Source organism: Pleurodeles waltl, chromosome 7 (genome assembly GCF_031143425.1).
Source record: "Pleurodeles waltl isolate 20211129_DDA chromosome 7, aPleWal1.hap1.20221129, whole genome shotgun sequence".
Taxonomy (NCBI): Eukaryota; Metazoa; Chordata; class Amphibia; order Caudata; family Salamandridae; genus Pleurodeles; species Pleurodeles waltl.
The window spans coordinates 380,325,244-380,397,332 of record NC_090446.1 but is presented as its reverse complement, the minus strand read 5'-3'; positions in this window follow the sequence as shown (position 1 = coordinate 380,397,332).

Here is a 72,089-nt window from a genome sequence, read left to right as displayed (position 1 = left end):
GAGGAGTAATGGAGTTCAACACCCATCGTACCCATTGTGTCCCTGAATGCCTTAGAGGCAAATGCAGGGCCCTGGTCAGAATGGAATGCCGCAACCACATACGTACCGATAAAGATCACCAAGTCTTTTATAACAGTTTGAGCGTCAGCCAACTGCCGAGGCCATACCCACAGGAATCTAGAACAAGAATAAACAGCGACTAAGATGTATTTGTATGCACCATCAGGTTGAAGTGGACCACAATGGTCCAGGTTCACACATTGTAATGGCCTGCTGGACAATAAGAGGGATGTCTGTGGTGGATGTTTGATATTGGTGACCTTTATTTGCTGGCAAATGTCACAACAAAGGACGTATCATTTTGTCTGTTTGTATAGACTTGGCCACTAGAAATATTTCTGTAAGAGCGTTACTGTGGCTGAAATACCAGAATGTGCAGAAGCGACACCCTCATGCGCTGCTTTTATTAGATCTAGTCTCTGGTCTTAGTTTGGGATTGCTCGATCTCCCACCCCAGAAATTGTTGCGTAAGCAACATTCTGTGCACTGATGTGGTAGGAATATTTTGTAGGGTATGCTTTTGGAAGGGACCTGTCTTCAGCAGAAGCTTTCACAGCAGTCAGTATTTCATTATCTAATCCCGTCTGAGAATGAATCACTGCAGCCACAGAAGCCGTAGCTACTGCAGATTTGGCTGCTTCATCAGCCAAAGTGTTACCGATAACGTGTACTCTGACACTCTGGTGGCCCAATGTATGTACTGCATGGATACACAGTAGCTTATCCTTAAGATCAGCCACCCTCCCCCACAAAGTTTTGTGTTTTATGGTGTTCGCTTTGGAACCTCTAAACCCGTTCAGCTTTCAATGATTGAGGTAATCATTGTAGGACTGGATGCAGTAGTATGAGTCACAGACAATCAAAGCCAACAATCCTGGCTGTGTGTGCTCTGGCGCTAGAAGAAGGGCCTTAGGTTCAGCCAGCTGAGCTGTGCAGTCCCCTAGGGTCTGCGTGTAGGTATTATGAGGGTGGAAAACTCCATCCTTTATCACTCCACTCACGGCTGCGCAAGTGGCTGATGTTTGGTACTGATAGCTGGTTGTGCTGAACCATCAGTATAAATGACAGTATGGTATCTGCCAAGAAGTAAAATATCTAGAGAAGCGGGGTACTCCTGTTCGTATTGCAGATATTCTTGTGTCTGAAGTTTTCGATCAAAGATGTAGTCAACATCAGTGGCGGTCAGTGAGGTAGCCCACTGAATCCAACGTGGATGTAGTGCTTTGGCACTAGAAATGCTTGCTTTAGTGAGAGCCTCTAAGGCTGGCACCGGGGTTACAACAATAATTCGTTTCACTTGGGCAAGTGGTCTCTCCTTAATGACAGCCATTTGAACTGCGCTCAGAATTTTTTCTGTAGGTGCAAAACGTTGTTCTGCATTAGAGTACAAATGAGATTTATATGCTATGGGCACCGTGTCACCCTCATTAAAAGTGACATAAGTAAACCCAATGGCACCAGCAATTATTCTGATGACCAAGTTTGTTTTGTTGTCACGTGTGTGTAAGAGTTTGGCTTCTAGCATGTCCTTTTGCAATTCCCTAAGGATGTGTGTGTGTTCAACTGTCCAGTGTTTTCTAGAATCATCTGGGCGTATTAAGTCATAAAGTGGCTTGATATGTTGTGCATAGTCAGGAACGTCTGTTCTGCCAAAATTAAAGAAGCCAAGTAGAGACTGTAGCTTCCTGAGCGTGTTAGGTGGCTGAGGTTGTGCACATTTCACAAGGAAGTGCAGGGCCAGGCTCTTCCCCTCGTTTGATAGTTCATATCCCAGGAGCAGTACACTGAGAAAGGCTATCTTGCTTTTCTTAAAGTGAAATTTTTAACCGAGGTCTGAAAATCCTAAAATGATCTGACCGACCCTGACAAGATGAACAGTGAGGTTGTCGTCTGTGAAATAGATGTCATCCACATAGGATAACGCCTCGGGATCAAGATCTTGTAATATCGATCTTACACAGGCTGAGAACAGTCCTGGGTTGTTCCTATAGCCTTGGGGCAAACGGCAGAAGCATTCTGTGAACCAAATAAAAATGCAGTCAGGTCGAAAAACCCGTTGGAAATATCCAACGTTGTTTTGTACATTTTGCGCACTAAATTGTTAATAAGTGCTGTGCTGTGTGAGTTTTGTATAGCGTATGTGCGTGTATGACTGTTTAAGTGTCTGTAATCTACGACTATTCTGAAGAAAAGGTCTGGTTTTGCAACCAGGAATAACGGGTTATTCATTGCAGAGGAACAGGGTTCAATTACTCCCTGGTACTCTAGCTGAGTGAAGATCTCCCTCACTGGAGCTTTAGCTTCATGTTTAACAGGTTATTGTGGCTGAGGTTGGTATTACATGACAAGGAGAGTCCTTGTCCTAACCTACATGATTGTGGTATAGTGCAGGAGCCTGAATTAAAGCCCAATTGACAGCTTAGGCTTGTTTTACCGCCTCCGGAACAAGATCTGTGAAAGAAGGGAAATTGACTTCTTTCCCATGTTTGAGCTTACGGACGTGCTCAGGTGGCCAATCTCTTTTGGCCAATAGGAAATCACAATTACGTTTATCCCAGAATATCACTATAATAGTGTGCTCTATTGTAGGAAGGTAACCTCTTTCTAGCCTTGTTACCCCCACTTTTGGCCTGTTTGGGAGTATATGTCAGAGTGTTTTCACTGTCTCACTGGGATCCTGCTAGCCAGGGCCCAGTGCTCATAGTGAAAACCATATGTTGTCAGTGTGTTTGTTATGTTTCACTGGGATCCTGCTAGCCAGGACCCCAGTGCTCATAAGTTTGTGGCCTGTATGTGTTCCCTGTGTGGTGCCTAACTGTATCACTGAGGCTCTGCTAACCAGAACCTCAGTGTTTATGCTCTCTCTTTACTTTAAAATTGTCACTGCAGGCTGTTGTGGAGACTTATCTTCTTTTTTGTCTGTAGACTGTGGTGAGTCTTTCTTTTGTTTCACGTATTCAGGATGTCAGTCAGGATGGCCCCCTCACTCGCTACGTCTATCCGGTGCGTCCTGAAAGAAATGAGAGGGATGTGAATCAGTATATTTGTCAGGAGCTTTTATACTTTCTCTATATCTGACAGTATATCACCTTTCGGAGTTCTCTGGATGTGGGGAATCTGCTCTCCTATTTGACTTTCTTTAAATTGTTTCTGCTTATCCCAGTGCTTCTTAGAAGTTTCCTGTGCTTGTTTAGTACCTTCCTTAGGGGTTGTACATTGTATTTCAAGTTCCTTCGGTTTGGCTCCCAAACTATCCCGCCCTATACTAGTATAGGTATTGGAAATAACTTTCGGTAGTTCTCTCTCCTGGTCCAAATATGGAATCTCTCAGAGATGCAGGCAAATAACAAGTGCTACCGCTTCCCCTTTAATGTTACTGAGTATTATTGAGGAGACTGCATTGATGTTACGCATTCATTTCATCCTCAAATCTACGGGCTGGTGCAGCCCCGTGTTCATTTTGTATTTGTTTTAACACATCCAGTAAATTGGCAAGTGTCAGGGTACCATGTGTGATAGTGTATATTGCAGCAAAGACTGTACCTCATGTGGCGCACTCATCCACAGAGGGAACTATCCCGAAGGGCAAGCAGTTTGCGATAATTCTTTGTTTCTCCTGTGGTCCCGTATGGGGAATCACAGCTTCCAGCTGATTTGTTTTCTGGGCTATATAGAATGGTATTTTCTCTCGTTCTGTGGGTACTTTACCCATAATGATATGTACTGTTTGTGGATTAATCAAAGTAGCCAATTGGTATCCAGCAGGTGCTGGCAGTGCTGGACGTGCTGGTGTAGTGTTCAAAGTTCACATTACGGACTGAACAAGTCGTCTGTAAAGTGTTACTAATTCAAGATATACGTTTCTTAGGTCTACTGCCTGCATATTTTGTATACCAGGGTGAGGTGTATATGTGGCAAACATAGGCCACGTTGGTCCATCATTACCTAAGGGACCTAATCTCACGGGTTGTATTACATATGGTAGGGTGCCATTAAACCAGTTATGGTGTTCCTGATAAGTAATTGGAATCTCAAGATACTGGTATGCTTGGTAATGTTGAAGTACGTTTGTAATTCTGTATGTGTGAAATGGGAATGATCTTTGGTCTTCCTCAGGAAAGGTGACCCGAGAGTAGAATGTTTCTGTGTGGTAAGCTTCATTAGCTTCTACTATGAATGTAAAATCCCTGCCCTGATCTGTTAAGCCATGCGCTACGAGATGTAAAGTTAATGCTTGTCCAGCATTTTCTGGAATGTCTATGGCGTTAGCCATATTGTAAAATGAGTAAAGAGATGGAACACCAACTGAGGAGTAAAGTCTTTTTATGAGTTTGAGCTTGAACAACCTACAGCCTAATTAGGTGGCCCCTGTTCAGCTGAGGAGGATCTTCCCCAAGACTACAGGTACTTTGGGTACCTGTAGTATGTGAGACTGTGATAATCAGGGTATCTGTAAATTAGTGCCTGAACATCATTGTTTGGTGCATGTCGTAGTTGGACTCTTGCTCTAGGCAAGACTGCTGGTTTAAGGATGACAGTACTTATGTTTGTAGGCAAGCATGCCAATCCTACAACAAAACAAAACTGTCCTCCCAACCCTTCCAGCTCACAAGCAATACCTCACCAAAAACCCAAAACAGTCAAAGGTGATTTGTAGCAGCGTGTATGCCTGGACTCAAGAGTGTGACATCTCAGGGAGTGTTGCGGTTAAACAGAGATTACCCCTTTCTCACATTAACAACATGTCTCAATCACACACAGGCAATGAAGAAGATGCAGTGAAGTTTCAATAGGTTTTATTTTAGCAAAAATGCAATCTGTGATAAGTTGCATGGGCTGCGATGATTAGGATAATGAACAGTGCAAGAAATAAAATGTTAAAGACAAGAGTCATTAATACAAAGACACCCACCATCTTCCAATATCATGAAATAACATGAAGTGTGTGATACGTCCTAATACCCTAGCATGTAGGCCTAACCTCTAACCTAGAAGAGAGCTAGGTATGTTAAACCTCCATCTGGCAATGGCATGCCCATGAGAAGAGCCTCCAACCCTTGTTACCTTGGAATGAGGTCTCTAGCTCAGACTCCGTAGGGACATGAAGACTGGGTCAGCGCCAAGGTGATGTGCAGCATCGATAGTAGCGATGGCATCTGGTCGGAATCCCTCTAACTATCTGATAAAGTGAGGAGTATTTATACAGATTTACTTGGAACCCTGACGTAGGTTTGTTCTCAAACAATAGATAACAAGGTATGCTTGGGACAGTAATTAATATAAATAATTCCCTCGAAAGCATGAAGAGGGAAAGTGCCTAAAGTGAACACCCACAGTTTGTTGGTATATGTTGCATGATCTTGACGCCTTAGCACGGTGACACTAATAATGCAAATCAAAACATGGGCCTAACTCAAAACCAGGCAGCCATCTTAAAAGATTTAATTAAATAAATGTGCTAAAACAGAGCAAGCTAAGTAGGGCAAAAGTCACTGTGTGACGGGGGCATGAGTCTGCAAGCCACAGGCTAAGCTAACTAATGTATCCCATTAAGACAAACTAGTATTCACTACAGGGCCAGGTCCTAACAGAGATTCAGGACCTTAAGCAGGTGCAGAGGGAGCACATTCAAAAGCTGAAGAATCACAGCTCTAATTTGGGCTCCTTGACTGGGATGATGTTTGACATCAAATGTGCAGGGCTTTTCCTATATCATCTTACTGCTTGTGGTCCCTCTAAATCTGGGCAAAATCCACCTTCCTCAGCCACAGGCAGGGAGGCCCTGTCACAACAGGAAACTGAACCACCCACCCGAGTCCCTGATGATAGGATCTCAAGAACCTCTATTCATTCATAGTGCAAGTTGTCTCTGTACAAGATCTGTCCATCCCAAGTAGATGTTTCTCTCAGGATCAACCCATTTTCCCTTTGCACTTTCCAACAGCAACATTGACTGCAAATGTCACAACTCTGAAATGTCCTAATGAAGATGCCATGGTGAAGGACCGTGAAACAGAATAACAAGAGAAAACTAATGATTTCATATGTACAATTTGACTCAAATGATAAGTTAGTAAGACACATATACTTAGCACAAGCAAAGTTAATCTATGTCAATAAGCACAATAGTCCATGTAGGGAAACTCTGATTCACAAACACCTTTGGCTTGGGCGTTCCAGAACTGACCGTTTCTACCAAATTACCATTTCAGACTGATATGTTCAGTATGTCACAAGTTGTTCTGACATTGACTGTCGCAACATGTAAAAGTATACATACACGCAACTGAAGAAGTGGTCAATGACCTCTTGATGTAGGTGAATTCCTTCTTGTTCACCACTGCCATCTTCATTGGGCCCATCTTTTTGGAATGAGTAGAGGATGGCTCCACTGGTCTTGTCGTGACATCTAAATCTGGCCTCCATGAGCCCAAAAGCCTGCTCCACTGGTCTCTGTGTTCTTCCATGGGCCCCATCAAAGCAGACATCCCCTGGCGTTGTTGGATTCCTCAGCAGTGCTGACAACTATGGTTGGTTACCATATGCTGAGTCTCCTACATGGAAGCAATAAATTGAGAGATTAAAATCATATCAAACCATTGTACATTTCTAAAGTAGGATTAAAGCATATGATCCTCATTAGAAATGGGGTTTCTGGTTGGCTAGGGTATGCACCTGAGCAAGGTAAAACCCACAACTCTAGTCAGGGCGAGTAAGCTGCACACCAAAGATAACCTGCGCTCACCCCTGGTAGCTTGGCACAGGGCAGCCAGGCTTATCCCAGAGGCAATGTGTAACATGTTTGCACACCTCACACATACCAGTGACACAATAAATACACCACAAATGAGACCTCACACAAAGTTGTATAAAAAAGTGTAGTATACATAAATTGTAGACCAATACACTGTAAATCATTACTTTGCCACCTAGGCAATTGCCACAAACATCACGATAAGTGCAACAAAAGAACTATTGTTAGGTTTCCAAACATCATGAAAGAAAACATTACTGTGCATATTATGTAGTCTCCTGATATAGGACTTGTTATCCTGACAATTGTAAGACACAAAAATGACATACTCCAATATCAGAGCATGACATGCAGAGCCTAGTGAATGAAATCCCTAATCACCCACAGTGATCAGTACACAGGTGCAGCAGATAGTAAATGACACCTGTCATACTCATTGTCCTGACACTACAAAGATTGAAATGACATATGTCAGTTAACTACATTTCTTAGGTGTTGGAATAAAAAAATGCTACTGCAGTTGCAATGAGCACAGATCATAAATGGAAGGCAGTACAAAACACGTGGAGCCAATGCAATAATCATCATTGGTTCACTGTGTAACCTCAGGGGCTACTCAAATCATCAGGCACATGTTATCACAGTCCAGTGGGGAGGCCTCGCTTGGCCCTCCCTGCCACTGAGGTCACGAAAAGAAATATGTCTGCCCTACTCGGGAAACTCCCAATGACAGGGTCAGGGGTCATCTGGTATGCCCCTACTGGCATGGAGGAGGGCAACCACCCAGACCTTCCCAGGGCCAGCCTGGCCCTCTTAAAAAACTTGTAGAGCCTCCCGTGAAGAAGTGCGGGCTGGCTGAAGGACTACCCCAGGGCCCAACTCCCTTGCTGCAATCCTGGGAAGGGTGGTCTCTTTGGGGGAAATTAATGTCAGTGCCCCTCTGCTATTCTGGGGACCCACTCGCTCCTGTACCTGCTGCTGGCTGGGAGGCTGGGAGCTGGCATCGGGTGTTGGTGGCTGGGCCCCTCCCTAATGGCCACCAGCAGAGTCCTGTGTTGCTGGGAAACTGGCCCAGGGAGGCCAGAGCTTCCCTCTGGTGCAGCAGCACTTTTATCCTCTTGAAGAAAGTAGCACTGGGGTAGAAGCAAGTGCCCAATCACCACAGCGCTAAGAAGCCCATTGAGCTCCTGATGCACTGGGCAATCAACACGAAGGGAGGAAAACGTCCACAACAGGTTTCTATTCGGTGCCAGATAAAGACACCTGGCTTCCTGACAAGCAAGGGTGGGGTAAGCAGCCAACCAGCCCCTGGAGAACACTTAGAGGGGGCATCAGAGATGCAGCAGGAAGGCCAGCCCAAAAATCAAGAACTGATTCAAATAGCAGTTCCTCCTCGCAATACAGCTGTGCCCTATAAGAGCAAAGTCAGGCAGCAGCTGGCAGGGAAACACACAGAAAAGCAGTCCAGATGAGCCGTTTGTGCAGTTCAACAGTCCTTCTGTCAGAGGCTCAATCCCAGTTCCAAAGGTGCTCTAAAACAACATGTGGCTTCCGCCACTGTACTTATACTCAAAATGTCTTTGATCTAGGGGGGGCCTCAAAGGAACTTTAGAAGTGCACAACACGCGCTCTCAACCCCAGCCCAGGCTTTAGACATCAGTAGGGGGTAAACAAGTCCTTTCTGTGACGGCAGATCATAGCCTACACAAATGTAAGTGCCACCACTTCCCAAACTCCCAGTGCAGGAAGACCATTCAGTATGCAGATGTAATCCTATTATACTTCCACCCCCTATTTGATGGCTGTTGGTAAGTATGCACACAGCCCAACTGTCACTCTACCCGAGATGTGGACCAGAGTCAGGCTGCAAAGCACAAGAGTCATAAGCACAGTAAAATGCCCATTTTCTAAAAGTAGCATTTCTAAAATAGTAATAAAAAATCCACCTATACCAAGAAGCAGGATTTTGCACTATCATTCCAAACATACTAAACATGCCCACGTGACTCCTCATAGATCAGAAATTACCATTTAGACATATATAAGTTAACTCCTAATGCACACCTATGAGAGGGGCAGTACTCACAGCAGTAAGAAACCAAATAGGATTCTTGTCACTCCCAGGACATGTCACACAATTAAGACATGTCCTATCTTTTACCTACACAGCACCCTGCCCATAGGGCTACCTAGGGCCGACCAGAGTGATGACCTAATATTTAGTAAAAGAGGAGTTCGAGGCTTGGCCAGAATCGTAGGTGCCTAGCCAATGTGGCAGTAAACTGAGCATGCAGGCCCTGCAGTGCCAGGGCTGACACAGGTTTGAAAGACTACTTCAGTGGGTGGAGCAAGCTGCTCTACCGGCCCATGAGTACCATTTCATTTGCAGACCCTGGGTATATGGTATACCCCTGTACAAGGGACTTATATGTAAATTAAATGTCCCAAACAGGTGTAAGCCAATTTTACCAAGTTTAAAGGAGAGAGCAAATGCACTTTAGCACTGATCAGCAGTAGTAAAGTGCCTAGTGCCCTAGAGCCAACAGAAGAGGGTGAGAAAAACAGGAGGCAGAAGGCAAAATGTTTGGGGATGCCCCTGAAAAAAGAGCCAGGTCCAACAATTCTTAAGTCATATTGTACTTACCAACAAGCCATGCCCTCTCAGGTCCAGGTTGTGACATTTGCAGGGGTATGGTGCTGTTCCGTAGTATAAAGGAATCATGTTTTGAAAGCAGGCACACACATTTTAGATGTATACATCTGGTTAGCAGTCACTTTACACATTGATGGAATGGAAGTTCTTCCGACTGTGATTTATCTGTTCCCTGTTGTGTGGTGGCACCAAGGCAATATGTGCAATAAGGGCAAGGACTGGAAATGGCCTGAAGACTTGACGATGCCTCCTTCTACCCATCCCTGGGTTCATATGTCTGCATGGAAGGAAAACAAACCATAAATTAAAATTGTCAGATAAGACTTTCACAAACAACACACATCTCATGTCTTGGTTGGATTAGTGATCTTATTGTGTCATATATGGTACCATAGTTTTCGAACATCTGTGCTACTTTAAATTGATTTTACATGTCTGACATTATTTCAAGTAATGTATCAATAATACATTTGAAATGTATTATTTATACATTAGTTGTTTTATTATTGCCAACGGAAATATATACAAACACTCCTGCATTATCAATGTCAAACACAGTAACGGTTCACTCTTTTGTGTCATATCTTGCCAAAAACAGTGTTGTACTTATGTGAGATTTGTATACAAAGTAGCCATCATTTTGAGTGCTGGTGACACGTGAACGTTTTAAAAGTACACAGTTACATGCCCTAAAATAATGAGTGACTGACCTTGTCATCAGCACATTGGCTATCTGAAGGCCATCAGTGGAAGTTTACCATGTAGTAGGTGGAACACTCCACTACAGAACAGCCGTAAGCTAACATGTGTGACAGCTACGCACAAAAGACAATGGCTGTGTACATTCACGCCACAGAGCAATACTCAGTCTTCTTGTATGAGGCATCTGTAAAAAAGCTCAATTGCCTCCTAATAATGGAGCCCACAACACCTCCTCCACTTTTGCTGGTTTTACTGACCTCTAGGAGCCAGGATACCAGGCAAAGCAGGTGACAAGGCCCCTGCCTTCTACCCTGAGGAGCTGGAGCACATCACCAGGTTTGTCCTGCCCCTTTACAGCTAACTGTATGGGAACCTAGAGGAACATGTTTGAGTGGAAAATGTTTCACAAATTAATTTGTTCCTCCTTTGTACACAAGCTAATTTGTCTCCTTTTGTTCATGAGTGAAGTGTTGTTATTGGAGTGTAGTGAACTGCATGATGTAGCTGGATAGGGAATGTTGATTGACAATGTTAGAAATCTCAGTACTTTGAAATGAAAAGTCACCTGAAAGAATAAGCTCAATTTTCAGTTCAGGTTACTCACAATTCCAGATTTCATTGGACCAATTTCCAGGTCCTTATTTCCAGTGGCCAGTAGTCACTGTACCACGATTATAAGTGTTAAAATGAGTGAAATGTAAAGTGAAGGAAGAATCTTCAAAGTTGTTGAGCTGGCTGTTGCTGTTCTGTCAAGTGACATTACATCCCATAATTTGAAATAAGAGTATCTGTATCAAACATGTCACCCTGCCACATATTGGTAAGGTATTTCCTGTGCTACAAGTCTAAATGACACAGGCTCTAAATCATTCATAAACGTATGTCACTTCACTACACACACTTGTTCATACATCACCCAACACCATGCTCTCACTGACCATTGGCAGCCCTCCCGTACTGCCATTAGTCACTGTTTATGGTGTATCAGGCCTTTATAAGATTAGGCATGAAGCCAATGTAGCTGTGCATGATGTTATGTCCAAATAATGTACAGATTGTTTGGCCTCTAGTGTCTCACAATGATTTGGGCTAATCCAGATTGGCTCTCACTATAGGAAAGGTTTCCTAGCCCTGGCCTGGATGATATTTTTGGTCGGATTGGTAACATGAGGAGATAGAAAGTGTTGAGGGTACTTAACAGATCACTGCCAATTAGTATTTCCTAGGATTTGTTTTTTCTTTTTTAAATCTGTACTGACTGTTTTGGGAATGCATGTGAGAGATTCCACAAAATTGTGTCAAACCACTACAGATAAACAAAATCACTCAAAACCTCAAGTGTTTTTTTTTTTTCTCATTCATACAGGTCAACACCCATCAAAAGTGGGACATATGAAAGGCCATTGCAAAGAAAGTGCGGACAATATCCAATGCTGTGCTTGGTGTATTGTTTTGTGCTAAAAGTTTTCATTAGCTTCCTCATCACAAGCCAAGTAGTGTTTTGAAAAGACACATGTCTGCATGCAAAAAAGGGATACCTGAATTTTCTCCATGTTATGAGGGACATTTGTTCCAAGAATGCCCATTTGAAGGATTGGGGAAGGTGTGATGTTCCATCACAGATGTGAGAAGGTAATGTAAGCCCTAATACTGCTGACACGGCATAGTATACACTTATGATAAGCTGATTTTGCAGGCTCCAAATTGTTAAGTTGGTACAATGACAATATGATCCTGGCCATCTGCTCCAAATGGACTTGAAACATCTGTACAATTGCATCAATCCTTATCGGAAATCTGTTAGAGATATGTTTCAACAGCAAGATTCAAGTCTGTTAAAGTAGACAGTAGAAGAGTGTCATGAAGCTCTAGTCCTTCAGAAATGTGGATGTGAGCCAGTCTGTGTCAACCAACATGAATTCTTATGCCAAACTTTATTAATTGAAACAGAAAGAAATGTGTCCACATTGTTGACAGTTACCCATACCCCAAATTACATGTGTGTCCTTAGTTTTGTCTAGATGTGAAATCACTGATGGTGAGAAAAGTGATACTTAAAGGGACATTTGCAGATGGAAGGGTATATCACATAGATGTTGGAGTATCCCTTCTTGATGTGTCAATATCAGACCCAAAATATGACTCTTGAAATCTAGATATGGTTTTGCTTTGTATTGAAGTGGGTTAGGAATGTATCCAGGCCTATGTATTTAGTCATGCTGTCAAAGCTGTTTGTCATGCAGAGACAAAAATGTGGATGAGACAAAAGGAATACATGATATAGGAGCAAGCATGGGGAATGTCTAGAATGTGAAAAAATGGTTTGTGGAATTCTTCCCTACATGCATGAGATACTGATGATAAAAAGGCAAGTTTGAGGGCTTTGAATCTGGTTTAATACATAGACTTGGCTAATGTTTTGTGAGCAAAGTTCATGTTCCATTCTATTTACACACATACACTCAAACTGTTATATCTGTCTTTTCAGCATCATCTGGGCAAGGCGAGGGTGACAGCAGCCATGTTGGCAGGGAAGAAATTGGGTACTGTGGCACCAGTGCAGCCACCACCAAAACGGAGGGGCCCAGTGCCATGGACGGTGAGATGACTGGCACAGAGGCTATTTGTGACTCTTTATCATCTTCGGAGACCTCCACTGAAGACCAGTCCCTGGTGGTATTGGACCCCAGAGTGACAATTCCACCTGTACCGTTGTCCACCACCCACATTCCCATCTCTACCTTCCCTCTAGCTCCCCCTCATTAGCCGCAGCTGCTACCTAAAAGGGGTGGCGTCACCTTTGCTATAGGCAACTCCCCCCACCCCTGTCTCCCAGGCTGCACTAAATGAGAAGGCTATTGACCTATTGAGGACCTTATCTGTAGGCCACACTGCACTACAGAATGCCGTCCAGGGGCTTAGTGGGCTGATGACACAGAAGCTAGCTTACCTGGATGGCATTCATGATGCCATGTCTGGCTTACAGAGGTCATTCCAGGATCTGGCCTCCTCATTGACTGCAGCTTCCCAGCCATTCCCAATCTCATGCCCCAACTCCCACCCTTTCCCCATCCCAAATCCCTATTCTCAGCCCTATCCAAAGCACATGCACACATTTGCAAGCACCTACTCAAACACAAGCAGCACATCCACACACAAACACAAATACAGCAAGAAACAGACACACACATATACAAACACCACACTATCCACCATCACCAAATGCCTTCCCACAAACACCACACCCATCATAACACAAACATCCACACCCACCACCACCACACCTGAAAACTCAATACCCACCAGAACACAAGCATCCACACCCACCATACCTGCAGACACAACACCTACCACAATACAAACATACACACCCACCACCATGCACATGGACCTGCACGTCCACAGGCACCATACATAGCACCTCCACAGCACACCCATCCATACACCCACATACACTACACATTACACACATTGTTCACAAACCCCATTCTTACCCATGCAACAGGCACCCAGTAAGAGACACAAACCAACACGTACACCACATACACCAGACCCACAGGCACTGGCACCATCAAAAGACACATGCAGATCAGACAGTACCCCCTCTCTCTACTTCCCAACCTGAACTCCCTAAAAGCCACCCTACCCTTTTTAATAAGGAAGACCTTCATTTTGCACTGGCCCTGACCCCTTTCACAACCCAAACCACCCATCTAAATGTTTTTCCACCCCTTCCACACCCCAAACCACCACTCACAAATGTAAATATACCCCTCACAAATGTCTTTCTACTCCTTCCACACCCAAAGCCACCCCTTTTACATTCCAACCCACTCCTTCCAAACTCAAACCCACCCCTCCCAAATCCAAACACACCCATCCTGAACCCAAACTCACCCCTCCTTAACCAGAGCCACCTCTCTCAAACCCAAGGACCCCTCCCCACAAGTAAGATCATTGAGGAGCAGGCTTTCTGCCCAATAGATGCCCCTTCCTGAGCAGGTTGTACCTGGCAGTGAAATTAAGAGGCAAGTTCAGGGCCTGAAGACCACATGTCCATTTGTGTACTGTTTGAACATTACTAATTGATAATAAAAAAAAAATAGATAAAATGAGTAAAGAATCTCATGCTGATACAAAAATTAATTTAATTTTGAGTACTTTTGTCCTGGCCTTATTATTTTTTGTTGCTAATTACTTGCTGATGTTATTTCTGCTAATGTGTATGCCATGCCTTTACTCTCATTTGTAACAGTGACATGCACAGGTTTTAATTTCTAGATGTCTTTTGAATGCAACATTAGTGTTGTAAATTTGTGATGGACATGTTAATTTTGATGCAAGCATTCATCATGTTACTGGAGACCTACACCAACATAATATGTGATTTTGTTTGTATGACTTGAATATGCATGTGTGTTTATTTCAACAAGATCTGCGTAAACATGCATTATGCAGGGAACCTGACACTTTAAAGTTAAATGGCATCTGATGTTTGTCATAAACTGCACAAACCAAGGGTACAAATGTCCTTCATACATCGCAGACATGTTTACAGTTTAGAGGTAATATTGGTTGTTCATTCTGTGTACATCCGCTTGTAACATTTCGTGCTGCAATTACTACATTATAATGGATTTATTTAGTTAATATTGGGTATACTGTTTATGTATAGGATATATTTTAACTTTGGGAAAATGATTGTCCACACCTGATAGGCACATTTCGAGTTGGGGTTGATTTTACTTTTTGTGAAGGTGTCCATTGTCATGAAGGTAGTTAGTAACAAATTGGTGAGTGTTTCTTGTGTATTGATGTTTTGTTTTAAAACATTTTTCTAACTACAACATTACAGACATATGCATTGCACATTATTGTACTCTTACATCCAAGTATTTGTTATATATGCACAAGTCCTGTGCTAATGTGCTCTTATAATTCAGAGGATGACAGGTAATACTGTTACTTACCTTCTCTTCCGGCGATGATGGGGTTAATTTTTGTCTTGGTTCAGGAGCAGCAGCAACAACAGGACTTGTATGACCGGGTTTATAGTACCAGGAAATGTGAAAACTCGGAAATAGGTGGGTTTCAACCTTTTGTCCCTCCCAATGTGCCGGCTCAGGTTTGGAGTTTTAGCCACCACAGTTGCGTTTGCGGGAAGGTACATTGTGATAGGCATGGCGGTAAAAGTGGCTGGAATCCCACTGTCAGCTGCTTTTGCCTAAGGTGCCATTAACAGGGATGGTGATCCATGGCAGTGGCGGCGGTTTGGCAGCAGTCTTTCGTCTATGGACCCGCCAACATCTAAATCGAGTGGATCTAGTAAGCGGACAGGAAATCTGAAAGAAAATCGACAGCAGGACTATTACCACCAAGATCTAAATCAGTCCCTTAATGTTAGAGAATTTTTAATGCATAAAACGATAAGACAACCAACAGCATTTCATGCCTCTCATCACAGGCCATTCAGCCATTCTAAACTTTGTTTAAATGTTCTGTGGACTTTGGCCCTCATTATGACTTTGGCGGTCTTTTCAGAAGACTGCTGTGGTGACGGCTGCCAACAGACCGCCCCGGACACGGCAATCCATCCGCCATATTATGACACACAAACACAAAACCATTATAAAGCAGCCAAAACAGCAATCCTGCTAGATCGAACAAAGGCAAACCACCATCCCCGCCACGCCTGCAACCCTCTGCTCTCCAAATAATGACCTACGAATCACCACATCGGTAACTCAATGGCAGTTACCCATTGGCAGTGCGGACCGCCGCAGCCGATTTGGTCACTCCACACCAACAGAAGCCAACATTGGCCAGATTGAAAAAAAACACACCTGACACGTACACACACTGTACAAACCCATCAACAGCACTTTAAAACATACACAACCCACAATTCTTTGCAAACACCAAAATCTAGCTACAAGTTGTGAGCCCAAACAATTTCAGAACTGCCCACCTATATACCCATCATGAATTACACAGCACACACCATACCTCAACACCTAACACCTTCTGTACAGCATACATACTACACCCACTACACAATAGGCACGTCCCCACAAAAGAACCCCCATTTCAATGATGAGGAGTTGTGGGTGATGGTAGATGAAATCGTAAGGGTAGCACCACAACTGTTCGGTGCACAGGTCCAGCAGATATCCATTGCCAGGAAGATGGAGCTATGGCGGAGGATAGTAGACAAGGTGAGCTCCAGGAGAACCTAGCCAGGCACAAGGGATGACATAAGAAAGGCCTACGGGGAATGTGTGTGTAATGGCATCCATGCACCACATTGCCATCATGAAGACTGACAGTGGACCCCCTCCTTTTTCCCCCCCATAGTTGACAAGATGGGAGGAGAAAGACTTAGCTATCCAGCATCCAGATGGCCTCACTGGAATCACTGGAGTGCTATACACTGGTAAGTCACCATTACAAACCCACAACTACTGATACCTGCATGGCATGTCACCTCACCACCCTGTCTGCCTTCACCCCACTCCATCCCAGAGAACCACCCCCATAACCACCCTCAACTGTGTACCCCTGCATGCCCTACCGACTGCAAGCACCCCTCCAAGCTCAGGATGCACACACAACAGTAAAGCATGGGCAGCATGCAGCACTACCAATCCCACAATCCATCACCATATACAAAGTAAAGGTGGAAGGACAACGCCCATTCCATAGGGAAAGCCAGAAATGCTGAATATGTAACTGACAATGACTGTAACAAATCTTATATATGTCCACAGGTACCCCAGCCAATGTCAGTGGCCAGCATGTGCCACGTCAATCCAGTCCTCCACCAGAAGAAGGCTCCAGGGATGACAGCAACACTGGACGTCTGGATCTAGATGATCTCCCTGGCCGATCTGGGACCACTGGTCAGTCGGACACCACAGCCAAAACCCAGTCCACCACAGAGCACCGTACACCAGACTCCAATACCACAGCAGCCACCCAACGTTGCCAAACCTATGTCCCCAGGACACGACAATCAACAGTGTGTCCACCTGTACAGGGACCCAGGTTGACACCACTCAGGGAAGACAACGAAGATCAGTGGGAGGATAGCTGTGCACCAAGGGTGGGCCAAACCAGGGAACCGACTGCCCAGGAGGCACTGTCACATGTCCTTGGAGCAGGCCACCAGCACCCCGCCCTCTACAGCAGAAGAACCACCCCACAAACGTTCCCTGTGACCCAGACAGAAACCAGAGACTGTAGCCAAGACCCAAACCACTGTCAGGGAGTGAGCCCCTCCTTAACGTCTACCTTGTGTGCCACTGAGACTCCTTGTTTACTTTTGACTGCCATTGCTCCTTTTCCTATGGCACCATGGATACTGTACCTGTGCTACAAACTAACTGGGCCACTACACTGAAGATTTTGTCCACCATCACCCCACTCTATTGAATTATTCCTTTCTTTCTGTCAATTCAATAAACACGCTTAAACACAATTAAAGGTTTTGTGATTCAATTACAACAAAATTAAATGTCTTGACCTTTGGTATCCTGTGCAAGTGTTATGTAAAGTGTGAAGACATCCAATGGACAGTCAGTTTGGGGTACACATAACCAATGTGAGAGCATGCCACAAGTCACCAGCCACCAAACTATGTGAAAGCAGCCTGTAGGCATCACATTAATTCACAGTTGTGACCACACCAAGATTTGCAAAAAGGGAAACCATTAGTGACATTCAATTGAGAAGTAAAGGAAGAAGAGCAACATGAGCCCCTCTAACATAGCAGCCTACATTCAGCTGGTGACATCAAATCAGAACTTTCCAAAGCAATTGACTCCAAACTCCATAAGTGAGGAGTAACAACTCATTTCAGGCCCTCAAACAAGATACCACAGTATTAGCTATGCCATGTTGTCAGTATGCCAATCTATCCTCTGGACCACCTAGTGTGGGCCACACTGTCAGGGAAATTGAAGTCACATAGTGGTTGTGTAGGCACATTGGAAGTCCCGTGACATTCCCAGCAACATATGCCAAGTACTGTATGGAATGAGGACACAGTTTGCAGTGGGCATGTATTTGAAAATGTTAAACTACTGATACTTTGCATGGGCTGAATAAGCTTGATCACTATCACCATAACACTGGCACAACTGACCACAGATGGAAGAGTGTCGGGTCACATAATGCACACATTTGTGCTTGGCACAACACAGCAGCCACACAGCACTTAATTGTAATGGATGTATGAACAGAAGTACAGTCTTACCTGAGTGTTATTGGAAGTACTGCTGTATCAGATGTGACGTGTTGTCCACATCCTCCTTCTTCCCATCCTCTTCACTGTTTTCAGTGTCCTCTGCTGCCACAGGTGCATTGTCTCCCCTCTCCTCCTGTAGGAATGGCACATGGCTTCTGAGGGCCAAATTGTGCAGCATGCAGCAGACCACCACTATCTGGCAGACCTTCCCAGGGGCGTAGAGTAAGATCCACCAGAAATATGGAAGCTCCTGAACCTGGCTTTCAGTAGCCTAAACGTCCTTTCGATTACTCTTCTGGTCAGACCTTGTGCTTCACTGTAACGATTCTCTGGCCCTGCCCTCGGATTCCTCACTGGTGTCAACAGCCAGGATAGGTTTGGGTAGCCGGAGTCACCTGGAAATAGTGGAAGACACACATTACTCATGTACAATAGCACAGAGGACAACTCCAGGTGGCATACAGTGACACACATTTGGTGAAACTTCAAGCTCACCTATGAGCCACACTCTCTCCCTCTCTGTAGTTGTGCCATCACCTGTGGGATGCTGCTATTCCTCAAAACATAGGCATAATGCACAGATCCTGGAAACTTAGCATTAACGTGTGACATGTACTGACTAGCAAGGCACAACATTTGGACATTTATTTAATGGTAACTCTTCCTATTTCTGTAGACCTGCTCATTTGTCTTGGGAGGAACTAAGGCAATATGGCTCCCGTCAATAGCCCCAATCACATGTGGTATGTGCCCCATGGTGTAGAATGCAGCCTTCACAGTGGGCAAATCATCACTGTGGGGGGGATGAGAAATAGCTGCTCATGTGTTTCAGCACGGAAGCCAAAACTCTTCTCAGCACATTTAAAAACATTGGCTGTGAAATACCTGCAGCCAAGCCCACAGTCATCTGAAAAGAACCACTGGCCAGAAAGTGGAGCACTGACAGTACCTGTACTGCAGGGGGTATTGCTGTAGTACTACAAATAGCAGGAATTAGATCTGTCTCCAATTGTTGACACAGTTCAGTAATTGTGGCCCTGTCCAGACTATGGATGAGTATAATGTGGTGCTCCTCCAAAGTAGTCAAGTCGACTAGGGGTCTGCACACAGGTTCTTGCCTCCTCCTCCACAGTGGTTGGTATCTAAGTAAACCAAACCTCAGAAGTGTGTGACAACAGGAAGGATGGACACACAATACCACAGTACACAGAGCAGTCACATCCAATTCACATAAACAATGATTGTAATTTGCACTGGTGTCTGCTACATGCAAAAGGACTTCCTCAAAAATACATACTTTTCATTTGCCATTGTGTTTCACAGATGTAGCCGGAGTCATGTGTTGTGATTTGTAGCATCCCGTTTTACATGTTGCCAACTACTCATCTGCAAGCAGTGCACTGGTATAAGATCTAATTGGAGTGCCTAAGTCTACAGCCAAACCAAAGTATGTAGTGGACTGGAATTGCCTTGGTGTCTACCATCGGTACCTATGATGCACATTAAATTGACCGCCATGAGTACCAGCATCAGGAAATGGCAACTGCCTGTCCTGCATGCAGAGACAGGTGGAAGTGACCTCACTCCTCCGGTGTTTGGCGTCATGTCGGAGGGCAGTCTGCACCGCCGTGCAGGTCCTCATGGGTAAACATGAAATTTTATAAAGCACAAGGCCAATGATAATCACCGGTGGTGACGGTGTTCACTGGCGCGGATGTGACCGCCATTTTCTGTATCTCACTTTACTTGATTCCTGACTGTCACCACATCAACACCTCCACTGCGTATGCTGCTGTGTCCTGTATCTGGAACCCACAATGGGCCGTGCTACAGGGGATAGGGCCCCAGCCTTCACATCTGAGGAACTGGAGGAGGTTGTGGATGGGGTCCCACCCTTGTATGGACAGTTGTATGGGCCTCCAGATCAACAGGTGAGCACCTTTTGGGTACTTTGGATGCAACATGGCTGTATGTAGATTTATGTGTGTGCAGGCAGTGTGTCATCTGGGGAGTGTATTTTGCTGCATGCAATGTGTACGCAGAGGTACAAATACTGTAAAAGGTTAATGTGGGATTTATGCAGTATGTATGCCATTGCTGTAATAGAATGTAGTGTGGAGTTCATGGTGTCCTTCTGTCTGTGTTCCCTATGCAGGTCAGAGTCCATCGGAAGAAATTATTTATGCCGTGCCATCGCCAAGGACTTGTGAACCATGGGGGTGCAGTGGGTGCAGCGGAGCACCCACTGCAGAAAGAGGTAGGATGACCTGCAGAGGCGCAGCTGGGGACGTCCTCCCAATGAGGGAGGGGTGCCCATTGGACCCTGACCCCCCTAATGGCCTGCATACTGACGGTGGCCAATCCAGAGTTGGATGGGAGCTTGAAGGCAGCACATAGCCACAAGGGAATGAGTACACACAGTGTGGAATTCTATCCTGATGCCTGCCATGGTGTTTGGGTGCAAGGTTTTAGTCAGTGTATGGCCCAATATGCCAGTGTAGCTAATCTTGAAGAGTCCAGCTCGGCAATGGTGAATGGTATGTACATTTGGTATTGGCAAGTAGCTCGTATACCATGGCAGACATGGCTTAGTGATTCCCAGTAGATGTGCAGATGGTAGTGTCTGAATTAATTTCTGCTGTTGTTCCCAGGCAATGGTTTGGTATTGTGGTTGTTGCTGCACAGTGTTAGTTCCAGTGAGTCATTGTGATGTGTATGCCATATGTGCTGTTATTGCTGTAATTGACCATGTGCTCCCTTTCTTTCTCCCTCACCCTCTATCCTTTTCTCATCCTGTCCTTGTGTGCATTAGCATCATCAGGCGAACGAGCAGGGGTGCCGACAAGTGGGGCAGCTGCAGCCCATGGGACTCAGGAGGCAGTGTCCACCGATGCCGAGGAGATCAGTGGGTTGGAGGGTGAGGGGAGCACCATGGGGGAGACAGGATCTACAACAACAGACTCTGATTCCTCCTCTGATGGAAGCTCCCTGGTGGTGGCGGACCATTCTGGGACCCCCCAGCTACATCATCTTCCGCCACGGCCATATGAGCACCGCCCTCCCAGTAGCCCCCCACTGAGTTACCCATGCCAGCTCACCCAGGAGAGTGGGCATCTCCTTCGCCCCAGACACCTCAGCCCCTGACTGAAGAAGCTATTGACCTCCTGAGATCATTTTCTGTAGGGCAGTCAACCATAGTGAATGCCATCCAGGGGCTGGCATCCCAGATGCAGCAATGCAATGCCTACCTGGAGGGCATTCACAGTGGCTTGGCTGCCCTACAGGGATCGTTTCAGGCTCTGGCCTCCTCTTTGATGGCAGCCATTGTCCATGGTTCTTCCATCCCTCCTCCAACTACTTTTCACAGTCCCAGAGCCCTCTCCCCCTACCCATCCCAAGCACACAATCAGATCAGCATGCCGCCAGAACAACAGGCAGGACTCGCAAAGACAAGCACAGGCACCACAGATCACACCATGAGCACACACACAGCTAACACCCAGGTGCACACGCAACAAGAGCCACTGCCTCTGCATCCCCCTCCTCCTACTCCCTCACAGTCACATCAGCACTTACACCTTCAAGCACTGCATCTTTAGTCCCAGATCCTGCCACCTGCACAGCCTTGCCCACAGTCACCATAACAGCAGACACGCAGACTAGCACCCCATTCGCCACATGCGCAGTCACTACCACCACCATCACAACCACATGCAGCACACCCACCTCACTTGCAGACACCATCACAACATACATTCACTCGACCTGTTTGTCCTCTACCACCCTGTCCGCCCCCCTCCAAAAACACAGAAACGCCCCCACTCAGACACTCAACAGCCATCTACCTCACACATGCACATTGTACATGCACCTGCAACCCAGTCCAGCACACCTACTCCTCCTACAACCACTCCCTCTACTCCCAAACCTCCTCCCACACTACGCCCCACTGTACCCAAAAAACGTTTCCTTGCCTGCCTTGACTTCTTCCCTCCTTCTGCCCCACCCCGTGTTGTTCAGAAAAGGAAGGCCCGCTCCCCCAGCCCTACACCTCCAGCTCCCAGTCCACTCATGGGCCCCCTGGTGTTGCACATGTCCCTCCCCCTGCAGAAAAAGCTCCCACTACGAGGCAAAGGACAGCCCACTCCTCTGCCCCCTAAACAGAAGAGCAAAGGCCCGCTCCCTCCCAAACCCAAATCTAAGGACCTCCTTCCACCCCTCCCCATGAGGGACCTGCCTTGTACAATGATGTCCCTGCCCAGTGGAGTCACTTGGGCTGTCAGGAGACAAGTTAAGCCTCTCATGTTGTCATGTGCAGTGGCATGGACACTTTTTGACTTACCAATGGCCCTTTATGTATATAGTTCCCTGTGTTTCATATGGTCACTACTCCCACCGGAATAAAGTGGAATAAAGTGGTTGGACCAAAGGTATTTGTTCTAGCTTTCTTTACTTCTGGATTATGTTGCTGTTGGATTTACCAGCGGATTGTTCTCTGTGTGTGGAATGTGTGTATGGTGTGTGTTGTGCATGTGGGTGTGTCACTCTCCCCACCCTCCCTTGAGTGCCAGGCAGCTGTACTCACGGTCGGCGGCGCCGTTGCTGCTCCTGGACTCCCATCGCATGGTACAGCATCGACAGGGCTTCCAGTTCAGGTTCCATGGTGGCCGTGGACTCCTCTGTGTCCCTGTAGGTGAGTGTCTCCTTTTATATGAGTCATTTCCACCAAGCTTTTCCTGGCGGTGGTCCCGTCCTGGAAATCCTAGTGGTCTGCTATGTCATAATATAGTGGGCGGTGAATGGTGTTCCGGCAGCCTGAAGATGGCAGCTGCCTTGGTCAGTGGCCGGACTGCACTGGCAGTTCAAGCGGTTCATTGGCTGCATATGGGAGAGATCACCGCCGTGGTCATAATTTGGCAGTCTTCACCTCCAGCCTGGTGCCGATACTACCGACATCGCCGGTGTGGCAGTCAGCTGACGGCCAAGGTCATAATGAGGGCCTTAGTGTGTCAGTATAGAAGCTGTGAAGAGCTGTTGGTTTGCGGAAGGGAGAGGGAGAGCGGTAGAATTCCTTTAGTCACTTTGCTTAGCCCGGCATCCAATGCACGACTTAGTAACTTTGCTTTTCTCAACCACCAAGCAAAGTGCAAATATAATATCTCTCTGTTTAAAATATGTTAAAGCTCCAAGATGCCTTGAGACACAGGACAGGACTCCAAAGACAACTTCAGGCTGTGCATCAGTGCAAGACGCAATGAAGGGTTCATAGTCAGGATAATGGGGACTGTCACACTCAGGCCCTCATTACAACTTTGGTGGGCGGCAATCGCCACCTGCCAAGTTGTAACCGCCGTGAGGCTGCCAATGCAGCGGCACTCCCGTGGTGGCCATTATGACATCCCTGCTGGGTCGGTGGGCGGAAACCGAGTTTCCGCCCACCGGCCCAGCAGGGATGTCAGCCGCAACATGGGAGCCGGCTCCAAATGGAGCCGGCGGTGTTGCGCCGTGCGACGGGTGCAGTTGCACCGTCACGCTTTTCACTGTCTGCTGTGCAGACTATGAAAAGCTTTATGGGGCTGTGCCAGGAGGCCCCTGCACTGCCCATGCCAAAGTCATGGGCAGTGCAGGGGCCCCCAGGGTCCCAGCGACTCCCCTTTCCACCAGCCTTTCCATGGCGGTTCCTACCGCCATGAAAAGTCTGGCGTGAAGGGGACTCGTAATCCCCTGGGCAGCGCTGCAAGCAGCGCTGCCCTGGAGGATTAAATCCGCCATTACCAACATGGCAGAAAACCACCAGTCCCGGCGGTGCGACCGTGGCACTTCCGCCACGGTCGTAATATGCGAGTTTGCACCACCAGCCTGTTGGCGGTGCAACCTCCAAAACAGACCTGGCGGTCTTTGACCGCCAGGGTTGGAATGAGGGCCTCAGTCTTCAAATTGTTGTAATTTGCTTCGCATTCAAAACACTCCTTAGCAACCCTATATTTCCCAGTCACCGACTAAAGTACAAATACAAAGTTGGCCAGGTACAAAAAAAACGAAGGCTTCAGCACACATTCAGCCACAAGCTGGGAATCCAAAGTAAATTTTGGACTGTGGGACAGCGTGTGGAGCTATGAAAAGATTGTGTGTGGAAGAAGAGAGGGAGTCTCACACCAAGCTTTCCAATGGTGTGCGTGGTTTGGTCCCTTTCCAGGGCCTTCTAGACGCTTTCCCAGCAGCATGCCTGGGTGTGTTTGGTGGGCTGGGCTAAGACTCTATAAAAGGGAGCCAGCCCAGCTCCAAGTGCTCACTATTCAGAGGTCCCGGTGCCCAGCAGCAGCAACTTCCTGAGCTCATGTTCCGGCGGCCTACTTTGATTCTCCAGGCCTTGCACTTTTTTCACTTTCATTGGTGATCCTAGATCAGGGCGGTAAGACGGAGGTCGGGGTGGGCCCGACCCCGTCATCGAAAATTCTTGAGTTCTTGGGCCTAATCTTTGCATGATAATCTAAAGTACTCTTCTGCGTGTGAATGTGCGCTTGGTAGTTTCGAGGCATTTGCATGCTGATATTCGAATCGGCAAAATGCGCGATTCTTTTCTCATGCTTAATTCTTGATATTCATTGTGCGCTACCATTCCTGGGCAGTTACATGGTAGTATTCAAAGCGGCAAGACGCGCAATTCGTTTTCTTGTGTGTTAACTCTTGATATTCATTGTGCGCTACCATTTTATAGTATTTACAAAGGTAGCATTCGAATCGGCAAGATGCGCGATTCTTTCCTCATGCTTAATTCATGTTATTGATTGTGCGCTACCATTCCTTGGCAATTACATGGTGGCATTCGAATCGGCAAGACGCGCAATTTTTTCCTCGTGCTTAATTCATGTTATACATTGTGTGCTACCATTCCTTGACAATTACATGGTGGCATTTGAATCAGCAAGACGCGCGATTCGTTCTCTTGTGCTTTAACCCTTGATATTCATTGTGCGCTACCATTCCTTGACAGTTGCAGGGGGGCATTTGAATCGGCAAGACGCACGATTCGTTTTCTCGTGCTTGATTCATGATGTTCATTGGGCACAACCATTCCTTGACAGATACATGGTGGCATTCGAATCGGAAAGACACGCGATTTGTTTCTGGTGCTTAAAATCACGGTGTTCATTACGCGCTACCATTTTAAGGCATTTACTTGGTGGCTTTTGAGTTGGCAAGTCTCATGATTTATTTCTCAAGTCTAATTTGTGTTATTCACGGTGCACAATCAACCTATGGTATTTTTACTACCTATGTAAAGATCTGCAATGTGCGCAAGTCATGTTCCAGCAATTTGAGAGAACAAAGAACCAGGTTTTCTAGATGTAATGTTGTGTGTTCCTAATATGTTTCTCAAACACAATTCATATGATGGTTTAGAAATCATTCAGATTCTTTCCTGATCCTCATGTAAATGATAATTCTTGAATTTGAAAATTGCATTTAACCTTTCTTGATTCCCTCACAGTTATCCAGTCATCATGAAGCCTATTCATTTTAAGGCTATGTTTAGGTTGTCCATGTTTTCAGAATGACAATGCTTAGAGTCATAGCCTAGTATTGATATTCATATGATGTAATCTTGATATTGTTTGTTTTAACCTTTTGCTTCCTACAGGTCTCCTTCCCAGCTGTTCCTTTCCTAATCCCCTTTTGCCCACTTGGACTCTCTTAGACTCTGTGACAATTCTAATCAGAGTATTGGAGCTGTCTTGTGGTGGAAGTGTTGGGAACGTGCACAGACCCGAGGATCTGGTGACTCTGACAGGGACCCATTATAGTGTTTCTAGACTTTTGTAAGAAATTGGATTATTATTTGGGGTGGCTGACTAGTCCCCTCTATGAAAAATCACAACATTTGTCAGGGTGAATCCTCAAAGTCACTAAAATAACCTGAGCGCAACACTATGGTAGTTATGGCACAGAGCAGACAGCCTTCAATTAGGGCAATGTATAAAGTATTTATGCAGTACCAAAACAAGAAAAAATGCAAAATGCAAAACAATAAAAATCTCAAACCAAATTTGAAAAATAGAATAATATATAATTAACACAATGATGTCAAAATTAAACCAATTCAATAGAGGAACAGGAAACATAAAGCTTTAAGCAGGAACAGTGCCAAAAAGTGCAAAGCACATATGATAGTCAATGGTCGTGGTAGACCAGGACCTAGGTGAAATATGTGGCTGAATACAATGAAGTGGGGGCCAGATACACAAGGATCCAGGTTAAAGATTTTACCTTCTGACTTAGGGCCTGATTTAGAACTCGGCAGACGGGGTTACTCCATCACAATACTGACAGATATCCCATCCAACAAAATCTAAACCCCATAGGGTATAATGGGATTTAGATATCAAGAGACAAGATATTCATCACCTTTGTGATGGAGTAACCCATCTGCCAAGTTCTAAATCAGGCCCTAAGGGGCATATTTACAAGGAACTGGCACATCGGCTTTGGCCACACTAAACATGGGCTCTCAAGGCTGGGTATGTGTGTGTGTGGGGAGTATACTATTGTAATCCTATTGTCCTCCCACATCTAAAACTAACCTCCAGTTTGAGGCTGCATCTATACCCACAATAAATCCAGAGATAAGAGTCCAGTAGGAAAGAAGCAGAATCCTTCAACAACCAGACAGTGGCTTCACAATAATTATCTTGGCATCCTGTTCTGTCCTCCTTCAAGGTTGTGTCAAGGTTTATATGTAAACCCAGAGATATAATTCTGGTAGGACAAAAGCAGATTCCTTAAGCAACTAGACAATGGATTCACAAGAAATGTCTTTGTATCCTGTTTTCTCCACTTTCAGGTATGGCCCAAGTACTATATGTGAACACAGAAGACCTGGCGAGCAGGATTTGACACTCAAGTAGTATTGACACTTTGCCCCCACTCTGCATATTCTCTGAGGTTCAGAAAAGTCATCTCTTCCCAATTAGGTCAATCTATTATTTGCATCAGGGAGCACTTGACACCTATTCAATGCCTATACTGGTTGGGAAAAGCTAGACAGCGAATGCTAGCTAGCCTCCAGGAGCTTTAAGAAGGAAAAAGATAACTTTATAAAAAGTTATTTTCCTTAATATTTATCAAAACTCCAGCTTCCCTGTTTAATTAGATTTTAATAGGTAGTAAAAATAGTTGTTTAATTATTTTTCTAACTGGTACTATTTCTGAGGTAGAATATTAGTATTTTAATTAATATCTTCTGGTTTTCTACATAGGACAACTAGGCCTGACAATAAAGGTAGCTTATGGATATTTGTCACTTTATAGACGAGTTAGCATTACATTTCACCCTGTCCTACTTTTAAATACCATGCAACGTACCTTGGGGACTACAAGGCCTACACAGGGGTGACTTAATAACATTTAAAAACAATTTTTTACTGGCCAAAAAGAGTTGATTTTTAAGTGCCACAGTACATGTCTTGCACTGCTACAGTCAGGTTACAATGGTAGGCCTGACACCATGTTTGCACTGACACAGTAGTGGATGGTACAATAGGTGCTGCAGTCCACTAATGGCATTTGAATGAAAGGCCCTGGGCACACTTGGTACCATATAGTAGAGACTAATTGTGAAGTTGAATATGCCAATGAGGTTATGCCCATTCCACTATGTTTAAAAGGGAAGCACAGGCACTTTAATGCAGGCTCTCATATAGGGTTATTGAGACCCTCTATGCTACGGGTTTGGATAAAGGACCCTTTAGCGTTGCCTTTTAAGGATGTTTAAATATGAAAAACACAAGGAGGTGGGTCTTCCAAGTCCCTTGCTGCAAACATAGTTTTTGAACAAACACAAGATGAAAAGATTAAATTATTGATTTAAAGAAAAAATAGGCGATGAGCTCATATTCATAACACTAGATTGGAACATGATGGTTCGTTTGCAGTTAACGTTGATTATATACTTAAATTAAAAGAGGAGTTTCCTGAGATGTCTAACTTACAGCACCTTTTAATGCCCACCTTTTTTTAAATGTTAAGTTTCAACATGAATGCCTCAAGCCAAGTTTCATGAGTGTGAGTGAAAAAAGAGGTTTGTTTTTGCAATGCCATTTTTAACATAGATATATTCTTCTGCAATGAGAGTCTCTGGGATTTTTTAAAGGGTGAAATTGAAGAAATTCATTGTGATACTTCCTTTGCCTGATTTGTCTAGGGTGCATTTACAGAAACTAAGAGGAGTGGACAACCTGATGAGTAAGACAGGCAAACGTAACTGTATTCAGAAAAAGTGATGTTTTCTGGAATGTATGTTCCCTTCCTGAAATCTTCTGTCACATTTTTGGGGAGAATGTAGTCTTCCTGGATATGGCACTGGGTGGGATACTGATTGGGAGGATGGTTTAACAAGTTTAGTGAGAAAGAAACTGGTGAGGAAAAAAGTGGCTAGGCCAGATAAAGGTTAGGCTTGAAACCATGACATTCTTAAGACAGAGGAAACAGAAAAGCAACTACATGGTTATTGGTTATTGGTAATGCTGAGAGAAACAGAAACAGTGAACACCTACCAGAATCAAGTGTAGACTACTTTGAAAGGGTAAGACGCAGGGGTAGGGCTCTGTGTAGCAAGTTAGGTTTAAGGTATACCATCATTATTATCTTTTGAAGTATCTCCAGGGCTGACCATATTACGGGAGTAATTCTTATTTATAGATATTTATATTGTGCAATGTTCCTGTATATGTTAAATACCTGAGATATACGTAGCAAACCTCAGGGGATCGGAGTCAATGACTCTGCCTGCCATATTTATAATAAAAGAAACAGGTTCACCTGGAGGTCTTGAACAAGTTGTTTTTAAGGGAGGAGGTATGGAAACCATGGATGCCATGTGTATCAATCTTGCATTGCCCCTTTATCATTTTGGGTCTGGAGACAGCAGGGTTTTTCAGGTGAGCAGTATCTGGATCTGTTGCCAGAAGCCCTTGACCTGGAAGTCTGTTTGCAACAGGATCACCTGGTCACAGCGGAGATATTTGTAGACTATTTAGAAAGGGATGGTAATTATTTGATTCCTCTGTTCATACCACCATGCAGGATATAGTGGACCCAGTCAGTGAAAACACTCAAAGGCCCTGAGACACTGAGAGAAAACTCCCTTTGCATAATGGCCATTGATAATCTTGGGAGTTTGTTTATGAAAGCCAGATAATGAAAGCAAAGGAAGTGATAAAAACATGTTACCCACTCGGTGCTCAGCTCTGCCTTAAATGTGTCTGGCAGATGAACTTAAGGAAAAATATTTCTGCCAGGCCACCAGTGATTTCTCAATACACTGAGTGGTCCTCTTCTAGGAGGCCAGTCGCCAGGGGACTGCACTGACTGGTGGGCTGGCAGGCCATCTGCCAGGGTTTAAATGCCCCTTTACGATGTTGTACTTGAATGCACATTTTGCAATATGTAGATTTGGGCAGGAAGACAGAGTAAGTCAGTTGGAATGCTTAAATTACAAATTGGTTTCAAATACCCTGTACCCTCAGGTAAAGTTCTTAGAAAATAATCATGTGCTCACGTTGAAAGGTCAAGTAGTTGTGTTGCCTCCAAAGGACAAATGTGATTAAATCCGCCTTCAGATCTATTAGGAATAAGAAGCCTTACCTGAGTATGGCCACTGCTAGGAATGTGTTTCAGTTCTTCATAGTGTCCATCACAGATTTATGAAATTAGTCCCTTTACCCTAGAGGTCCAGGGTGTCAGACTCAAGGTGGAAGCCCCTTTGGGTGAACTGTTAGTGATATGACATAAGATGAAACTACATTGCTGTTATATTATGTAAGCTTAGGCTTAAGATGATCATTTCATTCAAGTATCCCCTTTCCAACGTATGGCTCCTAGGGCTTGTTTCCCAAAAAGGTAGCCTCAATGTGTTGTTCCATCCCTGTGATATTCAGGTAAATGAATACTCCTTGGCTCCGATTCTGGGAGAAAGGAATCTCAGCACATGTGTACAAGAAGCTAAGAAAGATGTTTGGGGACCAGACCGGAGAGTACTAGGTAGCTTTAATGTGAGAAGATCTCATCTCTGTAAGTCCAGCACTTGGCCTCCATGTCTGCAGCATGCCAGTAAGACCCTCCATTTTCAAACGCCTTAAAATGAGTGGAAGATCCAGAAATCCTGCAGTGCAGTTCCTGTTTGTTTAAGAGCAGTGCAGATAACCTCACCATTCTGAGGACTGAGAGCTTTAGGTCCTGTAGCCCTTACTAGTGGATGGATTTCCCCATAGGAAAGTAGTTTTGGCCAGCACCCTTCAAGTTTAGAGTGAGGTGAGGTAGCTTATCCAGGATGGATGGAGGGGCTGAAGAAACTCTTGCAATGATCAGATATGGGAGCCGTTGATAAAGTTCCTAAAATATCCTCCTTTTTTGACAGAAGAAGCAGACAGAAATTCAGGGGATGCCAATGTTGGCACAGGGTCTTCTGGTACCATGGACACAGTTTTGTTCTCTGGTCATCCTGTTTTTCTATTCTAATCTGTGCTGGTTTGCCCTCAGTCTGGAAGGCCAGAGATGCTGTTGGAGGATCCTCTTCTACCTCCAATGTTAGCAGAGGAGCAATAGCTGATTCCCCAATCTCTGTTTGACCCAGCTCCAAGACCTGCACTTTCTAGTTCACCCTTTCTTGCTTGCACTACTGAATATCAACACCAACAATATAATGGGGGAAGAATATTGAGGTGAGAATATCAAGGGACAACATTTTGAAACGTGATGGTATAAAGAGAAGTATAGATTTACTATTCCTAACTTCATAGCTATGTATCTTGAAGACATAGGTATACCATATGTACACATGTATGTGGAGTAAGATATAGAAAATGCCACTTAACAGTTTTTTTCAATATTTTGTACTCAATAATCTGTTTCACCCATACCGTGGTTGTGAGGGTTTGTGTGTATTATATGGTATGGCTTTGCAGCCTTACTATGTAATATACTTGCAAAAACTGTCCTAGGTCCAGTCAGGCTCGTTTGTAATACCTTAAAGTCAACCCTGCGTAGCTGTGACATTGAGCAGTAAGGCTTAACCAATGGAACTAGTGTACAGAATCAAACAGTACCAAACAACGGAATATGAAAGCTACGCAACATGAAAAAAATCCAATATACATTCATTAAAATAGAATATATTTTTAGGAATCTTTAGAGTCCAAGTATACAAAAGCTACGGTAGGGTTCCAGACATATACATCTTTAAGGAAAATTTAAATCTCAGCTTAACTGCAAACAAGCATTGGCAACTGTAAAGTTTGTAAACATTTGACAAGTTTGCAACAGTTGAGTTTGGCTACTCTAGCCTGGCTTGGGTGACCAGATCCATCAGGGAGAAGGTCTGGGGGGCAATAAGGAGTATTTGGACAGTTATCTGGCTACAAAGGCGTTTTCCAAACTTTAGAGCACAACCGCCATAGACTTCAATGGAAGGATCCTGATGCTGCAGATATAGGGTATGGAAGAGCTCAAGGATGCTCTGGGTGCTGTGTGGTCAATAGGGGTGCCTTTGTGGTTATTCCTCAGTCCACGGTTCAGGTAGGGCAACTTTGACTCCAAGATCAGAGTCCCTGGAAGTCCTCTTTAAGACAGTAGAAGGCCAGCTGCAGCTGGGCTACCGGTCTCCATACATAGCTGTCCCAGCAGTAACCTTTAATGGAGGCTGATGTCCCTCTTGGGCAACCAATCTGAACTCAGATGGCACTCTCAGGACAGCTGACTCGGATGCAACTTTTGGCTGTTGAGGATCAGTCTCCTGTGGTGACCAGCGACAGTCCATGGTGATTCACCCGAAGTGGCTACTGACTTGCCAAGTTGGGATACTTCACCTTTGATGTCCCTGGTGCTGGTTCCAGGGGTTCGCTGACTGATCCTTGAAGTCACTTATTTGGTCTATGGCTTGTGATTACTTTTCCGCAAGCCAAGAGCAACAAACACAGTCCTCTCTTCTCTAGTGCAAGATGCAGCAGGCACAATCCAGCAGATGGTGCAGCCTTTCTTTGCCAAGTCCAGAGATCAGCAGGGCAGTCCTTCTGTGGTCCTTGTTCCAGTCCTGACATGATCTAAAGTTCAGGGTGCCAGGGGTGCCATATTTATCCCAGCAAAGGGCCCTGGGAAAGTGATGCTGTCACTGCCCACTGGGGTACCAGGCCCCCACCTAGTGATGGGTTTCCAGCTAGGTGTGGCCTCTAGCAATCCCAGAGTGCACTATTCTGCCCACTGTCAAAATGTTTGAACCCGGACTCAGATGTTAGGACGTTGGCCACCCTCCCTTGAGGTGTAGCTACATATGGGCAGTGTTCTCCTGTCTTTGTTCCCACTACCAGCTTGTCTACTTGATCAAAGGGCAGCCCCTCAAGAGTGTGATTTCCATTTTCCCTCCAATGTCGGCTTCGTCTTTGAAGCTTGCCGTTTGAGCTAACATCCTGAATGGCTTCCTGCAAAGGAGAGTTAATATCTTGCTGTATAACATGCTGCTATTGTTCCTAACCCTAGGGGTCATTTACATGGCTTCCCAGGTGGACAGAAAGATTTCTGGTGCCCAGTGATTACGTAGGGCCACTGGACGAACTGGGTCACAGAGTTGCAACATTCTAAATGTTGCATTTCTTTAATAGTGACATTAAGTTCGATTTGGGCAACAAGTCAGGACCAACACCACGGTTAATTTGATTCCTTAGAATACCCATCTAAATAGTCCCATTCACGAGTTAGCCAGGCAGTGCGGAAAGAGGGTAACCCTTTGTTAGCCAATGGGGCTACTAACTTCCACAGAAAAATGACATATTGGAAGTGTTGCTGGCAGGATATATATATAAATATATTCAATGTCCTACTTAATAACATACATATCCCTGCCTTAGTACTTGATAGACTTTCCTTGGAGGAGACTTACATATATTGTCAAAGGCTGTGGGGGCTTTGCCTTGGTTTGAATAGCAAAGTCAAACTTGCAGTATGATCACTGCCGTTCCAGTCCGCAGTGGCAGGCTGAGAGCTATATTATATGTCACACGCAGGGTATTACAATCAGTGCTGCAGCCCTGGGCAGACAATTTGCTTTACATGCCCTGTGTACCATATGCTGGGGACTTAAAGTGAAGCCATTATGTGCCAATTGCGGGTAGCCAATTCAACATACACTTTGTAAGGGGTTAGAACACTGTCACTGAGGTCTGGTTAGCAGGTCTCAGTGCAATCTTTGAATAAAAAAAACAGCAACATCAGTCCAAAACTGTGGGAGTGAACATGCAAGAAGAGGCATTTCCTTACAATGGGTTCAATGTTTAAGGTGCACACCACCTTTCTCTAATGCTGTACTGTAGCAGTGTTTAAGACATGTTCCATAGTGTCTGGTTCACTTGGTTATGATTATGCCAGCTCTGAATATATTGGTGTCCCATTCAGACTTCTTGGTACTAAGTAATTTTAGTTACACCTTCAACACGTACCAGCCTGTATTAACTTTGGTCCACTGTAATGGCATGGAAGATGAACTGACCTCCTCTTTTTCATCTCACTAAGAAAATTCCAACTGCAATGCTACAAGAGCTCCTCTCCATCTTCTGCAACTCTGTGCCTCCTGAAGAAAGAATCTAGAGCCCCAGACTAGCAGGTTTATCCCATTCATTCAGCGGTGGTCAGGTCCCTGTCACCCACGACGGGCGGAGCAGGGAAGAAGTCTCTGACACAGGAAGGCCACTCCATTGCCTCCTAAATCTATCTCTAACACTGGCTAAATCCTTAAATCTTACAATCTAAAACACTCACACATATATAGTGAGCCAATCAGAAAACAGCTCAACCCCCATGCACACTTGAACTAACTACCTCTTCATCACTTCCTTATCTCAGTCCTTATGTCATGAGAAGCATCATTAGGGGAGAGCTGGCACCCACTGCCTACCAAAAAGAAAAGTTGTAATCTCCTCCCACCTCCAGGCATGCTTATTAAGGACCACCTCTACCCAGAAACCTGTTTTGACTGGCTCCTTGACTGGTCCCTGCTAGGCATGAGGTCATGGGAGAATTTTTTTGCTGTGTGGTGTTAGAGCCTCCATCACTGAAAGGCAGGTGAGTACTTCCCTTCTCTGCCTGGGGAATGGCATGGGCATGGGCTTCCCGCTATTTTCCCTTTTGAGCTAGAGGCTTGCAGAGTGTTGCCTTGTTTTCCTATCTTGCCTCTTGTTCAGCCATTGTGTTCCCTGGCCTCCCTAATGACTCATCTGGGGTAGTGTGGTGCTGTTTTGGTGTTGACCTATCCCTTTCATGGTTCCCTAATGGTCCATTGTGCTTCCTTGTCTCACCTAGGCTAATGGGTCTGGATGTCAGCCTTCCCCTGTGTGGCCTTCCATGTAGGCTTGGGATTGAATGTCCCTGTCTGTTAAATGGCATTGGAGTCCCCTTCATTGAAAAATAAGTGGGTCCCCTTGAGGGTAGGATGGGCTTAGAATTCTCCCTCTGCTCCCTGCTGAACTCATGGCATTTTCCCTGTCTCGCTGCCTCCTGTTGGTTGTTGTGTACCCTGGGCCACTGTTTAGCATGTTGGGAGTTGTGTGGTGTTCTTATAATGTTTGGCCTGTTTTATGCCACTCCCTAATGGGCTGGGTTGATGTTTCACTCTGCTGTGGCACAGGTACTCTGTTTTCTTTTCTTTTCGGATCTCCACTGACTCCCTGTTTGTCTAGTTGCTTGTTGATTGCTCTCTTGTTTCCCTTGGTAATTCTACTTGGGGTAGCCCCTTCCCATCACTTCTGTGTTTTAGGTTTTGCCTTCTAGCCCTCAACTACCTCTATCTTATTTTGAGCTTGGGATTTTTGAGCGTGGTGTGCTTTAGTCCTACTCCATTACTTTGTTGATTCTCTGATGTGGTTTGCTATTCTACTTCAGGGTGCCACCTTTGCCTTCTTTTACTTGGATTCCTTGTGCCTTTAGACTCCTCTGGGTGTGCTTCTTTTTCTCCCTTTTACATTTAGAGCTTGTGGTTGCTGGCCAAGTGTTCCTTAATGCCACTTCCTGTATCTCTGTCTTGGTTTTGTGCTTCTTTCTTTGTAATTTGAGGGATTTTGTCTGTGGTTCTTCCAGAAGAGTTGTTGTTGTTTTGGTGGATGCTGCCCAAGTCTTGCTTATTTGTGATACAATTCTTTACTAACCATATTAACAAGAGCAACGTAGTTCGTAGGCAAGGCTAACAATACTCATTTAGTGGCTATTAATAAAAACATTCCATAGTAATGCTTATTATTACCTTACTGAAACATCATGAGAGTTGTAGACCACAAACTTCACACTTGGTTTAATATAACATTGTGATGTTTCTCCTCGTTGCTAAATATTCATGAATGAAATTAAAGAAAGGCAAGTGGCGAGAAATAAACATTTGAACTTTTGTGATCTAGTAAAAGCCAAGCATTACTTTGATATTTAGACAAAAAAATCTTCTACAAATCTCACTGATTTCCCATCCACAAGAGTAGAGGAATCTGAGTATGAGCCAACTCAGGATACTTCCTCAGCCACTGAGGAAGAAACTGATACACCAACACCACCTGTTCAACCTAAACACAGAGGAGTTGCCTTTCCACCAGTTTTTCTGAACAGTCAAAGAACCAAACAACAGGCATGCCTAGAATCCATCCTGCTACAAGAGGTGGGGGAAAATGTGTCAGACCCTTCTTTAACTCAGAAACAATGCAACCAGAAGGCAAGAGTCCGGCCTTCATAGTTCTACAGATGAAAGTGGTGTTACAGCTCTTTTTGGTGGCGTCCATGAACAAAAACATTAGACTCAGTAAAGATGGCCTAGATAAGCTCAACAAGATGGTGGAGGAGGAGAAAAAAGTTGTTGCAGATAATTTTAAACAACTTCCTGAGGCTGTTAAAAATCTATGCACAACAATACATCAGGATCACATCAATCATAGATGCCATCAACATCAGTTTATATGCAGATTAGATGGATTCACAAAGTTTGTTTCTCAGGTCACACACTGCAACAATAAGATTATCAAGCTGTACAGTGAACATGCAGGTTGAGATTTGGCACTACAGTGGGGACGCAGCACATGGCCTACTAAAAGTCACCAGTGCATTAGAAAATATTCAAACTTCCCGTATCTCAGCAACCGGACTATTAGGTGGAGTGGAAAGTGAGGAGGTGTCAAGCCACAGTAGCATTACTACACCAGAAGCAATGATTCTTCTTTGCAGTTGTGGGCAAAGTGCATCTACTGATGACTCACAATGTTGAGCACATAAAAAGGGCAAGTGCATTAAGAGGCAGAAAGTAGCGGGAACAACATGTTTCTGCAGCTATTGTTTCAATTATTTACAGTTAAAAATAATCTGCAATTGTCAAAAGTATTCGCAGATCATGTCCACCTGACAAGATGACAGGTATTCCCCTTAGTGTTGTGATTTTGTGCAATATAGCACGTTAACACTATCTTCAGCTGGTGGGACCTCTATTTTGCAGTGGCCCACTGCTTTTATGAAGGCAGAGAAAAGTACTTTTATGCAGTTCAAAAGTCCTCTTGATTACACTTCTGGTTGACTTTTGAGCAACTTTGTAGCAGTGCAAACTTTGAGATGCCAGGTCCGAAAAACGTGTTAAAATCCAGGAGCACAAAGCATAAGCACTAACTCCTACAGTGTCAAAGTAAAACTTATTATGGTAACAAAATGGCATCTTCAGCATATACTTGTGCAAAAATGTAAATAATTACTAAGTAAATATCCTTTATTAAATTCTCCTCTGAGAAGATATGTGTAAATCTCACTGTGTTAAAAAATGAAGGAATCATGTGTACTTCCTTGGAATCTGACCGTAAGTTCAGTAGTTATGTTTGAGGCATTGCAAACAACTTGAATGTTTAACCGCTTCTGTGCTGGGGACGTAACCATTACGTCCTGGCACATGAGCTTGGAGGGAGCCCTCCGCGGGCGTCCCTCCCACCCACCCAAGGCAGGGATGTAAGGGGAAGCCCTTCCACCCCCGATCCCCCCAACCCTCCAGTGACATCTGATGACATCAGCGCACGATTGCGCGCTGACCTCATCAGAGGCCACTTCCCATGCAATCGGAAGAGAAATGCAAAGCATTTTTCTTCCGAAGCATTTCTCTTCTGATCATGTGATGGGGGCCTGAGAGGCTTCAAAGGGAAGGAAAGGAATTTCCTTCCCTTTGAAATCTCCCAGAGCATTTCATAAGCCAGATCGTGAAGTGATCTGGCTGCTGAAATGGGCACTGGACACCAGGGATTTTATTGTAAACAGAAATTGTCATAAGAGGAGCGACCCCTTGGGCAAGGGTCGCTCCCCTAGGGGGCAAATTATATTTAGGCCATGTCTGCTCCCCATGGGGGAAGATCAGCCAATTTTTTATGAGGCCAATCTGCAACCAAGAGGGTCAGAAACCACTAGACACCAGGGAGTTGTTTTTTTAAGTTGAATTTGACGCAAGGGAAGCGACCCCTTAGGCAAGGGTCACTCTCCTGGGTAGCAAATTTATTTTAGGCCATTTCTGTCCCCCCGGGGGCAGATTGGCCTATTGTTATTAGGCCGATCTTCCCCCAGGGGGCAGAAACCTCTTGCCGCCAGGGATCTTTTTTTTGTTTGTTTTTGTTTTTAGATGTGGGGAGCGACCTCTTATGCAAGGGTCGCGCCCCGTGGGGGCAAATTGTATTTAGGCCATTTCTGCCCCCCTATTTTTATTAGGCCAATCTGCCCCCAAGGGGTGCAGACACCACTAGACACCAGGGAGTTTTTTTTGTTTAAGGCGAATTTCACGCAAGGCGAGCCACCCCATAGGCAAGGGTCGCTCCCGGGGGCAGAAACCTCTAGGTGCCAGGGATCTTTTTTTTTAAATTTATTTTTTAGAGGTGGGGGTGACCCCTTAGGCAAGGGTCACTCCCTTAGGGGGCAAATTGTATTTAGGCTATTTCTGCCCCACTTGGGGGCAGATCGGTCTATTTTTATAAGGCCAATCTGCCCCCAAGGGGGGCAGAAACCACTAGACACCAGGGGTCTTTATTTTTTTGCGTCAATTTCAAGCAAGGGGAGCGACCCCTAAAGCAAGGGTCGTTCCCCTGGGGGAGCAAATTTATTTTAGGCCATTTCTGCCTCACGTCGGAAAAAAAAACAGGCACCTCAGGGGGAAGGGGAGGGGGGAACCTCAGCCGGATCATGGTACAACGCCAATGCTCCTCGAGGGGGCTCCATGCCCACTGCTTGGTCCTGGGGAGTGCAAAGCCACAGTCTCTCAAGTCTGTCTAGTGGGTGGGTTGCCCACTGCTTGGTCCTGGGGAGTGCAAAGCCACAGTCTCTCAAGTCTCTCTAGTGGGTGATTTGCCCACTGCTTGGTCCTGGGGAGTGCAAGGCCACAGTCTCTTCAGTGGATGCCTTCTCCACTGGTGCTGGAGGGGGCTTTGTGCCCAAAGTGCCGCATCCTGCCAAGGACTGTGTTAGTGGATGCTTTTCTCCACTGGTTCTGGAGGGGGCTTTGTGCCCAAAGTGCCGCATCCTGCCAAGGACTGTGTTAGTGGATGCTTTTCTCCACTGGTTCTGGATTGGGCTTTGTGCCCAGAGTGCTTCATCCTGCCAAGGACTGTGTTAGTGGATGCTTTTCTCCACTGGTTCTGGAGGGGGCTTTGTGCCCAGAGTGCTTCATCCTGCCAAGGACTGTGTTAGTGGATGCTTTTCTCCACTGGTTCTGGAGGGGGCTTTGTGCCCAGTGATGCTGCGCCAGGGGTGTGGCAGTTGACTTCGTCTCACCTGGATGTCTCAGCCACACGATGTACCTGGAACAGGTAGCATGATACTCCATGGAGGCAGACCCACACTCCATCCTGCGGCGACTTAGGCTGCCAATTGCTGGTTCGTGTCAGTGCTGGAGGTGGTGTCTCAAGTGGCGTGTCCAGGGTCTAGGATGTCACCTGCAGACTCTGACAGCTGCACACTGGGGATGGGGCTGACATCCGACAGAGTGGCATCGGCTGTGCACATGGCGGTGCTGATGGTGGTGCAGGTGGCGGTGGCTGCGGCGGAGATGCTGCCAGTGCTGGCCGTGGTGCAAGTGACTGTTGAGGTGGATGGAGACACCATACCGTCTCTGGCAGCCTTGGATGGCTGATCCTTGGGGAGGATGCTGCCGACTGATGTTGTGGCAGCGGCGGTGCAGGTGGCGGTGCAGGTGGCGGTTGGAGCGGCGGTGGTGACTGTGGTGCATGTGGCCACCAGCCCCTCACCATGTGACATCGTGCCCAGAGGTGATGTACCCTTTGGCTTGTGGCCCTTCCTCATCTTGACAGTCGCTGCAGGGACCTTGGCACTGTCCACTCGGTGTTTGTGCGAGGCCTTGCTGGGTGAGTGGTATGACTGTCCCCTGCTGGAAGCAGGTGCCTTTTTGACCTTTGCAGGTGGTGGAATAGGGTGGTCCTTCTTTTCTGTTGGTGGCACACTGGCAGCTCTGATGGGTGCCCCCTTAGATTGTACTGGAGTAGCAGGGACGACAGCAGATGCAGATTTGGTGGCTGAGGTGCTGGGCTGGGAACTAGACATCCTGGCCCGAGGGGAAGGATGGGGGGGAGGTGTAGGGAAGAGGTTCAAATTATCTAGGAAAAGTTTTTTTGACATAGTGGGACGGGAAGATGGAGGGGGTTTGGGAGCAGAAGAAGAGGTAGTGGTTGTAGGAGGTGTACATCTGCTGAGTTTGGGTGAAGGTGCATGGGTTGGAGGCTGTTGTGAGGTGGACGGCTGTTGAGTGGGTGTGTGCCTGCGTTTGTGTACTTTGGGAGGAGGGCTCACAGACACACTGGGGTAGTGTGGGTGGTGAATGAACGTGAGCGGTGTGTAGTGATGGGCGTGCTGGTGATGGAGGTAGTGGCTGAGGATGTAGTGCATGCAGGTGTGAGTGGAGACGAGACTGGGAGGAAGGTGGAGGACGTGGAGGAGGGGGACACAGTGGAGGCAGTGGATGTTGGTGTGTCTGCATGGGTATGGTGCTTGTGTGAGTGCCTGTGGGATGTGTGGTGCCTATGTTTTCCTGAGCCACTTTTGTGTGTTGATGTGTGTGCATGCTGGTCTGATGGTGCGCTTGAAATAGGCTGAGGTAGAGGGGATTGGGTCTGGGTAGTGGAAGTTGGAGTGGGGAGGCTGGAGATAGGGACAATGACTGCCATCAGTGCTGAGGCCAGAGCCTGAAATGCTCTCTGTTGGGCCACCATGCCAGAATGAATGCCCTCTAGGTATACATTTGTTTGCTGCAAATGCCTCTCAACACCCTGGATGGCATTCAGAATGGTTGACTGCCCAATAGTGAGGGATCTCAAGAGGTCAATAGCCGCCTCACTGAGGGCAGCAGGGCTGACTGGGGCAGGGCTTGAGGTGCCTGGGGCAAAGGAGATGCCCACCCTCATGGGTGAGCGGGCACGGGAAACACTCTGAGGGGCTGCTGGGAGGGCAGTGCTGGTGGGGGGGGGCTGGCTGCCACCGCAAGGGAGCTCCCATCAGGGGAGGAGTCGCTGTTGCTGGTGTCCTTTCCTGCCCCGTCGTGGAGCTCCTCTCGCCGTCCGTCCCACTGGTGCCTTCAGACTCCGTAGATTCACCCTCTTGGACCATGTGAGATGCAGCTCCCTCCGTCGCCGGTGCCTCTGTTCCTCCGCCAGATGATGCTAATGCACACAAGGACAGGGTGACAAAACAAGAAGGGTGGGAAAGATAGAGGAGATGCATGGTCAATGCCAGCAACACCACTACCGTTGGCAGACACAACACACAGGGAGCAGCCCTATGCAGTAGGCCATGTACTAGCAGTTAGTAGGAAAATCACCTGCCCATGGGGTACTATGCCTAACACCATTTGCTGCACACCTGGAACCCACAGGAGCCTGACAGGTTGTAGATGCCCACTAGCACTATTGGGGTTGGAGTGCCTCAGAGCCTGCTTAACAAGGGACCTACCCTACCAAGGGGAACCCACAGCCCACATACCCCACCAAGACACTTCGTAAAGCGCGCACAGTCAGCTGAATGACACTCTACTCTGTGGCTGCTGTTGTGCCTTCAAGCGCCCATCCAACTCCGGATATGCCAACTCCAGGATCCGGAATATCAGAGGGGTCATGGTGAGACGGGCACCCCTTCCACGTTCCAGCTGGGCCTCCGCCATCTTCTTGCTCCAGCGGCGCAGGTCCTCCCATCTCTTGCGGTAGTGGGTGCTCCGTCTATGATAAACCCCAAGGGTCCGCACTTCCTTGGCGACGGCACACCAAATACCCTTCTTCTGGTGGGCGCTGACCTAGAGGAAAGGTACAGGATGAAAGGAAATTGCTCTCCCGTCCGGGCCGTCATACTCATTGTCCACCAGTTCCCACCCATGCCCTGACACACATACACTCACCATCCTCACATGCAGGCCTCAGCACCCCCCCCATGTATCTTCCATCCACACCAATCCAAACAGGCATTGCCCATGCATCATGCTCACAGTGTACTCACCTGTTTGTCTGGAGGACCGTAGAGTAGCGTGTACTGGGGAGGACCCCATCCACCAGTTTGTCCGACTCCTCCGTGGTGAAGGCAGGGTCCTTTTCCCCAGACACATGAGCCATTGTCGCTTACAGACTGAGGTCACAGCAGCACTTGCAATGTAGGTCCTCCCCTGTTGAAGGTCAGGTATCAAGTGAGTGAACAGATAGAAAATGGCGGTCACATCTGTGGCGGTGCGTACCGTCACCGCCGGCGTACATCGTCATTGGCTCCTGGAACCCATAAGGCCCAATGATAACCAATGCTAAATTGCGCGGCGGTCTGCGACCGCCTACCGCAACGCTGCACAACACCAGCACATTTACTTCATTTCCCCTTGTCCCTCCTTACAGGTCAGGCAGCCGCCATTTCAGGGGGGCACACGGCATGGCACCTAACTGCGTCACAGCACATTTTGGCAGAAATACGGACAAACAACGCCACACACCGATTTACTCACATTACTGCAAACACACTTGTCCAACCTATGTGGTACATGACCCTCTGCTCACCATTCTCCTCCATAGGGCACATCCGCTGGGGCAGATGATGAGATGGCATCATCCTCCAGTGTACAGACCCCTGGTGGACTTGTTGACAATGGAAGACAGACACATCATTATCACAGAAGAGTCAGAAGGCGAGGAAGAGGCAGAAGAGTTCACTGGGCACAGGAGGAACCTCAGATGGTCACACGGAGCCAGGGCAGAGTCCAACAACCAAAGACTTAGTTGTCAACTTGTCTGCGAGACCCCTCTCCCCTGAGGAAACCATGGTTCTTAATAGGGGTTTGGGGTTTGTACCAACCCCTAGGGAAGATTTCTTTCGCCTTCAATGTGAGCTTGCACAATTCTTTAGGAAGATTCGACTACAGGCCTTTTTCCAAGATAAAACCACAGATACTACACCTGCTGATTCAGGCCTCAAGAAACCATCCAAATTTATGCCACCTTCATCTGCCATGCCATGTGAGATCCTGGCATTTGAAAAGGCCGTTAACACTGATCTAAATAAATTACGACCCAAACAGAGCTTCATTAATATACCTAAAAATGAGAATGAGGCTCTGAGAAGGTTGGCAACCGATGATAGCATCATCATCAAACCAGCAGATAAAGGTGGTGCCATAGTCATATTGAACTCAGCAGACTATAGACAAGAATGCCTTTGTCTCCTGAGTGACTCCACCTACTATGCACAAATCACGAGTGACCCGACAACCAGAATTCAAACTGAGATTAGAGGAATGATTAGTGAGGCTTCCCACAATGCTTGGATTTCACAGAAAGAAGCAGAATTTCTAGACACTGCAAATCCGAGAATACCTTACTTTTATTGCCTCCCCAAGATTCACAAAGGGAAGACACCTCCACCAGGTCGCCCGATAGTGTCAGGAATTGGTTCTATCCTGGAACCCCTATCTGCATTCTGTGATCATTTTTTGCAACCTCTTGTGCAGCAATCCTCTACATATTTAAAAGATACGAGAGATGTCTTAAACCTTATAGAGTCCATCAATGCTACAGGTGACGTCCAAGCTTTAATTACCTTGGATGTCGAATCCTTATACACTAATATTCCACAACAAGCCACCTTGGGAGTAATAGAGACAGCCCTGCTTTCAGCCACACTTGATTTAGCTACCCCCGTGCATTTTATTATGCACTGTGCCAATTTAGCTATGACAGAAAATTTCTTTCAGTTCGAAGACCTGCTATTCCACCAGATTCGAGGTACTTCGATGGGTAGTACTTTTGCTCCCAGCTTAGCGTGTCTCTACATGTATGATTTTGAAAAACAATTCATACTGCCTAAGTCGAACCCTTTTTTTGACAATATTAAATTATGGCGCCGTTATATTGACGATATCCTGGTCATCTGGCAGGGCCCTACCGAGGAGGTAGCAGCCTTTACAACTTGGGTCAACAAGTTGAATCCTTTTCTGCAGTTCACCTCATCGGTTTCAACGACTACGATCCCGTTTTTAGATCTGGTGATCAGTATCGTTGGAGGGAAATTGGAGACCTATACATATAAAAAAATGACAGATCGCAACAGTTTATTATTGTATGATAGTTATCATCCTAAAGCACTTAGAGACAATTTACCCTATGGCCAGTTTTTACTGCTACGTCGTAATTGCAGTAGCATCAGTTCGTTTGATATACAAGCTACTGAATTAAGACATAAACTAAGCGACCGTCACTACCCCACCAGAGTGGTACATACCGCCTACAAGCGAGCCAAATATAGTGACAGAGATTCACTATTACATCCGGTACCCCGATATGCAGAAAATAAACTGACCTGTGTTACCACCTTCACACCACTGTCTAATACCATTAAGAAAATTATTAACCACAGATGGGATATCCTTTGCAGTGGTGGTGAAAATGTCTTGAAACCTTTATTTGCCTTTAAAAGGACTACAAATCTTAAAGATATACTGGTCCACACACGACCCAAACCTCGGGCGCCGCCCAACAAGCAAGGGACCCTCTGGGGATTACCACCAGTGATTGGCCATTACCCTTGTGGTAGCTGCAATGTATGCTCACTCACGAAACAACTGGATTCATTAGATTTAGCACCCATTGGCAACTGGCGTTTATTTAAACACACCAACTGCAACACTAAATATTGTGTATATTTAATAACTTGCCCATGTAACTTACAATATGTTGGGATGACCACAAGAGCGGTTAAACTCAGAATTAATGAACACCGCAGTCAAATCTGCTGCGGTCGAGCTTCTACTAAACTTAGCATTCATTATATTGAAGCACAACACAGCCCTGATGATATGTGGTGGGTTGTATTACAGACATGTGCTCAAAAGGAGACTAGGCCCCTCTTTGAACTAGAGCAGCGCTGGGTGTTCAGACTTGGGACCCATCACAGGGGACTGAATGATGACATCCCCTGGATGAGTCTCTCCCCTTGATCCAGGTACCAACACATGATAGTCCCAGTGGCTGATTGATCAGGCAAGCGCCTCTGCACTAATCGGTCTTTATCACTATCTTATCTTGACATTATGTAATTATTAACCAGCATGAGAAACATTAGCTAATAACTGTCGACAGACGATGAATTGGGAATCTATTTCTTTCCTTTGTGTTTGAGTAAAGGAATAAATGAGGCACATTATAGCCATCCCTACGAGTTCTTCTGATAGACAATGTCTTTACCACATTATGTAATTACCAACCATCATGAGAAACATTAGATGACTATTGGCCACAGACGATGAACTGGGAATATATCTCTTTCTCTGGTGTCTGAATAAAGGAATTAATGAGGCACATTGAAGCCATCTCGGTTATTTGTTTTGATAGATAATGTTTTCCATCAGTTCACTCTAAGATGGCCGCCGTATTATGGCCGGGCCCCCTATGAGTCCGTCAGCGATTTTTTATGAACGCCGCTCTCGGGACGCACTCGTGTCCCCTAGCAACGCACACAGCGGTCGCCGATCACGCGCGCTGGACGTTGTATTTGTACCCCTGGGCTCGCGCTTCCCGCTCACATCCGGGAGCGCGTCCAAAGGGTAGGTTGAGCCGCCCTCCACCAGGTCCGTAAACAAGTAAGTGTACTGTCACGCTTTGTCTGAGCGATACCCTGGTCCTTGTTTGGCAGCAGGCTCCCCTAGCCCGTACTCCTGTCGGGCTTTCGTTTATCAAGGGATTTTTGTCTTTTATAAACCGGCAGTAAACAGGCAAATGCACAGTCATTAGACCAACGGTACAGTGGATCAGTTAGCTGCTTGGTCCAAACACATGTAGGAACACCACTTATGGACACTTAGTAACTGTTTCTACTCCACAGAAAATTCGTGCATTTGAGGTATGCTCACCATCAATGAATGTTTTTCTTATACATTACAATCAAATGAACAATATGTTTTTCTGCAGAGGGAATTCCCTCCTTATCTGGTTTTTGATATTCACAAATATTCTGTGTATTCTCTCCATTTGGTGAAGGGCAGGACATTTCTCTTTTAACGCTTATGTTTGTTCCCCCATTATATTTCTGACATGACAAAGAGTATGTTGTGCTGATCTGGTTTATGGCCCGCGTGATCCCATGAAGCCCCTACTCAATCTGGGAGGGTAAGCATAATTTTTGTGTACTTAAGCATGGCTGTGCGATCACCTACACTGTCACCGTGTGCCACACAGTTTGTTGTTCATTCTGCTTCGTTTGCCTCAAGAAAATTTCTTGAGATATAACTTATGTTTTGATATTTTCCAGGGTGACGATTAGGAACTAAACACTTGGTCACAATAGACTTGTGTAAGTGACTGACGATTACCTTTTTTGACTATCAGCAACACTACATAACAGCTAACTTAGCTTCAAAATTGGAGAAGTTCTTTTATACTAGGTCCTGAAGAAGCGTCATTGGATCCGTTCTGGACCACCGAGACGCGAAACATGTCGACCCAATTTTGAGGTGGGTCTCGCAGTTTCCTGACCCTCCCACCATTAGACATATAGGGGGTTATTCTAACTTTGGAGGAGTGTTAATCCGTCCCAAAAGTGACGGTAAAGTGACGGATATACCACCAGCCGTATTACGAGTTCCATAGGATATAATGGACTCGTAATATGGCTGGTGGCAAATCCGTCACTTTTCCGTCACTTTTGGGACGGATTAACACCTCCTCCAAAGTTAGAATAACCCCCATAGTTTGAAAGTGGTTGAGCATCATCTCTATCTCACTTTCTCTATTGATATTTTAATCTTGGCCTTCACCCTACACAAACAGAATAAAGTCAGCATTTATCAAGGGTCCTGAGCCAATTTTATTTCTATTTCATCCTTTGAACTCTCCCCGTTTCTTCCTCCCTACTCATTTGCGGGACAGTGAGGCATCATCGAGAAAAAGATCTCTGGCAAAGAGCCCCTCACTGGGTGGTGCCCGTCAGACATTGCAGCGCCGGTCTGACGAGGAGCTTGTCCGATGATGAAGCATGACACCCATTTGGGTGTGTGAGGACTCTTGCTCCTATTAATTAGGATCCCAGAGTACTTTCCATAGCTCACCCTGGTCTCTTAGGAACAGTGTATTGCTTTAATAGTCACATCATTATCACCTACAGACTTTATTGTTCCACAATCCAAGAACTGTGTTCACAATTGGAGCCAAACCTGATGTCAGCTATCTGCCATCCCACAGGAATACCTCCTCTAGTGCAGGTCCTGTCAGTGCTCTATTTCCTGGCAAGTGGCACCTTTCAAACTACAGTGGCCATTGCATCAGGGATGTCTCAGCCAATGTTTTCTAACGTGTTGACCAGAGTGTTGCCAGCCCTGCTGAAACACATGCGCAGCTACATCGTTTTCCCCCAGGTGGAGGATTTGCACACAGTGAAAGCTGACTTTTATGCCCTGGGACATATCCCCAACATCATTGGTGCCATTGATGGTACACATGTGACATTTGTCTCCCCCGCAGAAATGAACGAGTGTACAGAAATCGAAAAAGCTACCATTCTATGAATGTGCAGATGGTGTGTTTGGCAGACCAGTACATCTCTCATGTGAATGCCAAGTATCCTAGCTCTGTGCATGACGCTTACATTTTGAGGAATAGCAGTATCCCTTATGTGATGGGCCAACTCCAGAGGCACCGGGTGTGGCTATTAGGTGAGCCAAAGGTCCCCATCTGAGTATATGTTGATGTATGGGTATGGGATTGCCACTAAGGGTTAGTGTGTCTCAGAGCTTTCCCTCAAAATCTGCAGGTGACTCTGGTTACCCCAACCTCTTATGGCTACTGACCGCAGTGCGGAATGCCAGGACAAGGGCAGAGGAATGGTACAATGAGGCACATGGGCAAACAAGGAGCATTATAGAAAGGACCTTCGGCCTCTTGAAGGCCAGGTTCCGGTAACAGGTGGCTCCCTATACTAATCACCGAAGAAGGTGTGCCAGATAATCATGGCATGCTGCATGTTGCACAACCTGGCATTGCAACACCAGGTGCCTTTCTGCAGGAGGATGGGCCTGATGATGGTCTTGTGGCAGCTGTGGAGCCTGTGGACAGTGAGGAAGAGGAGGCAGAGGAAGAAGAAATTGACAACCAAACAAACATCATCATGCAGTACTTCCAGTGACACAAAGGTAAGAGACTGGCACTGCTCATCTCATATCTGACTACTGTAGGACATTGTATAAGTCAGCATCTTAACCTCTGTCTATGGACACTGACAGTTCACTTTGGCTTTCCATTTCACAGTTCTGGGTACCTCATTCTACCTTCTGCTATATTTACTGCTGCCTAACAACTCTCATACATTGGTATGAGCAAATGAACACTTACATTGATATGTGTGGATGATGTTGTAATTATACATTTGTGAAAGAACAGACTGACTCCAGATTGGTTTGTGATTCAAGGGTGTTTATTTATGGGCTAATGTGTATAGGGGTATGTGAAAGGGGCTGTGGTGATGGTGGAGGAAGGTCCATAGTAGAGTCCAGTCTCTTGGTATCACAGGTGCATTGTCCAGGGGGGCATAGGAAGGGGAGCAATAGCAGTTCAAGGTGGACAGGGTAACAGAGTGGGACAGAAGGGTGACAATCAGGAGAGTCTTATTTCCTGGCGGGGGTCTTGGCAATGTTCTCTGTCTTCTGTCTGAATCGCAGGGACTGTTTGTGGGGTGGTCCTCCTTCTGTAGGGGGTGGGGTGCTGGTGGCCAGTTGGTCCTGTGGCGGGGCCTCCTGTCCACTAGCGCCGGCAGACGTGGAAGGCTGTTCATCGGTTGGGCTGGTGTCAGGGGCCCGGTGGTATGCCACTGTCTCCCTCATGGTGTTGGCCATGTCTGCCAGCACCCCTGCAATGGTGACCAGGGTGGTGTTAATGGACTTCAAGTCCTCCCTGATCCCTAGGTACTGTCCCTCCTGCAGCTGCTGGGTCTCCTGAAACTTGACCAGAACCATGCCCATGGTCTCCTGGGAATGGTGGTATGATCCCCTGATGTTTGAGAGTGCCTCGTGGAGAGTGGGTTCCCTGGGCCTGTCCTCCCCCTGTCGCACAGTAATCCTCCCAGCTTCCCTGTTGTCCTGTGCCCTGTCCCCTGAACCGTGTGCCCACTGCCACTGACCCCAGGTCCCTGATTTGCTTGGGTTGGTGGGTTTGCCTGGGGTCCCTGTAGTGGTGGACACACTGCTGATTGACGTGTCCTGGGGACAGTGGCATGGGCCCGCTGGGTGGGTGCTCTGGTGGTGTTTCCTAAGGGGAGAGGTTTTGTGGTGGCTTGGGACTGTGGAAGGGGAACCAACTGTCTAGAGGTCCCTGATGGGCCAGGCTGGTCATCTTGATCCAGGCATGCAGAGCTGCTGTCATCACTGTGGGCCTCTTCTGTGGGGGGACTGGATATGGCTGGCACCTTCTGTCCGGTGACGTTGGGTAGGGGTCCTTTTGGGGTGTACGTGCATTGTTATTTTATCTGTGTGTGCCATATTGTGCAAGGGGTGTGTTTCCCTCTATTACTGTGCTTGCAATATCACCTAGGCCCTTGTGTGAGTGGTGGTTGTGTGCCCTACTTGAGTCTCTCTCTTGGATATGCTTTGGTGATGGGTGTCCATGCAGGTCTGTGATGGGTGTCCATGCGTTGGTGTAACATGCAGGGCTTGGTATTGGGATGGGTGGGTTGTGATAGTGGGGTATATGTGAGGTGCTGGAGTGATGGGTGTGAGGGTAGGGGTAGGAGTTTGTGATGGCATGCAGGTAGGGTGGGGGATATAATAGTAAAGATTTGCCTTACCAGAGCCCAGTGCTCCTGCTACTCCTGCGAGGCCCTCAGGATGCATGATCACCAAGACTTGCTCCTCCCATGTTGGTAGTTGTGAAGGAGGAGGTTGGGGTCCACCGCCAGTCCTCTGTACGGTTACCTGGTGTCTGGATACCACGGAACGTACCTTCCCGCGTAGGTCGTTCCACCTCTTCCTGATGTCATCCCGTGTTCTTGGATGCTGTCCCACGGCGTTGACCCTGTCGACAATTCTCCGCCATAGCTCCATCTTCCTAGCAATGGATGTCTGCTGCACCTGTGATCCGAACAGCTGTGGCTCTACCCGGATGATTTCCTCCACCATGACCCTGAGCTCCTCCTCAGAAATCCTGGGGTGCCTTTGAGGTGCCATGATGTGGTGTGAGTGAAGTGATGTGTGATGTGATGTGTGGGGTGATGTTTTGGGGTGTGTGGTGTTTTGTGCATGGATGGTGTATGAGTGATGGTGTTGTATGCCTCTGGATGCTCTTGTGGTCTTTGCTTTTCTCTCTCTCTGCTTCTTCAAAAAATTTAATTGTAAGGGGTTACGGGTAATGTGGGTGTGTGTTTTATATTGGATTGGGTGTGTGGGTATGGTGTGTGTATGTGTGTCAGGTGTGTGTAGTTTGAATTGCCCAATGTGGTGTAGTTTTATAAGTGTGTGTGTATTTTGGGCGCAGCGGTGTGTACCACCAATGGTTTAGCATGGTTGAATGACCGCCATGTTGATTCATGGGTCGTGATAGTGTGGGCGTATTCCTGTTGGCGTGATGGTGTGGGTTTTGGTACCGCCAATTTATCACTGACCTTTGGTGTGGCGGACTTGTGTGGGTGTCTGTATTGTAGAGGATTTCTCAGTGTGGGTCATAATACCCGTAGCGGATTTCCACTGCGGACACAGTATGTTGGCGGCGTTCAGCACGGCGGTCAGCGGACTTCACCGCCAGGGTTGTAATGAGGGCCTTAGTTTTGTATTTGATGATTTTGATGTGTCCACATAGTGTTTTGGGGCATTTCCTGTCACGGGCACTAGGACTACCCACACAAGTGAGGTACCATTTTTCTCAGGATTCTTGGGGGACTGCTGGGTGGAAGGAAATTTGTTGCTCCTCTCAGATTTCAGAACTTTATGTGAGGAAAAAGTATGTTTTAGCCACATTTTGAGGTTTGCAATGGATTCTGGGTAACAGAACCTGGTGAGAGCCCCACAAGTCACCCCATATTGGATTCCCCTAGGTGTCTTGTTTTAAAAAATGTGCAGGTTTGCTAGGTTTCCCTAGGTGCCGGCTGAGCTAGAAGCCAAAATCTACAGCTGGGCACTTTGCAAAAAACCGATCAGATTTCAATTTAAAAATGTGATGTGTCCATGTTGTGTTTCCTGTCGCGAGCATTAGGCCTACCCATGCAGGTGAGGTACCATTTTTATCGGGAAACTTGGGGGAACACAGAATAGCAAAAGAAGTGTTATTGCCCCTTTCCTTTCTCTACAATTTTCCTTCCAAATGTAAGACAGTGTGTAAAAAAGACGTCTATTTGAGAAATGCTTTGTAATTGACATGCTAGTATGGGCACCCCAGAATTCAGAGATGTACAAATAACGACTGCTTCTCAACACCTTATCTTGTGCCCATACAAAGGTTTTCTTGATACCTATTTTTAACTTTTTATATTTCAGCAAATTAATTGCGGTATACCAGGTATAGAATGAAAACCAATTGTAAGGTGCAGCTCATTTATTGGCTCTGGGTACCTAGGGTTCTTGATCAACCTACAGGCCCTATATTTCCCCGCAACCAGAAGAGTCCAGCGGACGTAACGGTATATTGCTTTCAAAAATCTGACTTTGCAGGAAAAAGTTACGGAGTAAAACACGGAGAAAAAGGGCTGTTTCTTTCACCTCAATTTCAATATTCTTTAATTTCAGCTGTTATTTTCTGTAGGAAACACTTGTAGGATCTACACAAGTGACCCCTTGCTGAATTCAGAATTTTGTCTACTTTTCAGAACTGTTTAGCTTTCTGGGATCCAGCATTGGTTTCACACCCATTACTGTCACTAACTGGAAGGAGGCGGAAAGCACAAAAAATAGTAAAAATGGGGTATGTCCCAGTAACTGTCAACATAGTGTGGAAGATGGGGTTTTCTAATTCAAGTCGGCCTGTTCCTGAAAGCTGGAAAGATAGTGATTTTAGCACCGCAAACCCTTTGTTGATGCCATTTTTAGGGAAATAAAACACAAGCCTTCTCCTGCAGCCCTTTTTCCCATTTTTCTGAAAAAAACGAAATGTTTGCTGTATTTTGGCTAATTTCTTGGTCTCCTTCAGGGGAACCCACAAAGTCTGTGTACCTCTAGAATCCCTAGGATGTTGGAAAAAAAATGACGCAAATTTGACATGGGTAGCTTATGTGGAGAAAACATTATGAGGGCCTAGCGTGAACTGCCCCAAATAGCCAAAAAAAGGCTCCTCACAGGAGGGGAAAAGGCCTGGCAGCGAAGGAGTTAAAGAATTAGTATTTCTATGATTTCTAACTATAAACTCACTCTCACATGGAGGGTTGATTGGAACATGAGTCCCATCAATAAAGCCAATGACATTAGGAAATTGAGCTATTGGCTAAAAATATAATTTTGTTTTCTAAAATTCCTGCGCTGTTGTAGAAAATGTAGTCTATTCTGAGTTTATGTAGCATCAGTGCTTACTTTGTAAAACAAAGAGTGCCTCTCTAAACCAACACAAGATACTCCTTGCCCTTTCATCTCACTCTTACAGGTACCTGCTTTTATCTTTTAGAGCGGTTTTGCCATCTTTTTTTCTTCTGTCTTTCCCATGTTTGTTTTTCCCTCTCTTAATTATGGTCAATGTCTGATGAGGAGAAATAAGTGCTTACCCCAAAATGAGTGCCAGTAGGCCCCACTGGCAACCAGCATTTCAAAATAGCGACTGGATAGCACTGCATCCAGAAATAACTTGAAAACGTGTGTAAGTGTACTTTGTTTAACCCCACATGCTGTAATTATCTTGGTAGTCCCAGAGACTAAGAAGTGCAGCAAGCATAATAGCTGCACATGGGTGGGGACTGAATTGCTCCTGCGAGTGTTCCCTCTAACTGAGGTTTAATTTCAGCTACTAAATCTAATAATGGTGTGCTACTTAGCTTGCACTTTTCTGTGTGATCAAAAATAGTAACTCTAACTCTAAATAACTTTTCCTGTCTCCTCTTTCTCCTCTGCAAACTAGCCAGTTTCTTCGCCCTCCTTGCCCTCTCTTAAAGAGCAGCTCTTGTGGAAAGTAGAGATGCATTAGAGGGCTGTCTATATATGCTGCACCTGGTTACTGCCTGGTTTGATTTGGTGGTAAATTTCACATGCATGTTGTGACTAGCTGCAGTTTGCGAATGCTTTGCTGTTTGAAATAGTGAATCAGTAATAGGAAATTGCTAAATGTAATTCCTAATTTGGAGTTGCAAGTTTACTGATTCAGCAATCATTCATTCACAAAAATAATGAAGTAAATGCCTATAGTAAATAGTAAAAAACATGTTCGCATTTGTAATCAGGCTGATTTAGAGAATCAGACAGTTTGCAAATGCAAAATGCCTTTGTAGATCTGGCACTTAGGCCCATATTTGTACTTTTTGTGCCGCATTTGTGTAATTGTTTTATGCAAAAGTGACGCAAACTTACAAAATATAATTTAATTTTGTAAGTTTGCGCTGCTTTTGCATAAAACAATTAAGTAAATGCGGTGCAAAAAAAGTATAACTATGAGCATAAGTGCCTTTTCTGCTGACTTCAAGAAAAGGATATTAATGGTTGTGGCATATAAGCACAAGACCACTACCCTGAGCTACCCCTAACTTTTTGGATGTGAGATGTGCCAAGGAACGACAGGCAGGCCCCCAGCCTAGATGGATGGTTGGTTTTAGAAACTGGGTTGCTTGGTTGACTAGGGCGTGGGCCCTGGTCAAGCAGCAACCACAATCCTAGTCAGGGCAAATGTTAGGCAAACCCTAAATGAACCTGTTCTCACTTTCTGCTAGCTTGGCACAGATCAGTCAGGCTTAATTTAGAGGCAGTGTGTAAATTATTTGTGCAACACTTCAAACAGTAAAACAATGAAAATACCACACAAAAAGCTTCCACACCAGGTTAGAAAAATAGATCTGAATTGAATAGGTAAAAGAAGAAGAAAATGACAAAACTCCAATACATGGATTTGAAGATATTGAATGTCAAAGATTTAAGTAAAAATAGCACCAAGAAGAAAGAAGTGCTATTGGAGATAACTGGTCGCCTCAGGCTGGGACAAAGTCAAAGGTTTAGGCTGAGCATGATGGAGTGCAGGCCATCTTCAGGGACCCAGCAAGGCCCACTGAACCAAAGTACCTGAATCCTGGGTGCGGAGCGTTGCTTGGATCTGCATGAAAGATGTGTCCCGCAGCTGGAACAATGCATTGTTTCTGAGATGCGGCAAAGCTGCAGTGTGAGGTCCTGTTGTGTCAACATTGAGGATCCTATCTATGGAGCTTGCAAAGAGAAGGTCTGTGACAAGGATCTGTTATGCAGTTGAGGTGATAAATCGGTACAATGAGCAGTCAAGCTGCGATGCAGAGTTTTAGCTGAGTCGTCAAGGCTGCTGTTGTGATAGATGCAACCCACATTTGGACTGCTGTGGCAATGCGAATCTGTAGCCACGGGTCTAATCCCCGCAACAGCAGTGATGCATCAGTTCTGCTTGAAGATGTGCTACTCAGTTGAGGATATGTATTGGTTCTGCTCTGGGATGCGTTGCTCAGCACATGATGCATTGGTTCTGCTGAGAATACACCATAGGCCCACTTCCAAGGGTCCAGAACTGTGGTGCAACCACTTGGCAGGGTAGCCTCACACATGGCAGAGTCCAGGTGCAGAAGCAGGGCGGCTGGAAGTCTTTTATGCCCCTGAGACTTCAGATCAGTAGGCCAGCCAGCTAGCCCTTACAGTCACTCTGGGTTCTTCTCACCCAGGCAGTGGAATAGCAAGCAGCAGGGCAGCACAGCAATGCAGACGTCCAGCAAAGCAGCAGACCAGCAGAATAGCTGTCCTTCAGCAGCACAGCAGTCTTTCTTTCTGCCAGAGTATTCACAGGTCCAGAGGTGTACTGAAGTGGTGGTGTCAGAGGTCCAGTACTTGTACTCAGTTGGGCCTTTGAAGTGGGGATTTAGACTCACTACAGGTGGTTATGAGCCCTTTGTGTGGAGATAGGACACAGGCTATTCAGGTGTAAGTAAGGCTGTGCCTAGCTGCTCCCTACTATTCTGCCAGGATGGCCTCTCCAGTCACACCTAAACTCCCATTGTGTGTGGCTGTCTAATGGGGATACACCAAGGCCACCTGTCACCCACCCCAGACATGTGATCAGCGACAGGCAGCAGACAACAAAAGGCTACAGTAAGAAAGTGCCAACTTTCTAAAAGTGTCATTTTCAGAATTGCAATTTAAAATCCAACTTCACCATACCTGGGAGTTTAAATAGTGATTACAGAGACATCAAACTCAAAAAGTTTATCTCTTCCAGATTGTGAATTATACTTTATAATATGTAATAAGGCAATCCCAATCTTATCCTATGGGAGAGATAAGCCTTGCAGTAGAGAATAACTACTTTTGGAGTTTTTCACTACCAGGATATGCAGCACTTAAAAATATGCCATGCCTTTTAAATACATTGCACCCCACCCTTTGGATTGTCCGGAGCCTGCCTTAGGGGTGACATGTGTCCTGGCACAAGGGTTATTTTGCCAGGTTGACATGGTAGTGCAACACTGCACATACAGGCTCTGCACTGGCAGGCCTGAGCTAGGGTTAAAGGACTACTTAAGTGGGTGGCACAATCAGTGCTGCAGGCCCACTAGTAACATTTACTCTACAGGCCCTGTGCACATGTAGAACCACTTTACTAGGGACTCATGAGTAAATTCAATATCCAATTGGGGATAAAATATTATTACCATGTTTAAGGGGAGAGAGCACAACCACTTTAGCGCTGATTAGCAGTAGTAAAGTGCACAGAATCCTAATACCAGCAAAAACGAGGTCAGGAAAGTGGAGGAGGAAGGCAAAATATTGGGGGAGAAGGCCACACTAAGGCTGTCAGGTATAACAGGTTAACATACCTTCCTGGCTGGGAGGAGGTAGACCCAACTATGCAAAGAGGCCTGCTAATGGTTTTAAAAGGTGATCGTCCAATATATAGTCATGGGTTTAGATACTAGTCACAAACCCATGGTACCAATGTATAACTTCCGCTCTATACAAAGCCCTGCCTTCCCCTTAAGAGCCTCACAAGCGTGAATGCAACAATCAGTTTTAAAGAAATTTAAGGATTTGAGAGGGTTTGTGAGAGGTGCAGCAAACTAGTTTTGGCATGCATTAAACAATTACTCTCCTCCATCAGTTTTGACGGTGCTTCATTCACCACATCTAAGTTGTTTGCAGAAACTAAGGGGCATATTTATACTCTGTTTGCGCCGGATTTGCCTAAATTGTTTTACGTGCATTCGGTGCAAAGCTAACACCATATTTATACTTTGACGCTAGAGCCGTCTAACGTCAAAATATCCCAGTGTATGTGATTTTCTGGATACATGAAACCGCCTTGCCTTAATGAGATGCAAGGTAAGCATTCCTGTCCAAAAAATGACTTAAACACCTGTGCGCCATATATATCCAACCGCGGCAAAATGGCGCACAGCTGGGAGGCGGAGCTGGAAAATTACACAAATCCGATTTGCACTAAAATTTAACGCTTGGGTCAGGGCAGGTGTTAAAATGGGGCAAACACACCAGTACTTAAGGAAAACCCACAGAAGCAACATCCGAGCTCAAAAAGGAAGACATGGAGGTGCTATTCATCCAGCATGCACGAAGATGCAGAGCACAGGACCAACAGCAGCAGCTTCCACCACACCCACATGGACCCCAAAGGCAACACAGAAGGCAGAAGAGGAAATTCAGGACCAGGACAACCCTTCTGGGCCTGAGGGAACATGACATCATCCAGAGGTACAGACTGAACTGGCAAGCCATTCAGCAGCTGCTGCGCCACATTGAGCCACAGTTGGCACCCAGCTTGCAGACACCCCACATCATCCCACCAGAGACCATGCTGCTAGCTGTCCTGCACATGATGGCAAGTGGCTCTTTTCAAACCACTTGTGCCCTGGTTGCCAGGATCTCACAGCCCTGATTCTCTGCTTCCTTCCCAAGGTACTGGATGCTATCATCTCCCTCACACCTGCCACATCAGATTCCCCAACACACAGCAGAAGCAGCAGGAGACCAAACAGGGGTTCTATCAAATCAATGGCTTCCTGCACATGCTTGGTGCCATTGACTGCACACATGTACGCGTTGTGCCACCTGCTGCAACGGAGCATCTATACCGCAACAGGAAGCACACACACTCCATCAATGTGCAGGCCAATGTGGATCACCTAAAGATTGATCACCAACATTGTGGCAAAGTATCCTCAAAGTGTACGTGATTCATTCATCTTCCGCCACTGCACCATCAATCAACACTTCCAGGATGGACGATATGGCAATGGCCTACTTGTTGGTAAGTACAGAAACCTAGGAATTTACACAGAGCACAGCAACCCTGTTGGACACCCAACACATACACCACTACATTGACACATGGCCAGGAAGACACTGATGTTGTGACACTGGTAGTCATGTTTGATGTCCTGAGCCAATGGGATACACGCCTATGGACAAATGACAGATGCAAATAACAACAGATGCCACGCCGGAGCCACATGGGACCCATTTAAAACCACACAGTGACAATGACATGACCTTAACTGGCAGTACAACTTGGAAGATGAATCTTCCAATATCACATCAATAACACTTATTCACACACCCTTCCAAGCAATACGTACTGTGTAAGGGGTGTGTAATGTGTTTCGCTGCAGGCCAAACACCATGAGACACATAGCATGGTGATGCTGACTCTAATGAAGGTGACATGGAATCATGGAAGCAGTTTCAACATCTCACATCACTCCTGGGGTGACATTGCCCGCTAGCAATAAGGAAGTGGACTGTGCTATGAAAACAAGTGGATGTGACACTAATGCAAAGTGCACACTGTTACACATACGGATTGAGATAATTCCACATATACATAAGAGATGTACAGGCACATGGATCTTCTGACACTAAAACCTTCACCCCCACAACCAAGGTAGCCAGCTTACCTGGAGCAAGTTCAGTAGTGTAGGTACATGATTGCACATGAGCCAACTTGTAAGGGCACAAAAATAGGTTTGCATAGAACTTGTCACACATGGGATACTTGTGCATTATCAATTGTGAACACTTCAGTGCTGCAAACTTATGGAGATATGTTGGGCATTGTCACCTAGCCAAATCAAAGGGCCTCACTGTTGCATTTCACCTGCAATTATATATGTTGAATTGGATGGGATGTTCAGGCCATATAGTGCAACCATGTTACCACCACAGTGGAATCGACTGTGTGTGTGGAAGTATCATGTCACCTCCAGTAAAGGCACATGGACACTTCTTTCACATTACATAATGCATGGGAGATACACAATGAACTGCAAGTCTAGATATATACGGCTGATATCAGGTCAATCAGCCAAACCCCAGTTTTGATAGTTAAACAACCCAATGCAGAAAGAAAATCTTAGAAGCCTAGGATCCCACACAATACCACAAACACAGATGAGTCGCAGACAACACAAGATAACTACTGCCATGCAAAGTGAAAATCAAGGTGCAACCAACAACCAAATATTTACCCTCATTTTCTCTTGCAGCTGATCAGGGTTACGGGATCCAGCCATGGATCATGACCCCATTTGCCAATCCAAGCACAGCAGCAGAGCGTGCCTATAATGAGGCACATCGTAGGACACGCACCATAGTTGAGAGGACTTCTGGCAAACTGAAGTCCAGATTCAGGTGCCTTGACATCACTGGAGACAGCCTCCTATATTCACCTGAAATGGTCTGCAAGATCATTTTGACCTGTGCCATCCTGCACAACATTTGTGTAAGGAGGAGCATTCCCCTCTATGAACCAGACCCACAAGTGCATGAAGAGGAGGACGAGGAGGATGCTGTCCGTGAAAATGAGGGGGAACATCCAAACACTGCTGCAGGATTGCGTTGCACACAACACATCGTACAAAACTTCTTCTTACTATAGTCACCATCACCACTTTGTTATCATATGTCATTAAACACCTACCTTCATCACTCAATCATACTCTGGGTAATTGTTTATGCATCACACGATCCCTAGGAAACATAATCAGAGTTTCGCCTCATGGAGCATTGCAGAAATACAGATTAGGATACTGAAAAAGCCCCATCACATTTGATGGGTAAGAATGTACAGCCAACATCATGCACAGAGTAAATGACATATATCCTGTCTCTATTAAATATAAAGGGCAATATCAGAGGACCACAGCTATGAAACACATCCATGTTGCCAACATGGTCCATAGCAGCACATGACACAAAACTAAGACACCATCAATCATAATGAAAAAAAGTGTCTAATATATGAGGCAGTGGATGTGCTATTGCATTGGTAACAGGAATGCATGACCAGACCCTTGACAGCAGTAAGTGTGACATCATCTATCTCTGCAAGGAGCATGTGTGACAAGAAGTGCATCAAACCTGAAAATGGATAGCACAAGTGCCCCAGGTATGACAAGCATTGCTCACAAAACATGCCCTGCGCAGTCCATCCCAGGTAATAAGTCCTGCCATTGCCATGTTTTAAGACTCTCCCCACCCTTCTCTAAGGGGCCCTGTAAATGGACTATACGTACCCTGAGATTCCTCAGCTACACACACCCAGACTCCCATTCTGACTCCTATCTGCTTCCCACTTTAGGATGGCATGCCATAGTCATAGTTCTTCAGTCTGCATGGACTTCAGGTCAAATAATGCACTGCCTGGTAGTCGGTAAGACCTGTAATCTGCTGTCTATTGCTTCCCATGTGAAAGGTCCACTTGGCCCTTTGAACTTGATTCTCAACTCCACGATTTGTGAGAGACTGAAGCTGCACACACCTGTGAGCACTACCATGCAGACCAGCCATTTGAATCTGCCCTGCCCTTGCTGCTGCCTGGAACTGCATAGAAGCTGCCAGTTTCAGAATTTCCTTGTTGTACATTGGCATACAAATCACTTGTATACCAGAGCCCTTGGGGGATTGTGTAACGTTGCAGACCACAGCACAAACTGTTTTTAGTTCCCACAGTGTAGTTCCTGCTTGTCCCAATCTGAGTCTGCTCACTGTGTAGTTGCCTTGTTCATGTTTTTTCCTGACAGATCCTGGATCATGGTAGCCAGACTGGTACCAGTCTTTGCGTTAAACATAGAGGTTTCCTGTGGCTACATATGTCTCATAGTTGCTTTCCATGCCCTCTCTTGCCTCATGGGTTATTGTGTGTGGTAAGTCTACAATGAATCCTCAAATAGATAGTATATTTTAATACTCATCGTAATCTGTTCTGGGACATGTATTCAAATTGCCTAATCCAGCCCCCATCCCTTGTCTGGTATTGCCTGTAATTATGTTTGCCAAACAGTAACAGTGTGCTATGGCTGTATGCATGGATTTGGTAAGGTGCCTCCAGCACAACAAAAAAGGCTGGCCAATGTGTATGTGAGGACAAAACATGTTTGTGCCCTGACGGTCCACACACAGAATCACTTCATCCGCCACCTTTTGATGGTGCTTGCGTGGTGACTAGCTGTGAGATTAATTAGCACAGGGGCAGTGGGAATTTTCAAGACCACTCGGTGTACACATGTTGTGTTGAAAGCTGCCTGTTACCTATTACTCATGCATTAAGTTTTTGGGTAAACCAAGGTTGCCCTGTCATCAGCCTTAAGAAAGTTCTGCAGTGCCATAGCTGGGCTATTACCATGTGTGTCGTTAGTTGATCTTTGGCTTTAGAGCAAATCTGCTTTGAAGGAAACTCGGTTAATTGAGGGAATGGCTCCACAGACTCATGACTAGACCTGCATGTAACTATGACAACATGGAGACCAATACTGACACAGGGTACACATGAACACACACTTGAACTGGACACATTTGTGTAATGAACCACTGGAAATAAGTAAACACATGCAACATGGTCTGCTGGTCCTCCACAGCCACAGGAGAAACATAGGTCATTTACATTAGTCAAACTGTGGTGTACCGACACATTATTGCATTGGATTTGTGACTCTGTGTCACAAACACTGTACCTACCTAGCATGTTCAAATGCCTGACTCATGGGTAGTATACACACAAATGACCATGAAGTGGTATCCAACATTTCATTACATGTGATGGGTCACATTTCTGATATTGCCATTATCAAACGTCCTCTATCTATCCTGCGTATAGTATGTCATGGGAGATGTTTTGTACACAAAGTCAGGGAAGTTCACACGGCATAAGACGCAACAGAAATAACAAACACATATCATGACTGATGTACCTCAATGAATGGCATCGGATGGTTATCCACAATTACAACACATTCATACAAGCACATTATGCAAAACACTTCTTGTGATGTTCACACAGAGGCACAACAACAATTGAAATAGGCAATTCACAGACATAAACACACAAGCCAAGAGTGAATTTTTTAACTTGTGTAGCCTTGCTATCCTCTATTGATGCAACACCTGCTCAAACTAGGAAATACCAATTTTATTCCAAAAGTTTGTGTTACTGTTGGGTCAGTTAACCCCTTCGCTGCCAGGCCTTTTCCCCCTCCTGTGCCAGGCCTTTTTTTGCCTATTTGGGGCAGTTCGCGCTTAGGCCCTCATAACCTTTTGTCCACATAAGCTAACCAAGCCAAATTTGCGTCCTTTTTTTCCAACATCCTAGGGATTCTAGAGGTACCCAGACTTTGTGGGTTCCCTTGAAGGAGGCCAAGAAATTGGCCAAAATACAGTGAAAATTTCGTTTTTTTCAAAAAAATTGGAAAAAGTGGCTGCAGAAGAAGGCTTGTGGATTTCCCCCTGAAAATGGCATCAACAAAGGGTTTGCAGTGCTAAACTCACCAGCTTCCTAGCTTTCAGGAACAGGCAGACCTGAATCAGAAAACCCAATTTTTCAACACAATTTTGGCATTTTACTGGGGCATACCCCATTTTTGCAATTTTTTGTGCTTTCAGCCTCCTTCCAGTCAGTGACAGGAATGGGCATGAAACCAATGCTGGATCCCAGACACCTAACCATTTCTGAAAAGTAGACAAAATTCTGAATTCAGCAAGGGGTCATTTGTGTAGATCCTACAAGGGTTTCCTACAGAAAATAACAGCTGAAAAAGAAAAATATTGAAATTGAGGTGAAAAAACCATCAATTTTTCTCTACATTTTACTCTGTAATTTTTCCCTGCAATGTCAGATTATGGAAAGCAATATACCGTTACGTCTGCTGGACTCCTCTGGTTGCGGGGATATATAGGGCTTGTAGGTTCATCAAAAACCCGAGGAACCCAGAGCCAATAAATGAGCTGCACCCTGCAGTGCGTTTTCATTCTATACCGGGTATACAGCAATTCATTTGCTGAAATATAAAGAGTAAAAAATTGCTATCAAGAAAACCTTTGCATTTCCAAAAAGGGCACAAGATAAGGTGCTGAGGAGCAGTGGTTATTTGCACATCTCTGAATTCTGGGGTGACCATACTAGCATGTGAATTATAGGGAATTTCTCAAATAGATGTCTTTTTTACACACTCTCCTATATTTGGAAGGAAAAAATGTAGAGAAAGACAAGGGGCAATAGCACTTGTTTTGCTAATCTATGTTCCCCCAAGTCTCCCGATAAAAATGATACCTCACTTGTGTGGGTAGGCCTAGCGCCCGCGACAGGAAACGCCCCAAAATGCAACGTGGACACATCCCATTTTTTTTAAACAAAACAGAGGTGTTTTTTGCGAAGTGCCTACCTGCAGATTTTGGCCTCTAGCTCAGCCGGCACCAAGGGAAACCTACCAAACCTGTGCATTTCTGAAAACTAGAGACGTAGGGGAATCCAAGATGGGGTGACTTGCGGGGCTCGGACCAGGTTCTGTTACCCAGAATCCTTTGCAAACCTCAAAATTTGGCTAAAAAAACACATGTTCCTCACATTTCTGTGGCAGAAAGTTCTGGAATCTGAGAGGAGCCACAAATTTCCTTCCTCCCAGCATTCCCCCAAGTCTCCTGATAAAAATGATACCTCACTTGTGTGGGTAGGCCTAGCGCCGGCGACAGGAAACACCCCAATGCGCAACGTGGACACATCAAAAATTTGGGAAGAAAACAGAGGTGTTTTTTGCGAAGTGCCTACCTGTAGATTTTGGCCTCTAGCTCAGCCGGCACCTAGGGAAACCTACCAAACCTGTGCATTTCTGAACACTAGAGACCTAGGGGAATCCAAGGAGGGGTGACTTACGGGGCTCGGACCAGGTTCTGTTACCCAGAATCCTTTGCAAACCTCAAAATTTGGCTAAAAAAACACATGTTCCTCACATTTCTGTGGCAGAAAGTTCTGGAATCTGGGAGGAGCTATGAATTTCCTGCCACCCAGTGTTCCCCCAAGTCTCCCGATAAAAATTATACCTCACTTGTGTGGGTAGGCCTAGCGCCGGCGACAGGAAACACCCCAAAGCGCAACGTGGACACATCAAAAATTTGGGAAGAAAACAGAGGTGTTTTTTGCGAAGTGCCTACCTGTAGATTTTGGCCTCTAGCTCAGCCGGCACCTAGGGAAACCTACCAAACCTGTGCATTTCTGAAAACTAGAGACCTAGGGGAATCCAAGGAGGGGTGACTTGCGGGGCTCGGACCAGGTTCTGTTACCCAGAATCCTTTGCAAACCTCAAAATTTGGCTAAAAAAACACATGTTCCTCACATTTCTGTGGCAGAAAGTTCTGGAATCTGAGAGGAGCCACAAATTTCCTTCCACCCAGCGTTCCCCCAAGTCTCCCGATAAAAATGATACCTCACTTGTGTGGGTAGGCCTAGCGCCCGCGACAGGAGACACCCCAAAGCGCAACGTGGACACATCCAAAATTTTGGAAGAAAACAGAGGTGTTTTTTGCGAAGTGCCTACCTGTAGATTTTGGCCTCTAGCTCAGCCGGCACCTAGGGAAACCTACCAAACCTGTGCATTTCTGAAAACTAGAGTCCTAGGAGAATCCAAGGAGGGGTGACTTGCGGGGCTCGGACCAGGTTCTGTTACCCAGAATCCTTTGCAAACCTCAAAATTTGGCTAAAAAAACACATGTTCCTCACATTTCTGTGGCAGAAAGTTCTGGAATCTGAGAGGAGCCACAAATTTCCTTCCACCCAGCGTTCCCCCAAGTCTCCCGACAAAAATGATACCTCACTTGTGTGGGTAGGCCTAGCGCCGGCGACATGAAACACCCCAAAGCGCAACGTGGACACATCAAACATTTTGGAAGAAAACAGAGGTGTTTTTTGCGAAGTGCCTACCTGTAGATTTTGGCCTCTAGCTCAGCCGGCACCTAGGGAAACCTACCAAACCTGTGCATTTCTGAAAACTAGAGACCTAGGGGATACCAAGGAGGGGTAACTTGCGGGGCTCGGACAAGGTTCTGTTACCCAGAATCCTTTGCAAACCTCAAAATTTGGCTAAAAAAACACATGTTCCTCACATTTCTGTGGCAGAAAGTTCTGGAATCTGAGAGGAGCCACAAATTTCCTTCCACCCAGCGTTCCCCCAAGTCTTCCGATAAAAATGATACCTCACTTGTGTGGGTAGGCCTAGCGCGGGCGACAGGAAACACCCCAAAGCGCAACGTGGACACATCAAAAATTTGGGAAGAAAACAGAGATGTTTTTTGCGAAGTGCCTACCTGTAGATTTTGGCCTCTAGCTCAGCCGGCACCTAGGGAAACCTACCAAACCTGTGCATTTCTGAAAACTAGAGACCTAGGGGAATCCAAGGAGGGGTGACTTGCGGGGCTCGGACCAGGTTCTGTTACCCAGAATCCTTTGCAAACCTCAAAATTTGGCAAAAAAAACACATGTTCCTCACATTTCTGTGGCAGAAAGTTCTGGAATCTGAGAGGAGCCACAAATTTCCTTCCACCCAGCGTTCCCACAAGTCTCCCGATAAAAATGATACCTCACTTGCGTGGGTAGGCCTAGCGCCCACGATAGGAAACACCCCAAAGCGCAACGTGGACACATCAAAAGTTTTGGAAGAAAACAGAGGTGTTTTTTGCGAAGTGCCTACCTGTAGATTTTGGCCTCTAGCTCAGCCGGCACCTAGGGAAACCTACCAAACCTGTGCATTTCTGAAAACTAGAGACCTAGGGGAATCCAAGGAGGGGTGACTTGCGGGGCTCGGACCAGGTTCTGTTACCCAGAATCCTTTGCAAACCTCAAAATTTGGCTAAAAAAACACATGTTCCTCACATTTCTGTGGCAGAAAGTTCTGGAATCTGAGAGGAGCCACAAATTTCCTTCCACTCAGCATTCCCCCAAGTCTCCCGATAAAAATGATACCTCACTTGTGTGGGTAGGCCTAGCACCAGCGACAGGAAACACCCCAAAGCGCAACGTGGACACATCCAAAATTTTGGAAGAAAACAGAGGTGTTTTTTGCGAAGTGCCTACCTGTAGATTTTGGCCTCTAGCTCAGCTGGCACCTAGGGAAACCTACCAAACCTGTGCATTTCTGAAAACTAGAGACCTAGGGGAATCCAAGGAGGGGTGACTTGCGGGGCTCGGACCAGGTTCTGTTACCCAGAATTCTTTGCAAACCTCAAAATTTGGCTAAAAAAACACATGTTCCTCACATTTCTGTGGCAGAAAGTTCTGGAATCTGAGAGGAGCCACAAATTTCCTTCCACCCAGCGTTCCCCCAAGTCTCCCGATAAAAATGATACCTCACGGGTGTGGGTAGGCCTAGCGCCCGCAACAGGAAACACCCCAAAGCGCAACGTGGACACATCCAAAATTTTGGAAGAAAACAGAGGTGTTTTTTGCGAAGTGCCTACCTGTAGATTTTGGCCTCTAGCTCAGCCGGCACCTAGGGAAACCTACCAAACCTGTGCATTTCTGAAAACTAGAGACCTAGGGGAATCCAAGGAGGGGTGACTTGCGGGGCTCGGACCAGGTTCTGTTACCCAGAATCCTTTGCAAACCTCAAAATTTGGCTAAAAAAACACATGTTCCTCACATTTCTGTGGCAGAAAGTTCTGGAATCTGAGAGGAGCCACAAATTTCCTTCCACCCAGCTTTACCCCAAGTCTCCCGATAAAAATGATACCTCACTTGTGTGGGTAGGCCTAGCGCCGACGACAGGAAACACCCCAAAGTGCAACGTGGACACATCAAAAATTTTGGAAGAAAACAGATGTGTTTTTTGCGAAGTGCCTACCTGTAGATTTTGGCCTCTAGCTCAGCCGGCACCTAGGGAAACCTACCAAACCTGTGCATTTCTGAAAACTAGAGACCTAGGGGAATCCAAGATGGGGTGATTTGCAGGGCTCGGACCAGGTTCTGTTACCCAGAATCCTTTGCAAACCTCAAAATTTGGCTAAAAAACACATGTTCCTCACATTTCTGTGGCAGAAAGTTCTGGAATCTGGGAGGAGCTACGAATTTCCTGCCACCCAGCGTTCCCCCAAGTCTCCCAATAAAAATGATACCTCACTTGTGTGGGTAGGCCTAGCGCACACGACAGGAAACACCCCAAAGCGCAACGTGGACACATCCAAAATTTTGGAAGAAAACAGAGGTGTTTTTTGCGAAGTGCCTACCTAGAGATTTTGGCCTCTAGCTCAGCCGGCACCTAGGGAAACCTACCAAACCTGTGCATTTCTGAAAACTAGAGACCTAGGGGAACTCAAGGAGGGGTGACTTGCGTGGCTCGGACCAGGTTCTGTTACCCAGAATCCTTTGCAAACCTCAAAATTTGGCTAAAAAAACACATGTTCCTCACATTTCTGTGGCAGAAAGTTCTGGAATCTGAGAGGAGCCACAAATTTCCTTCCACCCAGCATTCCCCTAAGTCTCTCGATAAAAATGGTACCTCACTTCTGTGGGTAGGCCTAGCGCCCACGAAAGGAAATGGCCCAAAACACAACGTGGACAGAATATATTTTTTCACAGAAAACAGAGGTGTTTTTTGCAAAGTGCCTACCTGTGGAGTTTGGCCTCTAGCTCAGCCGGCCCCGGGAGGGGGGTGGGCAGAAATGCCCTAAAATAAATTTGACCCCCCAAACCCCCCCTGCCCCTGCCCGGGAACAACCCCTGCCTACGGGGTCGCTCTCCCTGCATGACATTGGCGCCAAAAAACAAATCCCAGGTGCCTAGTGGTTTCTGCCCCCTTGGGGGCAGATTGACCTAAAATCGGCCAATCTGCCCCCAAGGGGGGCAGAAATGGCCTAAATACAATTTGCCCCCCAGGGGAGCGACCCTTGCCTGATGGGTCGCTCCCCATCTCGAAAAAAAAAAAAAAACCACAACAAAACAATTTGCCCTGGTGCCCTGAGGGTTCTGCCCCCCCCCCGGGGGCAGAAATGGCATAAAATAAATTTCCCCCCCCCCCAGCCCCCACCCCCGCCCCCGGGAGCGACCCTTGCCTACGGGGTCGCTCCCCCTGCGTGACATTGGCGCCAAAAAACAAATCCCAGGTGCCTATTGGTTTCTGCCCCCTTGGGGGCAGATTGACCTAAAATCAGCCAATCTGCCCCAAGGGGGGCAGAAATGGCCTAAATACAATTTGCCCCCCAGGGGAGCGACCCTTGCCTGATGGGTCGCTCCCCATCTCGAAAAAAACAAACAAACAAAAAAAAAAACACAACAAAAAAATTTGCCCTGGTGCCCTGAGGGTTCTGCCCCCCCCCCCCTGGGTGCAGTTCGGCCTAATAATAGGCTGAACTGCCCCCAGGGGGGGCAGAAATGGCCTAAAATAAATTTGCCCCCCCCAGGCCCCACCCCCGCCCCCGGGAGCGACCCTTGCCTACGGGCTCGCTCCCCCTGCGTGACATTGGCGCCAAAAAACAAATCCCAGGTGCCTAGTGGTTTCTGCCCCCTCGGGGGCAGATTGACTTAAAATCGGCCAATCTGCCCCAAGGGGGGCAGAAATGGCCTCAATACAATTTGCCCCCCAGGGGAGCGACCCTTGCCTGATGGGTCGCTCCCCATCTCGAAAAAAACAAACAAACAAAAAAAAAAACACAACAAAAAAATTTGCCCTGGTGCCCTCAGGGTTCTGCCCCCCCCCTGGGGCAGTTCGGCCTAATAATAGGCCGATGTGCCCGCGGGGGGCAGAAATGGCCTAAAATAAATGTTCCCCCCCAGCCCCCAACCCCGCCCCCGGGAGCGACCCTTGCCTACGGGGTCGCTCCCCCTGCGTGACATTGGCGCCAAAAAACAAATCCCCGGTGCCTAGTGGTTTCTGCCCCCTTGGGGGCAGATTGACCTAAAATCAGCCAATCTGCCCCAAGGGGGGCAGAAATGGCCTAAATACAATTTGCCCCCCAGGGGAGCGACCCTTGCCTGATGGGTCGCTCCCCATCTCGAAAAAAACAAACAAACAAAAAAAAAAACACAACAAAAAAATTTGCCCTGGTGCCCTGAGGGTTCTGCCCCCCCCCTGGGGGCAGTTCGGCCTAATAATAGGCCGAACTGCCCCCAGGGGGGGCAGAAATGGCCTAAAATAAATTTGTCCCCCCCAGCCCCCACCCCCGCCCCCGGGAGCGACCCTTGCCTACGGGGTCGCTCCACCTGCGTGACATTGGCGCCAAAAAACAAATCCCCGGTGCCTAGTGGTTTCTGCCCCCTTGGGGGCAGATTGACCTAAAATCGGCCAATATGCCCCCACGGGGGCAGAAATGGTCTAAATACAATTTGCCCCCCAGGGGAGCGACCCTTGCCTGATGGGTCGCTCCCCATCTCTAAAAAAAGAAAGAACAAAAAAAAAAAACACAAAAAAAAAATGTGCCCTGGCGCCTAGAGGTTTCTGCCTCCCCTGGGGGCAGATCGGCCTAATAATAGGCCGATCTGCCCCCAGGGGGGGCAGAAATGGCCTAAAATAAATTTGCCCCCCCCCAGCCCCCCCCCAGGAGCGACCCTTGCCTACGGGGTCGCTCCCCCTGCGTGACATTGGCGCCAAAAAACAAATCCCAGGCGCCTAGTGGTTTCTGCCCCCTTGGGGGCAGATTGACCTAAAATCGGCCAATCTGCCCCAAGGGGGGCAGAAATGGCCTAAATACAATTTGCCCCCCAGGGGAGCGACCCTTGCCTGATGGGTCGCTCCCCATCTGGAAAAATCAAACAAACAAAAAAAAAAACAACAAAAAAATTTGCCCTGGTGCCCTGAGGGTTCTGCCCCCCCCCCCCCTGGGGGCAGTTCGGCCTAATAATAGGCCGAACTGCCCCCAGGGGGGGCAGAAATGGCCTAAAATAAATTTGCCCCCCCCAGGCTCCACCCCCGCCCCCGGGAGCGACCCTTGCCTACGGGGTCGCTTCCCCTGCGTGACATTGGCACCAAAAAACAAATCCCCGGTGCCTAGTGGTTTCTGCCCCCTGGGGGGCAGATTGACCTAAAATCGGCCAATCTGCCCCCAGGGGGGCAGAAATGGTCTAAATACAATTTGCCCCCCAGGGGAGCGACCCTTGCCTGATGGGTCGCTCCCCATCTCTAAAAAAAGAAACAACAACAAAAAAAAAAACACACAAAAAAAAATTGCCCTGGCGCCTAGAGGGTTCTGCCCCCCCCCTGGGGGCAGTTCAGCCTAATAATAGGCCGAACTGCCCCCAGGGGGGGCAGAAATGGCCTAAAATAAATTGCCCTCCCCCCCAGGGAGCGACCCTTGCCTAAGGGGTCACTCCCTTCGCGTGAAATTCACGCAAAGAAAAAACTCCCTGGTGTCTAATGGTTTCTACCCCCCTTGGGGGCAGATTGGCCTCATCAAAATAGGCCAATCTGCCCCCAAGGGGGGCAGAAAAATCCAAAATATAATTTTCCCCCAAGGGGAGCGACCCTTGCCTAAGGGGTCGCTCCCCACAAAAAAAAAAAAAATGAAACATAAAAAAAAAAAAATGGTCCCTGGTGCCTAGAGGTTTCTGCCCCCCCTGGGGGCAGATCGGCCTAATAGTAGGCCAGAAAAGGCCTTCCCGAAAATATGCCCCCCCTGGGAGCGACCCTTGCCCAAGGGGTCGCTCCCTTATGTCAGTTTCAATAAAAAAAAAAAATCCCTGGTGTCTAGTGGGGTTTCAAAAGCTGGATTGCAAGCAATCCGGCTTTTGAAACCCTCGGAGGGACTTCAAAGGGAAGGAAATACTTTTCCTTCCCTTTGAAGCCCCTCCGGGCCTCCCAAGTGATTGAAAAAGAAATGCTTTTGCATTTCTTTTTCAATCGCGCTGGAAGCAGAGCTTCCAGCGCGACTAGGGAGGCCCCTGTGACAAATCAGCGCGCGCTCGCGCGCTGACATCACAGGGGGGGTGGCGGGGGTCGGGGGTGGAAGGGGAAGGTCTTCCCCTTCCATCATGACTTGGGGGGGAGGGGGGTGCACGGGGGCGCGCTAGCGCGCCCCCAAGTTCCCCTGTGCCATGGACGAGATGATCTCGTCCAAGGCACAGGGGAACTGTAGCCTTGGACGAGATCATCTCGTCCAAGGCACAGAACCGGTTAAGAGAACTAATCCGGCACAACAACATGAGTATTATGGTCCGCAGTGGTGTGGTCTGACACATGTGCCCAAACACTAGAACACACAGAGCAGGTCATAACATCCTATCCTTGTATAGTTATAGCCTTCATGTATGTTAAAAAAAGAAAAATGACACGAACACAGTTATAGACAGATATTTTGACGCATAAGCGTCAAAAAAGACGCATATGCATCAAAATATGATGCATATGTGTTAAAAAATGCCGCTCACACCCATTATACATCAATTGGTCCCTAGCGTTAATTCCATCACTGCACCCCATGAAAGCGGTTATCCATTAAAGAAATATTGATCCTTGAATGCGGGGGAATTTTTAACCATATGCGTCAAAAATATTGACGCAAAGCCCGTAAGCGTCATAAAATTTCACACATCATTATAAAAACGCACTGCATTTGAGACAGGAAGTAATGTAATAGGATATCCTGTTTACAGAAATGGTACAGTGGGTGTACTTTCACTTTCACTTTGCAGTCTGTGATTCTTCTAGGCTGTGTAGAGAGTTGTGTCTATCCACATTGTGCTTTTGTCTCCTGTGTGCCATTTCCATTGTCATCTGTTGTTTTTGTAAGTGTCTGTGTAAATCAGTGTAAGTGTGTTGTTGTCATTTGTTTAGATTAGATTTGTCTTTGTACTGTTGGAAGTGTGTTACTGGGTGTTGTTAGTTGGGGTATTGTTGGGCTGTTTGTGGGTTCTTTAAGTTTCCTATCCATACCTCTTTTCCCTTTATTTCCCTCTTTGCCTTTTCTTATCCCTGTTAATTCTGATATGTTGGGAAGGCCACGTCTGGGGAGAATGGGTGAGGAGGTGCTGGGGGCTTTTATTTGGCTGGTGTGCCACTTCCTCTCCCTGATGTTGGAGGCTGGTGGCAGGGTGATACAGGGGTATCACACCGAGGCTAGGAGGCTCAGGTGGTCAAAGGTGCTGGTCCACCTAAAAAGACTGTTCAACAGCCAGTGCAACGCCCACCAACTGAAACATCGCTGGGCTGACCTGGTGGCCAGAGAGCAAGACCTGCTGGACCACCTGGGTGTGGTGATTGGTGGCCCTGTTGGTGAGTACAAATTAGACTAATGTGTACAGTTAAATGCTCTGCAGTGACAGTAGCAGATTTTGTGACATGTTGCATGCAATGTTTGTGGACATTTGAAATGCAAGTTGAACAAACTGTGGCACTGATGAATACTACTTTTGCTACACATTACCAACATTTGTTGACGCAAAAGCTGCACAAACTTACATAAGACAACTTTATCTTGTTAATAAGTGCTGCTTTGATGTCAATAGATGATGGCAATGCGTCACAAACAAAAGTATTATTCAGGGCCTGTGAGTGTACCAGGAATGAGATGTATTTCACATGCTAATGCAAGTAACCAAAGTCGTTCCCAAATTTTTTAATACATGTCTGCACAGTATTCATGGCCCTATGTACAAATATCTTCCTAACCTCTGTTAATGTCTTAGGCTGATATTTCAACTTGGTTTATGCAGCATGTAATTTAATATTGGATGCCAATGTAATGCACACTTGATAATATCACATTTTTTCGTGCTACTTTCCATAGCTGTAGCATA